General features: G+C 45.5%; 4 protein-coding genes across 6 annotated transcripts; 2 read left to right on the top strand and 2 right to left on the bottom strand.

Moving 5' to 3' along the window:
- Positions 1 to 11,518: 11,518 nt before the first annotated feature.
- On the bottom strand, positions 11,519 to 13,293 carry LOC117861994 (uncharacterized). Its single transcript, XM_034745504.2, has one exon. It carries the CDS (start codon positions 13,179 to 13,181, stop codon positions 11,769 to 11,771), a length of 1,413 nt encoding a protein of 470 aa, XP_034601395.1. The 5' UTR covers positions 13,182 to 13,293; the 3' UTR covers positions 11,519 to 11,768.
- A 22,209-nt stretch (positions 13,294 to 35,502) lies between these two features.
- LOC117857144 (serine decarboxylase 1) lies at positions 35,503 to 38,720 on the top strand. The gene is made up of 5 exons (XM_034739652.2): positions 35,503 to 35,939; positions 37,150 to 37,381; positions 37,493 to 37,686; positions 37,759 to 37,892; positions 37,997 to 38,720. The coding sequence occupies exons 1-5, from the start codon at positions 35,597 to 35,599 to the stop codon at positions 38,561 to 38,563; spliced, it is 1,470 nt and encodes a 489-aa protein (XP_034595543.1). The 5' UTR covers positions 35,503 to 35,596; the 3' UTR covers positions 38,564 to 38,720.
- Positions 38,721 to 42,636: 3,916 nt separating this feature from the next.
- On the top strand, positions 42,637 to 44,069 carry LOC117857154 (RING-H2 finger protein ATL78). Of its 2 annotated transcripts, none has more exons than XM_034739664.2 (2): positions 42,637 to 42,965; positions 43,071 to 44,069. In XM_034739664.2, the coding sequence occupies exon 2, from the start codon at positions 43,187 to 43,189 to the stop codon at positions 43,862 to 43,864; it is 678 nt and encodes a 225-aa protein (XP_034595555.1). In that variant the 5' UTR covers positions 42,637 to 42,965; positions 43,071 to 43,186; the 3' UTR covers positions 43,865 to 44,069. The 2 variants fall into 2 exon arrangements, with proteins under 2 accessions (XP_034595555.1, XP_034595571.1); XM_034739680.2 differs by having other exon boundaries at positions 42,637 to 42,928.
- A 3,661-nt stretch (positions 44,070 to 47,730) lies between these two features.
- LOC117841735 (cytochrome b-c1 complex subunit 6) lies at positions 47,731 to 50,814 on the bottom strand. 2 transcript variants are annotated; one of them, XM_034722218.2, is made up of 5 exons: positions 50,608 to 50,814; positions 50,473 to 50,519; positions 49,086 to 49,170; positions 48,152 to 48,241; positions 47,731 to 48,045 (listed from the first exon to the last, which is right to left on the bottom strand). In XM_034722218.2, exons 1-5 carry the CDS (start codon positions 50,797 to 50,799, stop codon positions 48,013 to 48,015), a joined length of 447 nt encoding a protein of 148 aa, XP_034578109.1. In that variant the 5' UTR covers positions 50,800 to 50,814; the 3' UTR covers positions 47,731 to 48,012. The 2 variants fall into 2 exon arrangements, with proteins under 2 accessions (XP_034578109.1, XP_034578110.1); XM_034722219.2 differs by lacking the exons at positions 50,473 to 50,519; positions 50,608 to 50,814 and adding an exon at positions 49,264 to 50,424.
- Positions 50,815 to 65,419: the final 14,605 nt, after the last annotated feature.

A 65,419-nucleotide genomic window follows, 5' to 3' on the forward strand; every position in this document is an offset into this window, starting at 1 on the left:
GTTGACCGCCCTTGACATCTCCTCTCCAGATACCCCTTTTCGCCTTTTGGCCACGACATCTCATCGGCTGGACACAAAGGGAATCGGCGGATGGAAGGGATTCATCAGATGCAATAGAAGGGCCGGATCAGTCGAGAACAGAGAGCACATGGCCTTCTTGATGATGTGGCTAGAGAAATATTTTTTCTGTGGGAGAGCAGCCGGTCCATCCACCAACACGCAGGCTCTGGCCGAGGCATTATCGACAGGGGCCTCTGTTCCCCTTGGAAAGCACCTATTGGGAGCAGCCTATCATATGCTGCACCAAATCGGCGTTAAACTATCCCAAGGGGAGCCGATTGGAAACCCCGGTGGACCCTGGTGGTTTATCAACTTGTGGCTTAACCTGTACATGAGCAAGATCTCTCAGTAGCGAGTGGAGCACATGACATTCCCCAACATCGAATCAGCAGAGAACCCCACTGTCCGACGCCGATGTACATCCTTCGGCGAAGCGGCATCGGCCTTTTCCGGTTCCTCATATTCTTCTACCAAGGTGGCCGAATACTTCAGGTGCTTTTATAATGGCTTCAGCGAAGACGCAACCAGCTGGTTCCCTTATCAGAGGGAGGACCCAATCTTTGAACTCCCTTCTTGTTTCGACTCAACCACTAGCCGATTCGATGAAGACCTCACAGATGAACTAATCAAACCGGGGATCTTACCGGCAAACTTTTTCTCGGGGAAAGATGCCCCCACTTATGAGTTCTACAATCCTTCCATCGCAGCACGGCAATTCGGCCTAGGTCAATTGCCGATTTATGCATACTTCGCCGGCCGGGCAAAGTTCAGAGATGAACTCACCAAGGGTCTTGACTATAACCGGCTGCGTGATCGGATCCCAGACTCCAGCACCATAGATCTGACCGGTTGGATAGTAGCTCCTTTCGCCGTCCAGCAGTTCAAGCTATGGTGGGCCGAATGGAAACAGTACCTGTTCTGCGCTTCTGCAGCAGTATACTGCAATCTCCTGGATCCAGCCAACATTGATCTGAACGCCGAGGTACTCTTCTTTTGCCCAGCCGATTTTCATTTCCCCTTATTTTTTACACATATATACTGACTCTTGCTGTTGACTCAGTCTGAAAGCCGCGCTCCCCCAAAACGCAGCCGGAGTGGTCGGCCGATAGAGGACCGTTATCCATACACAACATTCCCACTCATCGGCTATCATGCCCCTTCTGTAGACGACATCGCCGGCCGAGCGAAATAGGCGCAGAAGAAAGTTGTCAAGAAGACCAGTCGCCGAGTGCGTGCCCGTACAGAATCGGCCGATCCACCCATGATCGCATCGGCAGAAACTTCGGCCGTGCCAACCCTTCCGACTGCTGAAGAGGTAGACGTTCAAGTCGCCACAGAAGCCGGAGCAGCCGCCGCGTCATTATTGGTGGAGGCTATATAGGTAAACTCACTGTCCGATTTTCCCAATTGCTATTTCCATACTAATTCCTCTTATACTAGGCTGCACAGATTGCCCTCGTAAATCCTCAGCAATCGGCAGCGTCCGAAGCAGCTGTTGAAATGGCAGCGCCCCCTCCTGATCAACCAACGGTCACCCTTCAAGAAGCCGGCCCGAGTAGAGCACTGATTGTTGTTGAGTCCTCTTCTTCCGATGAGCCAATGGTGCCAGTCCCAGAGTCGAGGATGGCAGTCTCACAGATGCCGACGGAAGAAATCCGCTTCAAAGAAGTAAGCAATCTTTCAATCTTTATTGGCCGATTTGCTACCACCATCGGCTGACTTGTTTTTATTTTCATCTACCATTTTACAGGAACAGGACTCCCCTAATAACAACCTCTTCTCGTTTGCGGTCGCGCTTTCTGATGACGAGGAGATCGCTTCCCGTCAGGTTACTTTGAGCTCCATCCCTGATGATGTCCGTGCCAAGCTCGAAAGCATACGATCCCTTCTTCAAGAGGACATCGGGCGATTGGTAGAGGATGCTTCGCCGATTCGGCAGCTCTTTGGTGACGTCAGCGGGCGAGTCCCAGAGGAAACAGAAGAAGCTTTGGCGCCGGCCGCTTACATCGAGTCAATGCGTATTCCGGTCTTCAGGGCTCTGCGTCACATGGCCAATCGTGCCAAACTGACCAAAACTCGTGAAGAAGAAGATTCGTACAAGCGTTAGGCTCAAGAGGTACATCAACGGATTCATTTTCTGGAGGACTCCCGCCCCGAACTCGTCGGCACGATAGATCGCCTCAAACGCCGAAGAGCAGAACTTGCCAAGGAGATGGAGCAAGTGACCAAGGAAATAGCCGCCGAAGAGAAGAGGCTTCAGGAGCTCCCTTCCGTCATCGCCGATTTAAAGCGGGAGAGGCAACATCTGGCTCACGAAGCCCTTAGACTCCACCGCCACATGTTAGAAGTCCCGGGGTCGGCAGAGGATGACCAATAGGTCCTGGACTCGGCCGATCAGATTCGGCATCGAGCGATTGCGGCCATCAACGCTCTTCTGGGCGATCTGTAAAAGTACTGGTAGTTTTGTACGAACATTAATGCCTCTTTTGACCGTCCTTCGCGGCGCTCTCTTATTTATTGCCCTTTTTACTTCTGATGGGACGCGTCTTACCAAACATCCACGTTTTCTCCACTTATAATTACAGGCCTTGGTTTCGCTTTTGAGAGCACCTGCTTGACTTGGTTCTCTCTTTCCCTGACTTGTTTCCGTCGGCGCGTTCTACGGTCATGTCTTCTTCGTCCTCTTCTTTTTCCACTGTTAACCAGGTAAGAGATCTGCCTCCGCCTTCTTTCAGTTCGATTCCTCTGAAACACCTCATCTTCGGCGGTTATATATTGTCTCTTTTCCCAGCCACGGCGCCTTAGTCCTGAACTCGAACGAGCCATCGGGCTCGTGTATTCTGACGAACCATTATCACAAGAAGACAAGGATCTAATTAGGGCTCATCGTGAAGAACTCAAGGAACACGTCCCTGCCGACGTGCAACGGATCTAGGACTTCCTCGACGGTAACGACCACAGGCGACCTCGAGTTGACAGGAGCCACCCGCTTCCTCGTCAAGTTGCTCTTGAAGATGTGGTGGCAGGGACATCACGCCCGGCAGTGGACCGGAGTCATCCTCTTCCCCGTCAAGTTGAAGCGGAGGCCGCGATGAAAGATATAGAAGAACGACACATCCGTCTTCTGATAGAACTAGGCCGGGTTGAGAGAGAACTCAAGAAAAGGCGTGGTTGATTATTTTTTGTTCTAAGGGTGACTTGTACTGCGTCGGCCGTGTAACCTATCGTCCGTACTGAATGATAAATCGGCCGATTTGGACGATTATGTTTTCTCTTTAGGCGATTTTCTCTTGTATCGGCTGTGTGTTTGTTTATCATATTCTGCGGTCGATCCTTATGCTCCGACCCATATACTAGGGTAGTACCTTTTCAGGTATCTCCCGTTCAAAGCCCTAGTAAACTCTTCTCCTTCGATCGTTTCCAAAATGTAAGCATTTCCCAGGGCACATCGGCCGATTTTATACGGCCCTTCCCACGTAGGAGACCACTTACCGAATTTAGGATCCTTTGACCCAATCAGCAGCACTAACTTCCATACTAGGTCCCCCGGAGAGAACTGCTTGACCTTGACCTTCTTGTCATACCATCTGGCCACTTTCTTCTTGTTTACCTCGATGCTGATCAAAGCTCTCAATCGTTGGCCTGCCAAGTCATCAAGTTCCCTTTTCATGAGTGAGGAGTAATCATCGGCCGTCAGCTTATCCTGGAGCGACGTGCGTCTCAATCCTGTCCTCAATTCCCATGGCAGTACTGCCTCGTGACCGTACACCAACTGATAAGGAGACATCTTGGTGGCCCCGTGGCAAGCCATCCTGTATGCCCATAGAGCCTCGGTCAGACATAAATGCCACTTTTTCGGCTATTCTTCTATCTTCCTTTTGATTAACTTAATTATCCCTTTATATGAAGATTCGGCCTGACCATTAGCTTGGGCATAGTACGGACAGGAGTTTAGCAGTTTGATTCCCATATCGGCCGCGAACTCTTCGAATTCTCCTGATGTAAACATCGTTCCTTGATCGGTTGTGATAGTCTGGGGAATGCCGAAACGATAGACGATATGGTCCCTTACGAAATCAACCATGGCGGCCGATGTTACGGCCTTTAACGGAATCGCCTCCACCCACTTGGTGAAATAATTTGTGGCTACTAAAATGAATTTATGTCCTTTGCTTGACGGAGGATAAACTTGTCCGATGAGGTCTATTCCCCAACCTCTGAACGGCCACGGTTTGATAATAGGATTCATGGCCGATGCAGGCGCACGCTGAACATTCCCGTATTTCTGACAATCCTGGCATCCTTTATAATATTTGAAGCAGTCTTCGAGGATTGTCGGCCAATAGTACCCATTATTCCTAATCATCCATTTCATTTTATGTGCCGATTGGTGGGCTCCACACACTCCTTCGTGGATTTCTCCCATCAGAGTCTTCGCCTCCTCTGTTCCTAGGCACTTGAGTAGGATGCCATCAATCGTCCGGTAGAACAAGTCGTCTTCTAGTAACACATATTTTGTGGCCTAAAATCGTATCCGCCGATCCACTTTCTTGGACGGATCTTTCAGATAATCGGCGATCTCTTTTCGCCAGTCGTCGGCCGCGAGCTCTAGAGCCATAGCGCCCTGAATCGGCCGATATCCGGACGCATGTTGGGCAAGCCTGTTGGCATCCTCGTTATGATTCCTAGGGATGTGCTCAACAACCGCGGACTTGAATTCTTTCAGAAGTTGAAGGCAATCCTCGTAATAAATCCTTAATACGTCATCCTTGCATTCGGACTTTCCTGTCAATTGGTCCACGATAAGCATGGAATCCCCAAAAATTTCGACGGCGTTGGTCTTGATCTCCCTCAACAACTGTAACCCCTTTAACACGGCCCGATACTCTGCTTGGTTATTAGTGGCGGATGCTTCTGTTGGCAGAGAGAAATCATAGCTTGCCCCCCGAGGCGATATGAGAACGATGTCGATTCCTGATCCGGCTCCACATGACGAACCATCAAAATATAAGGTCCATGGCACTGGTTCCACGACGGTGGTCTCTGGTCCGCAGTGCTGGGCAACGAAATCGGCCATAATCTGTCCTTTGACGGCCTTCGCCGATTCATATCGTAGATCGAACTCCGATAAAGCCAAGATCCATTTTCCCATTCGTCCTTTTAAGATCGGCAACGACAGCATGTATTTTACCACGTCATCTTTGCATACCACTACACACTTTGCCAATAACAAATAGTGCCTGAGTTTGGTGCATGAGAAGTAAAGGCATAGGCATAGCCGCTCTACCGGGGGATACCTTGTCTCGGCGTTCAGAAGTCTTCTGCTAACATAATATATTACCCGTTCCTTTCCCTCAAATTCCTGAACCAGAGCTGACCCGATAGCTCGTTCATTGGCTGATAAATACAGTTTGAATGGCTTACCGGTTTGAGGTGGGACCAATACTGGTGGCGAGACCAAGTACTGCTTGATATCTTCTAGTGCCTTGCGTTGCTCTTCTCCCCATACGAACTCTTGGTCGGGCTTCAACTTTAACAATGGTGTGAAGGCTTAGATACACCTGAATAGATTAGATATGAATCTTCTGATGAAATTTACCTTGCCGATTAGGGACTGCAACTCAGTCTTATTTTGCGGGGCCACGACTTTATTGATGGCCGCTATGGTCTTTCAGTTGATTTCTATCCCACGTTCGTGAACCATGAATCCCAAGAATTGTCCGGCGGATACACCGAAAGCACACTTGTTCGGGTTCATCTTCAGCCCATGTTTCTTTGTGCATTCCAATACCTGCCGCAAATCAGTTAGATGTTCCTGGTGTCCTTTTGATTTGACTACGACATCATCAATGTAAATTTCCACCAGGATGCCGATAAGTTTGTGAAATATGTAATTCATGGCTCGCTGATACGTAGCGCCGGCTTTCTTCAAACCGAAAGTCATTACCACCCACTCGAATAAACCAAGGTGACCCGGGCATCTGAAGGCCATTTTGGATATGTCTTCTTCGGCTATTAGTATCTGATTATATCCAGCGTTTCCATCCATGAAACTAATAACTTTGTGTCCCGCGGCGGCATCTATCAGCACATCGGCCATCGGCATTGGGTATCCGTCCATCGGCGTGGCCTGATTGAGATTCCTGAAATCGACGCATACGCGGAGCTTTCCGTTCTTCTTGTATACGGGTACAATGTTGGAGATCCATTCGGCATAACGGCATTGCCGAATAAATTTTGCTTCGATTAGCCTCGTTATTTCGGCTTTTATATCGGGTAGGATTTTAGGATTACACCGCCGTGTAGGTTGCTGATATGGCCGATATCCCGGCTTTATGGGTAACCGATGTTCGACAATAGATCGGTCTAATCAGGGCATCTCATGGTATTCCCAAGCAAAGCAATCCTTAAACTCTCTTAATAAATTTGTCAATTTACATTTGTATTCTGGATCCAAATTCGCACTAATATACGTCGGCCTTGGCTTGGTGCCATCGCCTAAATCTATCATTTCTAATGAATCGGCCGACATGAACCCGTGTCCTAGCTTTCCATCTTCCCGGGCGAACTGATCCATTTAGTCTGAATCTTCGGAGCCGACTGCTCGGATCGGCTGTAGACCAAAATCGGACACCTCCAGGAAATCAGTGTCCCATGCCCTCCCGGATATGCACTTGACATTCTCGCAGCTCCATTGCTGCGTATCGGCTGTCGCGACGCTGTATGCAGAATCGGCCGTGGCTACTTCGATGTTGTTGCCGACCCACTGTATGAGGCATTGGTGCATCGTAGACGGGATGCAGCAATTTGCATGTATCCAGTCTCGGCCGAGTAGCATGTTGTAGGACCCTTTGCCATTAATAATAAAGAAAGTAGTAGGAAGGGTCTTACTGCCGATGGTGAGGTCGACGCAGAGTGCGCCGCGGGTGGGAGACACGTTGCCTTCGAAGTCTTTGAGCATCATGTCTGTCATAGTCAGGTCATCATCACTTTTCCCTAGCTTCCGGAACATGGCGTATGGCATGATGTTAACAGCAGCTCCTCCGTCTACTAGTAGTCTGGTGATGGGTCGGCCGTTGACATGCCCCTTGTGGAACAGTGCCTTTAGGTGTTGTCGTTTGTCGTCTTCGGGTTTCTCGAACGTGGCTGTCATTGGCTCTAAAGCCAATTGTGCCATCTGCTCTTCTATTGCCGACATGTTCTGTCGGTCAGCAGGAGTCATGAATTCCATCGGCAGTATGAAAACCATGCTGATGTCGGCCGCCGATTCATCGTCCCCCCTGTCATTTCTTTTGGGGCGCCAGACCCGAGGCCTGCCGTTTTTCCCGTCCATCGTATGTTGTTGCTCTTCTTCCTGTTGTTCCCACTGGCGGAGACGTTGGATTCTTCGTTTTTGAGACTTAGTCAATCCATCAGGGCACCACCTGGGGTTCACTGGTTTAATCGGTGGCCTGGCGCGTTCCCATTCTGGTTCGCGTCCTAAGGGGTTCTCATCTGATACCCAGGCATCGGCCATCTCTTCTAGCCGATCGTGAATGCTGACCTTGTTTTCTGGTTGGCTGTGCCAATCGAATCTGCCCCCTGGCCTATCTTTTCGTTCGCGCCTGTCTTCCGACCGGTCATATCGGCCACTTCTACCCCCCAGCCGATCACGCACTGGAGGGTGCCGGTCTTCTTGTTCACGCCAGTTCCTGCTGATCGGCTCTGGTCTTCCATCTCTGGAGCGAGACCTCCTGAATGGCCGATTGTTACGATACGGGCCGTTGCACTCAGGGCAATTATCGGCTGACGGCAACCTAAGGTTGCTTTCCCAGCAGTGGATGAAGAATGGGCATCGCCAGTGATCTTCATGTCATCGCATCGCCTCTTCCTGTGATCTTGAGCGTTCTTGTTGCCGTTGATATTTGTTGAGCAAAAATTGGGAAGTGACGGGCCTGCGTGGTTCTCCCAATCCGTCGTCTTCATCCTCCATCCGCCGTTTCCCCTTGGCGTCTTCGGGTGCCGCTTGGTTTCTGGGGTCCACGGCGCTGCTTTTCTTAGCCGATTCAGATGTCAGCACTTTGGTCTGGAGCGAATTCTTCCCCGTGTCAACCATGTTGGTGGGGAAAGGGTACTGATCAATCTTCATCGGCTTGGTCAGCTTTGTTGGGACTTCGAATTTGAGCATGCCTTGTTCGATGGCTGATTGTATCTGCTGTCGGAAGATTTTGCATTCATTTGTATCGTGGGAAGTAGCGTTATGCCACTTGCAATATTTCATCTTTTTTAGTTGTTCGGCTGATGGGATGGTGTGGTATGGCGAGAGCTTGATCTGTCCTTCCTGGAGGAGAAGATCAAAAATTTTGTCGGCCTTTGTTGTGTCGAAACCGAATGCTTCAGGCTCCTTTTTCTCGAACGGACACGATATCGGCTTTTTCCCTTTAATCCATTCCGCTAGGCCGATCTCCGTTTCTTCTTCGGATTCAACCTCCTCTAAGTATGCCACCTTCTTCTGGAAGTTCCTTCGTGGATCAAAAGGGCGTACTTCCTGACCGGACAATCGATGAACGATTTGGCTCAAGCTCTCAAACTCCTGCGAAGCATATTTCTCTTTGATATGAGGCAGGAGACCCTGGAAGGCTATGTCGGCCAGTTGTGCATCGGTCAAGGATAGGGAGTAGCACTTGTTCCTGATCTCCTTGAACCTCTGCACATACGAGGATATCGGTTCGTCGCTTCTCTGTCTGAGGCTGGTTAGATCAGAAAGCTTCATCTCATGTACCCCCGCGTAGAAGTATTTGTGAAACTGCCTCTCCAGATCAGCCCACGTAATTATAGAGTTGGGTGGTAGTGTAGTGAACCATTGGAAGGCCGACCCAGACAGGGATGATGAGAAAAGGCGCACCCGTAGAGCATCTTGCGCCACTGCCTCTCCGCATTGGATGATGAATCTGTTCACGTGCTCCACAGTTGAGGTGTCATCCAACCCCGAAAACTTGGTGAAATCGGGAACTTTGTACCGATGGGGAAACGGCAGTAAGTCATAAGTAGGTGGGTATGGTGTCTTGTACGTGTAGGTTTGCATCTTCGGTTTTAAACCGAATTGCTCTTGAATCACCTCCGCTATGCGTGCCGTCCAGTCTGGTTGTTGTTGATGGACTATTGGCTGGGGAACCGGCACGTGTTGGTAGACTGGTGGCGGGATGACTGGGTGGTGAGCAAAAGCGTGCGGCGCTTGATGTGACGTGGCCGACTGCGTAGTCGGGATCGGCTGTCTGAGTGAATCGGCCGCTTCGTCATATAGCACGATCGGCGCAGCGCCCCGAAGTACTTCCGTTGCCTCTGCCCCCCTGCTCATCTCCGGTGCGACTGGCTGATATTGTGGCATCGTCGGCCTTGCGGCTGATTGGAAAGGTGCCTGGATTGGAGAACCTCCATGGCTGGCCGATTGATCCTGGGAGGCTGTTACTGATGGTGCCCCCTAAGCCATTGTATTCAAAGGAGAGAACTGCGCGGAGGACAACTGAACGGATTGCGGCCGGAGATATGGCGCGCCGTTAGGCCCCAAAGGAATTGATGATAAAAAGGCGTCGGAACCTCCAATTGGAGCCTGGATCGGCTGAGGAGCCGAGCAGGATATACTTGTATAAATCCTGGTTGGGGCCGTAATAGGTGGGGCATACGCCAGCCCCTGGTACCCTTGGGACACGCCATTGGCCAAGGAGCTGATGACGGCATTGTATACCGTATTAGAAATCACCGGGGACTGATCAATGAAAGCTTGATAGACAGATTGTTGAACCATCTCGGACATCTTGCCCGAGTCCTCGGCGATTGTGATCTGGCGGGGAGTTGGAAACGGAGTCTTTTTGACAGTTTCCCCGCTCCTGGTACGACTGAAGGATTGCAGACACGTCTTCCGGTAGTATGCCATCTGCTTTTCCAATTCTTCCTTCTGGTCATCCCTGAGGTCTACTTCCGTCACTTCGATGACGTTGTCTTCCGAGACTTCGGCAGCTTTCGACATAGTGGCGGTTGTATTAGTCCCACCGGGCGTGCCAAAAGTGTGTTGGCGCTAGAAATTGGCTGATCGAATCCCCAGCATCGAACACACGACCCAGGAGAATCTGCTTAACTCCTGTTCGGGTGATCGCCCTGGTGCGATTCGCGCGGCGTGCCAGCCAATCTGACCTGTTGATTGGCAAGGAAAGAAACGTGTCAGATACCAGAGGTTGCGATCGGCTAAGGTTCCGATCTCGAGATAGCTTAAAAGCAATCGGCCGATTTGCTGTAATAAAGAAATCGGCTATAATGCAGCCGATTACCAGGCAACGTTAATAAACAAAAACTGCTAGAGTAATCTAAACAGCGCTACAGTAATAACACCAAGAATAGATCTAAATCGGCTATGCGTGAAACAATAGATTGAGTAACGAAGCACGAGAAAGCCGAAAGTTTCAATTCCTAGCTGGATAACTGGTGATAAAACTAAAACTAGAACAACAGGTAAAACCTAGAATTCTAGTAAATATCGATAACTAGTGAATAAATCTAAACGAAACGACAGCGATGCGCCCGAAGTTAAAGCTTAGATATTACTCGATAAACGGAACTTACAGAATCGGCCGGAGATCAAGTTGATGCAGCCCCGCCAACCCGTATGAACTCGTGGAAAGAAGAAAAGTATTGGCGAAGTCGCCTGCTCGAAAGTAAGTACGAGGAAATAGTAGTTTGTTGTATTGATTTGGTGATGGTTACAGATCTATGAAGGTGGCTATTTATAGCCTGTTACAAACGATTTCCTAACCGACTAGAACTCTATCTCTAATTTTAAACGAAAACGAATATTTACAAGTACGATTCGTATTGGAGTTGATCATCATGCTCTCACGGGCTAACCCCCCTTTTAATCTTCATAGTTCACTTTAAGCCCATACCGGCCCAATTGCTCCAGCCTCCTAATCGGCCGATTCCTACCAACTCCATCAACAAGGGACAGCCGATTACGGCCTACATGTCGGGGGGGCTCCGACCACTCCGACCCTGGGACCTATGGTCGGGCGAGGCGAAGTTCCACCCTCAAAGGGCAATCGGCCGATCCTCGACTGTAGCACCAATCGGCCAATTTCCAACTGTGACTTCTGTGTCTCGCCGCATCTCCTGATTTCTTCCTTTCCTGACGCCGATTTCATACGTGTCAAAATCTGGCGTCAACAGAAGTATTAAACATAGACTAAATACAAAATCAATTGCACAGATGGAGGCTAATTCGCGAGACGGATCTATTAAACCTAATTAATTCATGATTAGCACATATTTACTATAGCATCGTATCATCAAATCATGAACTAATTAGGTTTAATAGATTCGTCTCACGAATTAGTCTCCATCTGTGCAATTAGTTTTATAATTAATTAGTATCTAAATATTTAATGTGACAGGGACTGCTTTAATCCGTGGAACCAAATACCCCGAAGTCTTCTAAAATGCATACCATCAGAACGGATGGGACTGCAAATTAAAATTCAACTTTTTCCAGACGATCTCCACTTGCAGCGCGCCTCACGTGGTTCTGCTCCAGTAACACAAAATTGTAATTACACTTTCTATATCCCTAGTTTTCGACGACTACCACGTTGCTATTACAGCACGAAATCAGCAACTTGACAGCACTTTCAAGTTTCTACTACGTACACTCGTACAGTACTTTCAAAGCTTCCGTTCCCATGCTACGTCCGAAGCTGCTTTTTAACTTCCTTCTCGTTCGCTGCTGCCGCCACCTCCTCGGGGGTCGCTTTTGCACTTGCACAGGACCCGCTGCCTCCAACTCCAATGCTGTCAAGGCAGATGCTCCCCTCAGCTGGAACGTCGTCGGCGACATCAACGGCGGCGACGCGCTTCCCTCTCAGCCTCGCGTAAGAGTAAGACGACGAGGACGACACTTCTCCGCCGCCGGAGCCTACCGTCACCCTCGACGCGGAGAAGAAGGACAGCCTCCCGGAGAAGGTCCTCCCGAGAAGCGACTGCCACCTGCCCAGCTGCCCTACGAGGGGCGCGCTGCGGGCGCCGCCTCCTTCCGCGGTGGCTCTCCTCCGCCCGCGGCGCAGCTGCGAGCTGCGCTCGGCCGCGGCGGCGACCATCTCCCTGCGAACTTGCTCCGGCAGCCGCAGCGTGAACAGCTCCAGGTCGCGGTCGAGCCTGGCGGCGAGGGAGTGGGAGTGGCCCGTGGAGTGCCACCGGGCGAGCTTTGCCGCCGTCGGCGGCTGGGTCCCCGACCGCGACCGCATGGCCCGCCGGTGGGTCCCGATCCGCTGCAGCTCTAGGGCCTCCTGCCTCCGCTCCTCTTCCTCCTCCTCGGTGACCACGTCGATCACCACAGCCACCGGTAGCGGGCCAGCGTATTGCAGTGCCACCGCTGTGTCGCTGGAGATGCTGCTCGCTAACGGAATCGTCGGCGGGAAGCTCGTCGGCTCCCCGTCGTCGCTGGTGGTGTCCTTGTGATCAGGTTCGAGGTTGCAGCGGCATACGGGGCAGGTGACGTGGCCGGCGAGCCACTCGCCGATGCAGTCCGGGTGGAAGGCGTGACTGCACTTGGGCAGCAGCAGGCGGAGCCGGTCCCCGCCCTCGAACTCGCTAAGGCACACCGCGCACTCGAGCGCGCCGCCGCCCTTCCCGACTCGCAGCGCCTTGGCTTCGGTGTACGTCATGGTGGGGAACGCCTCGACGACCTCGGCGTCGAGCCCGCGCGACCTACGCCGCCTCTGCCACCGCGACCGCGAGGCGAAGAAGGCGTCGAGGCTGCTTGGGGCGCCGGCCGCGCGTCCGCCATCGCCCGGCGTCGACCTGGTGCTGACGGCGTAGCCGCTGCAGTGGCGGAGGTAAACGGTGGAGGCGGCGATGAAGACGAACACCGCGACGACGGCGGCGAGGAGCGCGACCATGGCCGTGCTGACTTGGTCCGGGCCGCCGGAGCCTGACGACGCGTCACCGCCCTGCGCCTGCTGCGCGCGGGCTGCCGCGAGCATGGACGCGAGGACGACCGCGGCGAGCAGCGCCGCGCGGTGGCCGCCGTGGCGAGGCGTGGAGGACATCCTGCTTGCGCGGGTTGAGCTGACTAGTCGGCTGTCTTCCGAACGCAGCATGCAGTGTGGATCGGGAACCGGGCTATATAGAGGGTCGTCGCCTCGTCGGGGCGAAGCAGTTGGAGAGCGGCCAAAGCGGCCGCGATCCTGCAGGGGCCAGGTGTGCGCTTTGATTGGCAGTTTTGACCGGCCGACCAACCATGTCCACCCAGGTGTTGACATTTTAGATGCCGAGACCGCGCGCGGTCGTCCTCGGGGTTGGGGTGCTCGTGTTCTGTGTCTCGGAAACAGCACACGTACTGACCGGGGTCGCCGTCGGCCACGCCCCGGCCGGCGGCCGTGTACTACATCCCCGTCTACGCGCATGCCAGCTTGCCGCTACTGGCCAGTGGGCTAGTGGCAGACTGGCAGCGGCCGCGTGCACAGGCACGGGCCACGGCCGAGAACGCACGCCACGGCGACCTGGTCGACGAAAGGGACGCGACCCTCCTCGGCTCCTCCCGCATGCGTGCGTGGCGTACCGGTACCAGGGCGCACGGTGCATGCCCACTTGTGCTAGTGGATCGCGCCTGCGAGGCTGAGATTCCAAGGGATGGGATCTGCCACGCCTGACGCCACGTATTGTTTTCCACGCCATCTGTGCATGCTGTCGCCTCACGAGAGGACGGTGCTCCGAGATACTACTATCGCCAGCCGCTCCAAGGGCGTGTTTGTTTCTCCCGGAGCTCCTAGATACTAATTAGAATTAAATATATAGTAATTACAAAACCAATTGCATATATGGAGTTTAATTTGCAAGGCGAATCTATTAAACCTAATTAGTTTATGATTTGACAATGTGATGTTACAGTAAACACGTGCTAATGATGGATTAATTAGACTTAATAGATTCGTCTCGTGAATTAGCCTCCATCTATGTAACTAGTTTTATAATTAGCTCATGTTTAATCCTCTTAATTAGCCTCTAAATATTTGATGTGGCATGAATTTTTAGTTCGGACTAGATCCAAACGTCCCCTCAGCTCCGTTGTACAGCTTGATCTCGGAGGCGACGGCACCTGAGCGATTTGGTGCGCCTGAGAACACAAATGAGAACAGCTAACCTCCTTCCTCGAAATCGCCTCCTTCCAGCAGCCCGGAGCCTCCCGCTGCGCCACCCGCCGGCGGCCGTGCCGTCCAAATCCACGCCCGCCGCCTTCCAATTGCCGTGCCCGTTGGCTGCTGCACCGCACGGCCGACAGCAGATCGAGCCTCCAGAGGACCCCCGTCGGTTGCCGCACGGGCCGATTCTGCACTCCGCAGTACGAGATTGAAGATGGAGTCTTTTTTATGTGAGAGAGATAGGAGATCGAGTTGATTTGGGAGAGGATAAGAACGAACAAGAGTACAAGACATAGACATGACTAAAATCACGTGAGGCCTAGCGTATCTACAAATTGGCCCTTACCATTTTGCATTAGAACCCCTTTCTACAGATTGTTTTCAAAAGACAATCCTCTAGACGGGTAAGAAGGATACAAACAAAATAGAAATTAATATTTCAATCATTTCGATATGATTGTGTTCTCATAAACGGTAAAACCATGCATTATGTTAAAAAAGCCACAAAATGGCATACAAAGATCGAATTTATGTTTGATCACCATGATCTATAAAATCCAGTTAGTTTGTAGATAGCTTAACAGACACACTATTGTATAAATTATCTGTGTTGCTGTCTGTGTGACATTGCATGCTCTTACAGACAGTAGCTGTCTGAACTGTTGAACATGCCTAAAAAACTACGGGTGGAGACGATCGGGCTGTCAGTTGTGGCGAGGCAGCATACATGAGCCGAGGCTTTGGCATATGGTTGCGGGGGTAGAGGGCCCACGAGCATTTGCGGTGAAGCCGAGGGTGAGTGAGGCCATGGATGGAAGTGGGCTCGAGCTTAGCGACATTCCGAGAAGCTAAGATAGATGGAGTTTGAGGATGAACTCCATGTCTTCTTCCTCCTCCACCCTCTTTGGAACTACTCCTACCGCTATTCCGCTAATATAATAGAGTGCTCTTGTATGGACCATTTCTTTTAAATCTTTCTTGCTAGCATGGGTCAAATCCTCGCAGGCCCGTTACAAAAAAAATTAGGTTTCTAAAACAGGTATGTTAGCACAACTGAGCTCAAAACCAACTAGAATATGTGTTAGCTGTCAGATTTTGATCTAATTAACGGTTCATATGGCCTGAAGAAACATTATTTTCATGCACCTGAAATATATTGTTTCTATGTCGCCTATGTCGAGCATATTAGCACAGCTTTTTCTGAGCTTTTGACTTTCTAGAAGTTGTATGAAAAGTTTGCTATTTATTTGACCTTCTAGCTTTAGTTGCAAAATTCCTCAGCATCGAATTCATCAAATTCCTTAGCATCGATGGGTTCGGCAATTTTGTGGATGCTGGCTCTAAAGAAATCGGTGGGAGCTCGCCGGGCCGGCAAGGCGGCAGATGATGTCCAAATGGGCGGTGGCGTAAAGAAGGTGACCGCCAGCGTCAATGGCTATGGACGGATGGGCTTAAAGAACCGGAAATGGTGGTCCATGTAGAAAGCCTTGACACATGGCCGAGGCTCCAGAACTTCAAAAAAATTAAGAGGTCTCTATAATATCTTGGTTTATTATTCATCTCATATTGGAATGTCCAATATAAAGGGACATGTTTATGTGTTGGTGTTTCACGCATGTCACAACATTCATACATCATGCTTCGCAGTGACGGATCCAGGAATGGGACAAAGAGGGTGCTACGCGCTGTTGCCCAAAGATCAAAACCATGGGCCATTGGAGGCTAGGCCAATGGACAGGAACTGAGAAGAAGAGAGTCAAAGAGCAATCACCTTATATGCTAGTTTAATGTGTGAGCTTAATACCTACTAGTGCTCTTAGTATTTTTGGCCAAGGGGGTGCTGCAGCCCCTGATGCTTCGTGATGGTAAAATACTGGTGTAGGCTCCGCACGCCGTGCCGTGCCCCGTAAACGCGGTGACAAACAGGTGCGCTCGGCCATCGGCATCGGCATCAGCATCGGGCCACCGCGCGGTTGCCCGGGCGGCGGAAGTGACAAGCGGGGTGAACAGTGCCCTGAAGAGCGACCAGGGTGTGTACGTGTCTGGTGAGGTCCGGAGGCCAGTGAATTATGGAGGATTTTGACGTGTCCGTGCTTGTTAGGTCCTGCGTGCCCGGTCGTGTAACTGTGCGAGACATCTCGCTGCCACGTCGGATTCCCCGGGACCCCTCGTTCCGCGTCTCTGGAGAGTTCCAGAACGATCTGGTGGCTCACGAGGAATTCTCCTATCGGTGAAGTTCTTCTAGTTGAACTTCATCCTCTATTCCTCTGCCAATACGTAGCCGCACGAGCTCAATGGTAAAGGTCCGGCGGGGAAACTAATGAACAGCAGCGTGTAATCAAAACTAATACGGGAGCGCACGGAGAGAAAAACGAACGCATTACTGAAGAAGAGAATAAACGTAACCTTTGGGCCGACCGGATTTCAAGTTATGGATTTCAAATTATTCGGTAACGCCGCAGCACTGGCAGATTGCTGCTGAGCCCACGGGCTGTACCCGAGGGCAAACGGACAATGGGCCGTTCGTACACGGACTCGGGCCGTTTTTTTACTGCAGACCACACCATTCAGATAGCAGCAAAGCAAAGCAAACGGCAGGAGGAGGAATTCGTGTAAAAAGTTTTTTTGTTTGTTTTCCTTTTTCTCCTGACGAAGCAAAGGAGTTACACGTTGCTGTTGCTCGTACAGTACACGAAGGCAACGTCTCGTTGTCCGGGAGCTGGAGCGAGAACAACGTGGTGGTGCCCGGCGCTGTCCAGGACCACCGCAACAACACCGCGCGCACGGCGATGAAGCGAAACGAAAGCCCAATCATTACACCGCGTGCTGTGAAGTGTGTAGTGAACCCTCCTCTTCACTTCACCGGCGCATCCCCCGATCTCGATCGATCCCGTGCAGAATCTGCCCACCTGGGTACTGCTGGCCCCCCGAGCAGAACATGTGCTGCGCCCGTAGGCCCGCTCACGGGATACCCAATCAATCGCCCATCCTCCACGTACGCACGCCCCCTTTGCTTCTCTTCGCCGCGTCCGAACAAGTACCAAGCTCTTTTCGTAGCCAGCCATCCTAAAGTTTCCATCTCTTTTATTTCAGAAAAAAGAAGTTTACATCAAGCTGCCTCGTGCTTGTGAGGCAGATGAGCACACGGGGCCTCCGAGATCTCCGAGATAAGTTAAAAGTGTGATTGGTTGCTCCTATAAAATTTGTAAATATTTTTTGCGACCTATTTTTATATTTTATTATTCTAATCCGTTTAATTCGCTTCTACGGGACTCGAACTCAAACTTGGTGGATGATACTCAAGTGCTCTAACCATTAAACTAGAGATCCTTTAAAAAAACTAAAAACATGCCGGTACATTTTGGATGAAGAGAAGTAGATTGAGCGAGTGCAGGATCGTAGGATCAGGAAATATAAGGATGTTTTGATGATTGGGATAGGCAGATACATTAATCCTGACGGAGATCTTTGGTTGGTTGTATGGATGCACACAAATAATTTTTTATGTGGTATTGATAAGTGGGCCTGCAGCGGATGCAACGTATTCACTGAATCAGGATGAGGACTTATTTTTTTTCATCCACTCATGTGGTATACCCTCGCTCATGTAGGCAACCGAAGGCTATTCTCTAAAAGTTTCTACGGATCCACCCCTACACCCCACAGGTAGGACTTATGCGAATAACCTGGAGACAATCAGTTCATCACCTTTTCTACACCCCACAGGTACGACTCATGCGAACAACCAGGAGACAATCTGTTCGTCACCTTTTCTTTCCGAGGGACACGAAAAATCCAATATGTATACGTGACCATATGGTTTATCTCAATTATTGATTTCTCTCCATTCAATCGTTGATCCACTACCTACCGCATATATTTTCATCTACCTATGATCCATCTCACCATTGATTCAAAAATAAATAATTTGGATAGCTTAGTGGTCACATGTATAGACGATCACTTCTTTTTTTTAAAAAAAAAGAGACACGGTCACTTTCGTCTTCGGTAAACAGTAACGGAGGAGTAAAAAAGTGGCAGCCGTTGGCGCGCGGCAAAGGCCAACCGGCCACAGCACCCGGAGAGTGAGTGGCGCGAAAAGATCATCAATTCATCATCCATCCCATTCATCCGCCCAGTTGGCGCCACGTGGGTGGGGCTCGGTTCGTTTGACCTCAAAGGGCAAGCGTGACGTCACTCCGTGGGTCCGGAAAGATTCCCGTGCGTACAGCGTGTCCGCCGGCCGCTGTCACGGGCCGGATTCGGAATCTCGATATTTTGCCTTTCCGGGGGCCCGCACTCGGGACGGGCCCATCCTGTCAGTCTGCGTGCTCTCCGAAGTCGGTCTCCCAAAGGTGCATGCGACGGCGACGCGACGCGAGATGTCGCGCCCGCGAGAAAATGGGAGATGCCCCCCCCACACGACCTCGACGGCACGTGACGCTACCGCTGCTCTACAGTAGCCAGCGAGCGATGGGCATGCGTGAATTTTCAAATTGAGAAAAGTTTTTTTTTGATAAGGACAAATTGAGAAAACTTGAGTGCTAGTTGCATAGTACTCCTGCTTGCTTAGCATAATTGACCACTCACACACGTACACGTCAACATGGCATGATTTCGTGAGAAGATCTAATTGCTCACTGTAATTTTATTTTATACTATCCATCGCACACATGGCCACGATCTTGCCTCGAGATCACACTAGATCGTCTCACGTGTGATCGAGCAATCATCTCCCTTACGATTTATTTATAAGATTAGGCAAGGAGCTGAATCTCTTGCAGATAGTGACAATTTATATGGCCATCAACTACAGGATGTGTCGCTGATGAAGCATATGTGAAGGACGTGTTGCCATGTTGCCGTGTTGGGATAACTACGTGCTGGGCTAAATTGTAGTGTACTCCGATGTAAATATTACCGAGCCTTGTGTAAAATATTTTTGGCCAGTAATAGTATACGCAGCGGCGGACCAGCTTTTGGCCTAAACTAGGGCCAAAATTTGACGATCAATGTCGCATACTCACGTATATATGTCGCATATAGAGCACCAAAACTACCATTCAACAATCTACTTCCCCCGTCCCGCAAAGAGTATCCTTTAGATTTGTCCTAAGTCCTGACCAAATTTACAATAAAGAGTATCAATATTTATAACACTAAATAGGTATGCTATAAAAATATATTTCATAACAAATCTAATGAAATTTTTGATATATTTTTATATAAACTTGGTCAAACATAAGATGGTTTAACTTAGGACATAACTAAAGGGACACTCTTTGCGGGACGGAACGAGTATGTTGCATATAGAGCAATAGTAACAGTACAGAAATCGATAGGAATCCATCCATTTGTTCAAACTCCCGCAGGAGTTTTGCATTCTCCAAGCTTCGAGCTTCTGATATTTCTGGTTTGTCGTCTTTGATGCGTGGGGTAGGTTCCTCCTTTATGTGTGCTGATTCTTCTTCTTTTTTCACCACAGGTTCTTCCTTCTCATCCTTCTGGAGTTTTTTTCTGAAAATTCTAGCAAGTATATGTCCTTGATTTCCTTACTCTCGTGCCCCAGATTGATAGTTATCTCATTCTCTGTTTACGGCTGCTCCTCTGCTGATTTTCTGTAGAAGTTGTGCAGCCTCCCTGAGTGTCTTTTCCATAAGATCTCCTCCTGCACACATTTGAACAAGTTTCCGACATTTTTGGGTTAGTGAAAAATAATATGTATGCAACAACACATCACCTGAGAATCCAAGGTTAGGTCCTTGTTCGAGTAGTCTATTGAATCTGTCCCAAGCTTGATCTATTCCTTCATCTTCTCCTTGCACAAACATGATCACTTCCTTCCGAAGGTTCTGAAGTTTGCTAACAGAGAAAAATCTCCCTCAAAACTTTATCATTAGTGTCTCCCAATTCCTCTTCACGTCGAAAGAAATTTCTGCATACCATCATCTCGCTTCACCTGCAAGTGAAAACGGGAATAAATTCCATCTGAACCAAGCTGGCGGAATTCCTTCTTATTGTAGCGTGTTGCATAGCATCGTGAATCGCTTAATATGTCTATATGGATTATCAGTCTCTACTCCTTGCAAAGGATTGCTTTCAGCCATGTCAATTATTCCTTTATCCAAGATGTACTCCTTGGCTGCAAGTACTCCTTTAATGGAATTGCATAGTCCCTTAGCGAATTTTCTCCTTCCTCATTGTAGTGATTGATCAGAGCCATCTAGACACAAAAATAAAAATAAAGGTTTTCTTTTCTAGAGAAAAAGTTAGATGTTAGAGGTTAACAAAAATTAATATAAAGTTAAACGTAGCAAAACTGACTTGTTCCCCGGCAACGGCGCCAGAAAAGCTTGTTGACGGCAGTTAGCACGTCAATTTATAAACCGCAAGCATACGGATTAGTTGTAGCTCTTCCCTTAGAGTAATCCCCCAAGGTTTATCAATCCGTGGAACAAGTGGATTTGCATGCTTAACTAAGCACTAATCTATGTAACCGAAGGTTCTTTGTGAGAGTACGGATGTGAACAAGATTAAAGCAGATAAGATTAAAGTAGATAGGGAGTACGAATGTGATAAGATTAAAGCAGATAGAGTTAGCTATATGATAAGATTGATCTAACAAAAGAACTAGTGACTTAGATTAAAGCATATAGAGAGTACGAATGTGAACAAGATAGATATAACGCTTGTCCTATGGATCTAGGATCACTTGTAGATGTAATCACCATGCATGAAAGAACTGGATCTAAGTATTATTGTGAGTGGATATGAACAATGCCCAACACTTTCCCTCTCGCACATTGTCACCACACAAGGGTCCTCAAATATTGAACGATAAGAACACGGCTTGATGATCATTCTAGGTAAGCAAATAAGCAACCCAAAGTAGCGCTGGCCAGCCATTACATGAAAGAGCATCATCAAGATATGATAAATAACAGACAGATCTTAAACAAGAGGTTCAACGATTACAAATCAAGATCTTCATACAACCCTGAGGACAAACAGAGACTTTACCTCATGATCTTACACATGTTGACAGAATTCTAGGTAAAGATCGCCCTGTATATCAACTGGACTGAAGGCGACGATGAACGTGGGTAGAAAAGCCCCAGGCCGATCGGCTTGGGCACCTCCAAGCCAATCAGCTTGGGAGATTTCTCCCTCCTCGGTGCTCCGCTTCGCGTGGCTTCCCGTAGATCCAATCTTCTCTCCATTTTCCTCCTTGTGGCAGCGATGGATGGTGTTTGCGTGGTATTTTCTACTCTCTCTCCAACCTCTCCTCCGTGATGTTCATGAGTGGGTATTTATAGTCTCTCATAGGTGGCGGCTCTAGATCAATGTCGATGAAAAAACCCTCGACATCATCGTAGACTTAATGATGAAGAAATGGAAGGTCGACCGAGACTTGGAATGGGCTAGGCCGATCATCCTAGAGGGTCCCAAGCCTGGCCTAGGTCCTTCCTAGCCCTTCTGGTCCTCTCCTTTCTCGTGCTGGCTTCCCTCAATGATCCATGTCCAAATATCCATTAAGCTCTTTATGCAAACCCCCTTGATTATGTCATATTTTCTATCATAATGCAATGTACTCCAAAATACAACACATATGCAATAATAGGGTTATTTTAGGTGCCAAGTGGCGGGTTAGTATAAAATTAAGCATGAAAACACTAGTTAAATAGCACTGAAAGTGTGTCAATAAGTAGCATCAACATCGTTCTCCCTGTTGGGGGTGTCATGTTGGAGTTCCATCCCTGCTGCACGGGGGTTCTCTGGGTGAAAACCATATCCAATGTTTGGACGAGCGACGACGGCACCATTGGCGTCATTCCCTCCTTGGAGGCGTCATCTCTAGAGACCCAACTCAGCTTGTGGCATTGCTGTTGACGATGTTGGTCATGGGAGGCTACAGCCAGTGGCAGCAGTCCCGCCGCAACGGGCTAGCAGCGCGGCAAGGCGGCATGGTGCAGGATGGTCATCTCGATGGGGGTTGTTGAGCTCACATGGTGGCGATCGTAGTTCGGGTGGTAGCCAGGGGTTATCGCATTGTTGTCGGGTTGGCTGTTTGCAGTGGACCGTGGCAGCTAGCGTTGCTTGGCAACTGTCAATGTAACATGGGACTGTGTCGGAGGACGACGCTTGTAGCAACGACACCGTGGGATGACTAGGCTTGCAGCGGACTACGGCGGGTGGCGCATCATTGCTTGGCTACTCTGGTGTGGTACATCGTCGGAAGACAGCATAAGCGACTTCTTCGGCTACTGCCTCGACGGTGAAGGCTATGTGCGCGGGTGGAGAAATGAGGCAAAGTCGGCCTGCGACGATAGTTTGGCTTTTTGATAGGGACCTTGGGAAGCGGGGAAACATTGCCCTCGATTCTGATGGCGACAATATAAACATATATGTGACATGGAGTACTGCGGCGGACGTGGCGAGGCCCCGCGCGTGTTGACACTCATTATTAACATGCTATTTAACCAATATTTTCATGATTATTCTTATACTAACCTGCCACTTGGCATCTGAAATAACCCAATTATTGCATATGTGTTATATTTTGGATCATATTGTATTTTGGCAAGAAATACAACATAATCAAGAGGGTTTGTATAAAGAGCTTAATGCATATTTGGACATGGGTCATTGAGGGAAGCCCGCACGAGGAAGCAGAGGACTAGAAGGGCTAGGAAGGGCTTAGGCTGATTGGCCTGGGACCCTATGGGCCAATCGGCCTAGCCCATTCCATGGCTCGGTCGACCTCCCGTTTCTTTAGTGTGAAGTCTACGATGATCTCTAGGGTTTTTTTCACTAACATTGACCCAGAGCCGCCTCCTATTGGAGGCTATAAATACACCCTCATGGACTTCAAGGAGAGGGAAGTTGGAGAGAAGAGGAAATCACCACGCAAACACCATCCACCACCGCCACAAGTAGAAAAAACGGAGAGAAGATTGGATCTAGAGGAGGCCATGCGAAGAGGAGCACAAGGAGAGGAGAAAACCCACTGAGCCGATTGCCTTAGAGGTGCCCAGGGCGATCGGCCTAGGTCTTTCCTACCCCCATTCATCGTCATCTTTGGTCCAGTTGATCTACAAGGTGTCCTTTACCCCAAAATTCATCATCATGTGCAAGATCATGGGGTAATACCTCTGTTTGTCGTCGAGGTTGTATGTAGATCTTAATTTGTAATCGCCGAACCTGTAGTTAAGATCTTTTTTGTTATCAATCTTATCTTGATGATGCTCTTTCATGAAAAGGCTGGCTAGCGCTACTTTGGGTTGCTTATTTGCTTACCTAGAATGATCATCTTGATGTGTTCTTATGTTCCGATAGTTGAGTACCTCTGTGTAGTGACAATATTATGGGTGAGAAAGTGTTAGGCATTGTTCACAACCACTCATGATAACACCTAGATCTAATTTGTTCATGCATGGCTATTGCATCTACAAGTGATCTAGATCCCTAGGACAAGCGTTTAATCTATCTTGTTCACAACCTTTACTCTCTATCCATCTTAATCTAGATTGCTTAGTTCTTTTGTGAGCATAATCATATCCTATTCAAAGAGCTTTCAAATACATCAATTAGTGCTTAATTAAGCGTGCAAATCCCTTATTTTGTGGATTGATAAACCTTGGGGAAATCTCTAAAGGAAAATCTACAACTGATCCATGCGCTTGGAGTTCACAAATTGGTGTGCTAACTGCCGTCAACAAGCTTTTCTGGCGTCGTTGCTGGGAACAAGTCAGTTTTGCTACGTTTAACTTTGTATTAAGTTTTGTTAACCTCTAACATCTAAATTTTTTTCTAGAAAAGAAAATCTTTATTTTTTTGTATCTAGATGGCTCTGATCAATCACTACAAGGAGGAAGGAGAAAAGTCACTGAGGGACTATGCAATTCCATTAACCAATCAATTCGACATGCAGAAATCCGACTCAGTACTTGCAGCCAAGGAGTATGATCTAAATAAAGGAATAATCGGCATGGCTAAGAGCAATCCTTTCCAAGGAGTGGAGACTAATAATCCATACAGATACATTGAGTGATTCATGATGCTTTGCAACACGCTACAACAAGAAGGAATTCCACCAACTTGGTTGAGGTGGAACCTGTTCCCGTTTTCATTTGCAGGTGAAGCAAAACGATGGTATGCAAAAGCTTCTTTTGATGCGAAGGGAAATTGGGAGACACTAATAACAAAGTTCTGTGGGAGATTTTTCTCTGTAAGCAAAGTTCAAAACCTTCGGAAGGAAGTGATCATATTCGTGCAAGGAGAAGATGAAGGAATAGATCAAGCTTGGAATAGATTTAACAGACTACTCGAACAAGGACCTAAGCTTGGATTCTCAGGTGATGTGTTGTTGCATATATTCTATTTTTGACTAACTCAAAAATGCTGGGAGTTTGTTCAAATGCGTGCAGGAGGAGATCTTATGGAGAAAACACTCAAGGAGGCCACTCAATTGTTACAGAAGATTAGCAGAGGAGCAGCCATAAACAGAGAATGAGATACTTATCAATCTGAAGCACAGGAGCAAGAAAACCAAGAACATAACCTTGCTGGAATTTCAGAAAAGAACTCAGGAGGATGCAAAAGAAGAACCTGTGGTGCAAAAAAGAAGAAGAACCGGCACACATAAAAAAGGAACCTACTTGGTGCATCAAATATGACAAACAAGAAACATCAGAAGCTCGAAGCCTGGCAAATGTGAAGCCCCTTCGGGAGTTTGAACAAATGGATTGGATTCATATTGACTTTAGTGAAATATTTGATAAGCGTAGACCATATCCAAATCAAAAGGGGTCAGCTAGGGCTGCTGAGACAAATTTTTAGTGAAGACAACTGGAGAGATAATTCAAAAACTCTTTAGTGAAGAAGTAGACACAGACTATATCACCGAAGTGAAAATAATCATGAGAGTAAAGCTGGAGGCATCACCATTTGGTAGATTAGAAAAAGTATACGCAATTGAGGCTGATCAAGATGAAGGAAAATCTTTGCCTACACCACATATCAATTGCATGATTAATAGGGAGATCATCAACAAAGCACTTTGCGACATTGGAGCACATGTAAGTGTTATGTCTTCGAAACTTTATCATGAGCTTTATAGTAAAATTTTACAGCTTGCTCCAACCCTGATAAATTTAATCATGGGATATGGTAGAACAGCCAAACCTCTAGGTGTGCTTAGAGATCTAGATGTTGCTATCTTGGGAAAGTTATACCAACCGACTTCTTTGTTATTGATGCTTGCCATAATGAACATGATGATGTAATCCTTGATAGACCTTTTCTTAAGTTGGTTAATGGTGTGTTTGATGCTGGGAAGGGCAAAGTAACGATTAATCTTGATGGTATCAAATACACTTATAATTTTTTGTCCGCTTCTCGACAAATCCTGCCTCTACTTCCTGATAACGAGGAAGTAGAGAGTGTATGCTTTGCTGAAAATTTTATGGACCCTCTACTAATAGTGATGGAAAAAATCGAAGATGGTCAAGATGATGAACTGGGAGAAGCAACCGAATCATTATCACCTCAATATGAAACTTTAGAAGCAGAAAAATTTGAAGACAGTGGAGATTTAGAGCAGCAAGAGCCTGAAGCACCAGATGTTGAGCAGAAGCTATTGCTCAAGGGATTAAAATATGAATATTTGGGGAACAACAAGACGTATCCAGTCATTGTCAACGACGAGTTGAGCAAGGAACAAACTGAGAAGTTGCTGAATTTATTAAGAAGACATCAGAAAGTGATTGGATATTCGATCAAAGACTTGAAAGGAATTAATCTAACCTTTTGCACTCATCGAATACAATGAGAAGATTAATACAAACCAGTTGTGGAGAACAAGAGAAGATTGAGCCATCTATGCGTGATATAGTAAAGAAGGAGGTGATCAAATTGCTTAATGCTGGAATAATCTATCTAGTACCACACAGTGAATGGGTGAGCCCAGTGCATTGCGTGCCAAAGAAAGGAGGATTGACTGTTATGACAAATGAAAAGAATGAGCTAATTCCCCAGAGGACAGTGACAGGATGGAGGATGTGTACTAACTATCGAAAGTTGAACAAAGCAACTAGGAAGGATCACTTCCCTTTGCCTTTCATTGATGAAATGCTTAAAAGGTTAGCAAAACATTCTTACTTTTGCTATCTTGATGGATATTCCAGATTCTTTGAAATTCCGATACATCCGGATGATCAATATAAGACCACGTTCACCTGTCATTATGGAACTTTCGCTTATAGAAGAATACCTTTTGGTCTATGCTATGTGCCCGCATTATTTCAACGCTGCATGATGGTTATATTCTCGGATTTTATTGAAAATATTATGGAGGTATTTATGGATGACTTCTCAGTACATGGCACTAGTTTCGATAATTACTTGGAGAATCTTGATAAAGTTCTTAAACGACGTGGAGAAGTTGATCTAGTCCTAAACTAGGAGAAGTGCCACTTTTTGGTGAAGTAAGGAATAGTGCTGGGGCATGTCATCTCAGAGAAGGGGATAGAAGTTGATAAAGTGAAAATTGAAACTGTGGAAAATTTACCTCCTCCAACAGACATCAAGTCATTGAGAAGCTTTTTCGAACACGCCGGATTCTACAGAAGGTTTATTAAGGATTTCTCCAAGATAATTAAACCATTAACACAACTTCTGCAGAAAGACGTGGGCTTTGAATTTAATGAAGACTGTCTCCATACTTTCAGAACTTTAAAGCAATCACTTATCAACGCACCCATCATTCAACCTCCGGATTGGAATCTACCTTTTGAGATAATGTGCAATGCGAGTGATTACGCTGTTGGAGCAGTCCTTGGACAAAGAAAAGAAGGAAAGGTACACGCAATTTACTATGCTAGAAAGACTTAAAATGAGGCTCAAATAAATTATGCAACTACAGAAAAAGAATTGCTTGCTATAGTATTTGCTTTTGAAAAATTCAGATCATATATTGTGAATTCTAAAGTAATTGTGTACACCAACCATATTGTAATTAAATATCTTTTGTCCAAGAAAGATGCTAAACCATGTCTGATTCGTTGGATATTGTTACTACAAGAGTTTGATGTGGAAATTAGAGATAAAAAGGAGTCAGAAAATATGGTACCTGACCACTAGTCAAGGATGTACCAACAAGATGATGGGAAGGAGCCAATTGAAGATTGAATGAAAGATGACCATTTATACAGAATACTTGACAAGGATGATTGGATGCATGACATCATCAGAGCAATAAAAAGGGCGTATTTGCATCACTTGGATAGGAATGAAAGAAGAAAAATTATTGCTGAAAGTAAGAAATACTATTGGTCTGCACCTTTTCTATATAGACATGGAGCTGATGGAGTATTAAGAAGATGCATTCCAAGAGAAGAAAGAGACATGGTACTTAGAAAATGCCATTCATCAGAATATGGAGGACATTATGGACACTTCATAACTCAAGAAAAGTATGGGCAATCGGATTTTATTGGCTAGAGATGCATGAAGATGCAAAGAGGTTTGTTGCTACTTGCTCAGAATGCCAAAGAACAGGAAATATTTCATCTAGAAATTCTATGCCTTTGAACTATAATTTGCATGTAGATCTATTCGATGTTTGGGGTAAAGATTTCATAGGACCATTCTTAAATTCACATGTCTATGAGCACATCTTGGTTATGGTTGATTATGTGTCTAAATGGGTGGAAGCTATCCCATGTCGGAAGGCATCAACGAAGGAATCAATTCACATGATCAAGACGATGATATTTCCTAGGTATGGAGCGCCCAGAATATTGATAAGCGATGGAAGATCGCATTTCACAAGAAAAGATTTTGGCAAATGTTTGAAGAAATTGGGGATTGAACATAGAGTGTCTACAGCTTATCATCCTCAAACAAATAGCCAAGCAGAAACTTCGAACAAGCAGCTCAAAGATATATTAAAAAAGACCATAGTCAAAGGAGGGAGGGATTGGTTGAAGAAATTAGACGGAGCATTATGGGCATATAGGACAGCTCATAAAACACCTATAGGTATGACCCCATATCAATTCGTCTATGGAAAAATATGCCATCTCCTCGTTGAACTTGAACATAAAGCTTATTGGGCTATAAAAGGAGATGAATCTTGATGTTGATGCTGCAAGAGTAAAAAGAAGGATTCAAATAAGTGAATTGGAAGAGATGAGGCTTAAAGCTTACCATAGTGTAAGCATTTGCAAGGAAAGAATCAAGAGATGGTTCGATAAAAGACTTCACAAGAAGAAATTCAAAGAAGGGGATGAAGTGTTATTGTTCAACTCTAGATTTAAACTCTCCGATAAAGGGAAATTGATGAGCAAGTGGGACGGACCATACGTGGTTTATTTTGTGTCACCTATCGGAGCAGTAACAATCATGGACATCAAGGAAGATCAATGTATTGTGAATGGACAGCAGCTAAAGGTATTCTTGGAACCTGACGTCGTGCCTATGAATTATGTTGACGTCTATACCATGGAGGAAGAACGGCCACGTCAAGCCTGACGATACTAAAACAGATATCTTATACATACTCTATCTTAAATTCTGTTGTTTCATTCGAATTTTGTGTGAGGCTCAAACAAATAGATATATTTCAAATGTATGCGCTGCCACGAAAATTTGGAAGGCAAAGGGGCTAAAAATCCCTTGGGCCGATCGGCCCAGTAGCCCCCAGGCCAATCGGCCTAGGAGGTTTTCACCTCCGATTCGGTTCCCACTTTCCCATCTTTGGTAACGACAGAATATGGAAGTGAATTTTTGCAGGAAAGGGCAAGGAAGTTTTTGGAAATGTGTGGATCCTTGGTCAAGACTTCAAGAGTATATAATGAGGAAGCTCGAGTTTCGCATCTACACAAGCAATTCAGATCCACCAAATTAGAAAAAAAAGTGCAATGGCGACGTCTAAGAGCTCAGGAGATGAGAGGGGGTAGCAGCCGGCGAAGGAGGAGGCCACGCCGATTGGCCTGACCTTCCCAAGCCAATCAGCACCACCCCCACCCTTAGCCACAGCTTTCGCCCTTCACATGAAAGCTAAGAGGTGCGAGTGGGGTCCCAAAACTCCGCCAAGGACTGCTCGTAACGCTCGCATCAGTGTTGGAGGTAAGGTACCATCTGGAAAGCTTGCGGATCATAAGTTGATCATCCTCTCAAGTGAAGATGAAGTGCCCAAGAAGAAGAAGGAGGTCATCATCGCTCCCACAAGGTGTTTAGCAGGGCTCCTCAGGATGAAGCGCAAGAGCTACATAGAGAAGATGCCCGAGTACATGCCGATTGACTATGGAGGTGATAGCTATTGAGAGGACGATAGGAGCCCCAAATCATGGGGTGCTGCAGGCCGTGACGATGAAGAAGGCGACAACATGTACTGGGATTGGGCTGTAGGCAAGAAGGAGAGCAAGAAGCAAGATGGCCGCCGTCAAGACAAGGGCAAAGAGAAGGATCTAGAAGACGACGGGCCAGAACAAGAGGAGCATGATCCTACGTGTTGCACAACTTGTAGGAAGAACATCCACTACCACTTTGATGCTGTTGACGACATCATGCAAGCCTTGCAAGCTCTGAATCAAAAGGCAGAAGATAATGATCGCCGTCAGGAGGACAACTTCAAGTTCTTGTAGAGGAACGTGAGAAAGCTCTTCGGGATGTGCGGCAACATGAGGGAGAACAGAGCTCATGGAGAAGGAAGCAGCAACCACCCCGTGTGCAAGCAGTGCGGGAAGCGTCTTTCCCTTTGTACTTCATTTGGTTACGATGAGGACATCATAGATTTTAAGCGTGAGGTGGGGTAGGGGAGTGTTGCTCGTATGAGTTTTTAGATCTAGTTTGGTCGAGTCGAGTCATGTGAGAGTCTAAATTAGTGTTTTTATTTCAATCAAAAATAGATAAAATAGTAATTTTCTTAAGCTTTTGAGAAGATTTAGGCCTAGATCGCTACTTTAGCATCTTTGTGAGAAGAAGCATGAATAAAATTCGAGGATCGTGCGAGTATTTTTAGTGCCTACCATGGCATGCTTGTCTTTTATTTTGTCTTTGTAACTTTGGATCATGAGCATTGTCTTGAATTCTAAATCTTAGTTGTGGAGTTTCAATAACCGATTTGTTTATGCAATACCCATGCTTTATGATGATCAAGTGCTTTGATTTGATTATCTTTATGAGTAAAGCTTGAATTGGAGGTGATTTAAAATTTTATTGTTTATTTAAAACCTCTACAAAACAAGATTGATCAAGATCTTTTAACCAGGTTGATAGTTTTTATTTATCCTACCCAATGCCTAAAAATATTTATTCATACCACCACCAGCAATATTTGATGCTTTGAATTGAATTAGAATCGCTCTCTCTTGGTTCGCTTTAAATCTGAGCATTGATTATATTCTTTATACCATTTCTGAATGCTAGCCTCGTCAATATTAAGTAATGAGATTTTTCATTGGAACAATCATATTTTCTACTGAATTCGTAAACCCGAACCATAAATTTCTCAATTTTATTACCTATTCTTTGGACACAACCCATTATACAAAGATCTGTTCCATTTCTGGTCGAGCTTTATAAATTTTTGGAAAAATACAAGATAAGGAAGCTTCCTTAGAAAGAAGAGCCAGAGGGGAGGAAAGGAGAGGCCAGGCTGATCGGCCTGGTCCCCTCTTGGCTGATCGGCCTGGGGTGTCCTTGCGTCGGTTTTCGTGCAGCAAATTTCTGGAAGGTCTCTAGAAAGATCTAAAACTGATTTATGGTGTGGTGCTCAGAGGAGGTGCAGAGAAGAGATTAAAAATAAAGAAAGAAGGAAAGAAAGAAATAAAGGTATTGAGAAAAATAAAAAGAAATAATAGGAAAAGAGAGAAAGAAATAAAGGAGGAGTTTTTACTATCACGAAGAATAAGAGAGGTGCAAAGAAAAGATGAATTTGTTTACGGAATGGATTTTCATTCTGACCATGTGCAATCCGACGACGAGGACATCGCTTGTGCCTCAAAGTCACTATTTTATTTGCCTTTGCACATTTCCACCATTCTATATCTTCTCATCCTTGAAAATCTCGCATTATGTGGATATTATTATAATCATTGGCTTGAAAGGTAGGCAACTGTTAGAGAGTTTTATTAATTCAATAATATAAGTGTTGATTCTGGCTAGCCTTACCCAAGCTCTACCATATAATTGAGTTTGAGAGATGAGAGCTTGCAAATAAGCAGGATAGCCACCATTCATTTGAGTGACATGTATGCACCTGGAAAAGACTTCTTGCTTCAATTTTGTTACAGGGAGATTGTTTTATGACGAAAGAAAAACCCTCCGAAGAAAGCCAAAGAGTAAGTATAGTTGATTCTTGAAGTTACTTGGTTTTGAATAATAGTTGTGGGGAATATTTGCTTAGATAAATCTTTGAACACCCGTACTTTGATTATCTTTGCTACTCCTCTGATCTTTTGCTCAGGTTTAGTTCAAGATCTTTGTTCAACCTTGTTGGAGAAGTTTATAGCCTCCTGACTTGCTCGAGGATGAGCAAGAGCTAAGCGTGGAGGAATTGTTGACACTTGTTATTGGCACACTTTTAGTGCTATTGAACCAGCGTCTTCATGCTTATTCTTATACTAACCTGCCACTTGGCACCTGAAATAACCCCATTATTGCATATGTGTTGTATTTTAGATTATATTGTATTTTGGCAGGAAATACAACATAATCAAGGGGGTTTGTGTAAAGAGCTTAATGGATATTTCGACATGGGTCATCAAGGGAAGCCAGCACAAGAAGAGGACCAAAAGGGCCAAGAAGGGCCCAGGCCGATCAGTCTAGCCCATTCCAGGGCCCGATCGGCCTCCCATTTCTTCAGCGTGAAGTCTACGATGATCTCTAGGGTTTTTTCACCGATATTGACCCAGAGCCACCACCTATTGGAGACTATAAATACCTCCTCATGGACTTCAAGAAGTGGGGATTTGTAGAGAAGAGGAAATCACCACTCAAACACCATCCACCGCCGCCACAAGTAGGAAAAAACGGATAGAAGATTGGATCCAGAGGAGGCACGTGAAGAGGAGCACCATGGGAGGAGGAAACCCCCTGAGCCGATCGGCCTAGGTCTTCCCTACCCTCGTTCGTTGTCATCTTCGGTCCAGCTGATCTACAGGGCATCCTTTACTCCAAAATTCATCATCATGTGTAAGATCATGGGGTAATACCTTTGTTTTTTCTCAGGGTTGTATGGAGATCTTGATTTGTAATCGCCGAACATTTGTTAAGATCTTTTTTGTTATCAATCTTATCTTGATGATGCTCTTTCATGAAAAGGCTAGCTAGTGCTACTTTGGGTTGCTTATTTGCTTACCTAGAATGATCATCTTGATGTGTTATTATGTTCCGATAGTTGAGTACCCTGTGTAGTGATAATATTGTGGGTGGGAAAGTGTTGGCATGGTTCACAACCACTCACGATAACACCTAGATCTAATTCATTCATGCATGGTGATTGCATCTACAAGTGATCCTAGATCCCTAGAACAAGCATTTAATCTATCTTGTTCACAACCTTTACTCTCTATCCATCTTAATCTAGATTGCTTAGTTCTTTTATTAGCATAATCATATCCTATTCAAAGAGATTTTGAATACATTGATTAGTGCTTAGTTAAGCGTGCAAATCTCTTATTCCATGGATTGATAAACCTTGGAGGAATCTCTAAGGGAAAAGCTACAACTGATCCGTACGCTTGCGGTTCACAAATTGACATCCATCAACAGCGCGTAGTGTTTCTTCGAGGCGACGAGAGCGAGGTGGAGTCCAACGGTGGGCATGGTGAGGCCCCCGTGCATTTGTGCTATCGTGGTGGCGACTGCGAGGCAGCCTGCGAGAGGTCTGGATCTGGTGGTATCACTCTATCAAGTGAAGTGTGGTGTTGTAGCGGCACTATGGTGAAGGATCCTGCATGGCGGTGGCCTTCTTGGTGCGGTACGGTCTGTTTTCTCTCGGGTCCTTGTCGATGTTGGGTCACGTCGGAAGGTTTCGGCGACTATATGAGAGTGGGAATGTTGGTGGGCACCGCGATAAGGCTTTCAGTCCAACTGCCGTTGTCAAGTGGAGTTGTGCAGTCGCGTTGAGGTCCCAATCCAACCGGTCGGCTTTGGCGGTTTTGAGTTGAGTGTTACCCACGTTGATGTCCCAATCCAACCGGGCGAGTATATGTTGTTTTTTCTTTTCTTTTCGTTTTCCTTGCTTATGGCCTCCTAGGGCCATAGTTTTGTATTTTTCTGCTATATCAATAGAAACTCGCACTATGCGGTTCATTCAAAAAAATGGTCCAATTTAAGAAGACGTTTGAAACTACATGTTTAATCATGCGATAGCATGGAATAATAAATAAATAAATACTTAGTGAAATAAGATGCCAAAATCCTAATGAATTGCAAGCCTAATTTTGAAATTTTAGGGCACAGATGATTCAACTTTCAATCCAAAATATCAATTAATGGATTGAATTGAAACTAGAAGGGGTGAGATTAGAGAGAAGAAGCACCTCAAAGGTAGGGGCGGATCCAACGTGGGGGCTGGGGGACTGGAGCCCCTCCTACCCCATGAATCCCATGGAGCCCCTCCTACCCCATGAATCCCATGGAGCCCCCCTACAAATTTTAACCATAGATGAATAGGAGGAAGAAGAAAGAGAAGAAGAAGGAAAGGAGAGGGAGGAGGAAGAAGAAGGAGAAGAAGAGCCCCCCATAATTTGTGGAGCTGGATCAAGCCCTGCTTAGAGGCTTAGAATGGGGAGGCCGGTGGGTTCCGGCGGCGCCTGTCTCCTTCCGGCAATCCGGCCGGCGCCGTGCACCGTAATAGCGCAGATCGCACGTCGACACGTGGGGAGGATAGGAGGAGGATCCAAGCTGATGGGTGAGTTCTAGCAGTCGTCGGCTGGCGCACCAGGCGACGGTGGCACGGCGTGCCCGAAAGCAGCACAGCCCGCAGCCCCGCGCTTGGGGAGAGGATCGGAGGAGGCGAGGAACAAGGAGGAGCCGAGCCAAGGGGCGACTTCTGACAGCCGGCGGCTAGCGCACCAGGCAATCTAGGTGTCGACGAAGGCATCATGGGGCGTCGATATGTAGTGAGGTGAGGCCAGGCCGGTTGTGTTTGTGTTTGTTTTGCACTGGTCGGTGTAACTGGGCCTTTAGCTTTTGGGCCAAAACTGAGGGGAGCAGTGGAGAATTTTGGGCCACGACTAGGGCTACGGACCGGGTGGCCCTAGGCACGGGTCCGCCTCTGAGTATGCGAAGGAGAGCACTTAGAAAATTGCATGGAGAGAACCTTCTTTAGTTTATAAATCTTCTATTGCAAATGTAGGCTGTTGCTTTAGCCTTGTAAACTCCTTTTTTCTAAGTGTAAATCATCTCGGGACCGGTCACTTGTTGCAAAATTCCATTCATGCAGACCTTGAATTCATGCCATTACTTTTGTTAAAGCCCTTTGCGAGTGGAATCAGTTTCCTTTGATTTACGTATTCTATTCACACCTTTGAATTTCAGATAAAAACAAAAAGTGGGAATATAAGTAAACGAGTGAATTCTCCGCTCACCTTTGCCACGCAAGGCAAAAAATTGTAGCTTTCCCTGGTGTAGGTGGATTGAGAGGTAAAAGAAGCAATACTAGAAGCCAAGGAAATACACTCAACACCATCTATCTCCATACAACCAGTCTTGATTTTTCTCCATGTCTCAAAAAAAAGGGCCAGATGCAAACGAGGTTAGAGGCGACCATGCTGAATAAAATCTCATGTTTTTTTTTCAAAAAAGTGAATGAAATCTTATCGCTCTTCCACTAGGCGATGTTCCATGTCTACTTCTATCAATTTTGAAACAGACGCCTATTTTTGTCTTTTTCAAAAAACACATTAAATGGTTCTCGTGTGTAAAAAATCGAGTCGGTTGGACGTGGGTCCATTCGCATACCCGTTCGGGGGAGAAACGGCTTCCACGCCAGTCCTGTCAGCATCCAAATCCTCCGCAAGCAACACCGACTTCTGACGCGACTCCTCAACGCCCATCTCACTGCCAATCCGGACCCACAAGCATCCGGTCCCACCGATCAGCGGGTCAATGCAAATATTAATATCTACCCGCGGCGCCCCTCCCCCGCGTCCGACCGGCCCCCGCTCACCGCTCGCGAGCCGAACACGCGAGACGAGTCACGATTCGAGTGGCGACCGGTTTCTCGCCGCCCGCTATTATAAATTCGCCCGCAAAGCCCTCCTAACCCCTCCTCTCTCTCTCCCGCTGCTCGTCCTCGTGCCCCCTGCCGGTTTCCCCCCAAATCTGCGCAGCGCCTAGCCAGATTTCCCGCGGCGGCCGAGATGGTGGGGAGCGTGGGCAACGGGCTGGCGGATCTGGGCGCCTCCATGAACGGGGTCGGGAAGGTGGCGGCGGCGGACCCGCTCCCGATGGAGATGGAGCCGCCGGCGGACGTGGTGGTGGTGGCGGCGGCGGCGGCTGCGGCGGCCGAGGGGGGTAAGGCGGAGGGGCCGACCTCGAACGGGAGGAGGGAGATCGTGATGGGGAGGAACGTGCACACCTCCTGCTTCGCGGTCAAGGAGCCCGACGCGGACGACGAGGTCACCGGCGAGCGGGAGGCCACCATGGCCAGCGTCCTCGCGCTCTACCGCCGCTCGCTCGTCGAGCGCACCAAGCACCACCTCGGTACGCCGTGCCTTCCACGCTCTCCGCTCCGTCGATTTCGCTTTCGTCCTTTAGCGCATCCCCGATCTGGTTCGCGGTGGCCTGATCTCGTGACACGCGTGTGCGCCTCACGGTTTGTGGGGGCGACTGGTTGGCCGCTTGCGGCCGTCCGTGTCGGCTTGTGCTCCGGTATTTTTGTTACTCGACTGAGCCAAAATGCCGTTGCAAAGTACACTCACCGCCACCGGGGGCTGGTGCTTCAATCGTGTGACGTTTTTTTTTCATGCAGCAATTTTCATGTGCCTATGCATTTCCATTGCGAATCCATAATTTTAGATCGCTGTTATTTGTAAAGCGCGCGATAACAGTACTGGAGCAGGATATATCGGTAGCAATCCGCCTGGATTACTGTATTAAATTTAACTGTCTTTCTAAAATTATTAAAATTAAGTGTCAGGCTTTGGTGCCCGGCTCTTGTTTCCAACATCTGTTGATGGAGCATTGTGGTGATTGTGAAATTACAGTCTTACCTGCATGCATCTAACTAAAGCAAAGGCATCCAAGCACGGAATTAGGGGCTCGTAGGTGTTTTCCATTTGTGATGAAATTTAGCATACTTCAATTCTGTTCTCATCAGCTTTAATACATCTTCTAATATGCATAAGTATCTGATTCTAATAAAAGATTCCATCTTTTACCTTTAAAAAGGAGTTGATGGTATATGCATAAGTATCGATCCATAAATGTCATTGGCATAAGTATGGATCCATACCTGATTAGATAATGAGAACACAAGCACCTGAGATTCCTTTATTGCAAAACTATTAAAAGGAACTTTTGCTGTGAAAAAAAAGATCAAATGCTCCTTGAGTTTCACTTGTCCTACATTTTTAAATTCATACTGAAACTCCAACAAAACTCATATTGTGATACAGTGCAAGCCCTGAACTGTAAGAAGTGCTTGAAAGTTCCCCACATAGTCAGCATGTTTGGTTTTTCTTTTTTTAGACTAGCATGTTTGGTTTCGTGAGGCACTACTGCGTTTATTCCAAAAATGACACTCTTCTGTAACTAGAGGGGATAATTTGTAACAGAGGCAGCATAAAATAAATCTGGACTCTGGAGTCCAGTGAGACAGACCACAGTTATATGGATGTCTTTGTAATAGAACTAAAAACAGGCAGGAATTTAATTTTTTTTTTTATCTCACACCTGTTTTATATTCTTGAAGGTTACCCATACAATTTGGACTTTGATTACGGTGCACTGGGGCAGCTGCAGCACTTCTCCATTAACAACCTTGGAGATCCCTTCATCGAGAGCAATTATGGTGTCCATTCCAGGCAGTTTGAGGTTGGAGTGCTGGATTGGTTCGCTCGTCTCTGGGAATTAGAAAAGGATGAATACTGGGGATACATTACTAACTGTGGCACAGAAGGAAATCTGCATGGGATTCTTGTTGGGTAAAACTTGAAAAGTCCTTGATACTTGCAGATATCTTCGATCTGCAATTTATCACTGCTCCTGTGAAATGTCACTTCTGTACTTAATCTTTTTTATTTAACTGTTTACAGGAGGGAGGTGTTCCCTGATGGAATCTTGTATGCCTCTCGTGAGTCTCATTATTCAGTATTCAAAGCAGCAAGAATGTACAGGATGGATTGTGTTAAGGTCGACACACTTATGTCTGGGGAAATAGATTGTGCTGATTTCCAGAGAAAGATATTGCAGAACCGAGACAAGCCTGCCATCATTAATGTCAACATTGGTGAGTTAACTCCCAAACTAATAATGTCTTGGCTTCACATGTGTTCTGCTTTTAAACAAAATTACTATGCAGGAACAACTGTGAAGGGAGCAGTTGATGATCTAGACCTGGTTATCAAAACCCTTGAGGAAAGCGGCTTTAAAGACCGGTTTTATATTCATTGTGATGGCGCCCTTTTTGGATTGATGATACCCTTTGTTAAGAAGGTGATTTTTAGATTTACATGCATTCATGTTTCCTTAAGCTGTATCAGTTGCACATCTGCTTTCATAGCTCATTCTCCTGATATCTGTATGTGTATCTTCACTAGGCACCTAAAGTGACATTTAAAAAGCCTATTGGGAGTGTCAGTGTCTCTGGGCACAAGTTTGTTGGATGCCCCATGCCATGTGGTGTCCAGATAACAAGATTGGAGCACATTAACGTCCTTTCTAGCAATGTGGAGTATCTGGCGTCAAGGGATGCGACGATCATGGGAAGCAGGAACGGCCATGCTCCTATCTTCCTCTGGTACACCCTCAACAGGAAGGGCTACGTAGGCTTTCAGAAGGAAGTCCAGAAGTGCTTGAGAAACGCACACTACCTGAAAGATCGCCTCAAGGAAGCAGGAATTGGAGCGATGCTTAATGAGCTCAGCAGCACGGTTGTGTTTGAAAGGCCAAAGGATGAGGAGTTTGTCCGAAGGTGGCAGCTCGCCTGCGAGGGGAATATAGCCCATGTTGTGGTGATGCCCAGTGTCAACATTGACAAGTTGGACTATTTCCTGACTGAACTAGTGGAGAAGCGGGCAACCTGGTACCAGGATGGAATAAGTAAGCCACCCTGCCTTGCCAGAGACTTGGGCGTGGAGAACTGCCTCTGTGGCCTTCACAAGTAGTGTGAGCCTTTTGTGACGGGGGTGTTCAGTCGCGAGTTGAGTTAGTCCTCGCTAATGTGTTATGTTGTACTGTATCCATGCGTTCTGTATGTGATAATGTGGTATCCTGTGTAGCCTATTTGTTGTCATGAGAATAAAATTCCTTCAGTTAAGTTGATGGGTGGAAGTCGTAGCTTATTTGGTGTCATGAGAATAAAATTCCTTCAATTAAATTCATAGGTGGAAGTTGCATCAGAGTTGCCTCATGTGTTCTGTGCTCAAACAATTCACTGTATTTTGCAGTTCTCTGGTATGCTTCTGCAAACTATAGAACAAGAGGCAACAACTGGGACAGCACTCATCGCTTCCATCCAATGGACTAAGGTAGCAGGTACTGAAAACAAAGCCAGTTTGTTCTTCCTTTTACACAAACGTAGGTAAAACAAAATGGGGGTTGTATTGATTGCTTCTCCTTTTCTTCCTTTTACACAAACGTTGGTAAAACAAAATGGGGGTTGTATCGATTGTTTCTCCTTTTAAGCTGGATTAGGTAGCGTTGTAGATAAGAAAAAAACTGTAAAACAGAGCTTGTAATGTACATCATTTTTGGCCTTCTTACTTTCTCGTAGCAGTAAATTTTGATCATACGGAATAACCAGGCCTAAATGTTGGAAGAGGCAACTCTACGACTTGTCTAAGTCATGGTTGACTCGATATAATGTATCCACATTGACATCCTCATCTGCCACAATAGCAAAAAGGGTGATCTTACTTTCTATCTGATAATAATGGAAGCTCAGGTGCACCAAAAACCATATTCATCACTATCTGGACTCAATCTTGAAAGCTCAACAAAAGCAGGTGGTTTTTGGATATGTATTGGCAAGTGGATGAGCTTTGTGTGTTCTTTGTTTATTCCACGTAGTAGGTTTCAAATTCATGTGAAAGAGTAGCACGTTCTAGAGTAGAAAAAGAGAGGAGGAGGTTTTGTTGGAGTCTTTTAACATTAGAATTGCCAGATACTAATTCAGTAACCAGGAAAATATGCACCAACAGATAATATTTTGCAGAGTATGGAATGAGATATCAAGGAAAGGTAAATGCCATAACTTTTCAAAAAAAATATCCATAGCTTCAATATATTGGTTGCCTTTATGCTTTGGTTGGCTGTCGTTATTTGTTTCATGTATTGGGTCTCTCCCTACCTGCTTTCAGATCAAGTTTTGAGCATGTGGACCAGCTAAACCACTGAGTGCACTACCATTTCTTGTCCATTTGCTACTCATTGTTGGCCATGCCAGAATACTGGAAGGATAACCTTTTTAAGTGTATATGTGACATAGATTTGCCACAACCAATGCACAAGGTTTTTTTTAACTGAGATATGTAAAGGATTAGATGGATGGGGATGCATTGAGTCTTGCATATGCCAAGCTACTTCGGTGCTAGAAACTTTTGAATTCAAAAACTAGAACATGGGTACACAAATCTGTTGGAAGACTTGGGTCCGGCGGGGAGGTTAAACAGCTTCCCTCCACGAGCCGTATTGGTTTCGGCATATCTATCTTATTATCCTATCCCCGACACCTTTTTTGCAAAGCGAAAAAGAAATAAAAATATGGCTTTTAAGATGTGGCAAATGAATATGATTGCATCGTTAATTTGAGTCACTCACAATAACTACGGAGAAAATTAGCTTGAAAAAGACTAAAGGGCTCGTTTGGCAAGGCTGCAGCTGTGGCTAAAATGGTTCTGTTGTGGCTTTTCTGGTGGAGCGATTTTTTTGCTCTAGCTTATCTAATTGGAAAAATATTTAGCAAAACGACTTCTCATGTTGTTTAAAATGGATGGAAAAAGTGAAATGTCCATCCTACCTTTTTTTTCCTATTCTTTTTTTGCCCTCCCTCTTTCCTGCCCACTCTCTCTTCCTTATCCCCATTTGCCTCTTCCATTCTTCTCCGTCCACCCCACAGGCGCACACCGCCACCGCCGCCTCTGCCCTGTCGGCCGCCTCCTCGCCCACTGACCCCACCGGTCGCATACCACCCTCGGCACCCTGCGCCGCCATCGCCCTCCGCCTCCCCGCGCTCGCGGGGCCCCTCGCCCGCGCCGTCGTCGCCCTCCGCCTCCCCTGAGCTCACGGGCCCCCTTGCTCGCGCCGCCATCGACTCCGCCCCCAGCTCCCTGCTCCTGTCGGTGGCCTCGCCCATGCTGCCATCGTCTCTCTACGCCCGCTGGCCGCGTCACCGTGGCCTCCATCCTCTCCTCCCTCCTCCCACCGGTGGCCACAACCCCACCGCCGCTACCTTTGCCTCCGCCTCCCACCTTCCAATCCTGCAGGCCTAGGCAGCTGCGACCTCCACCTCCACCCGCGGGGCCTCCGAGGGCAAGGGTGGGAAACGATGGGGAGGAGCCGCGGAGAGCTGGTTTTTTGGGCTCCTCCTCCATCGAATGGCTCTAGAGAGCACGTTCTGAGGAGCTTCCATCCTGAAGCTATTTTGGTGGTCACTGTTTGGCAGGGCTTCGCCCGAAGCTGCTCACGGAGCCGTAGCAAAAGCCCTGCCAAAAGGGGCCTAATTAGCATAAAAATGCATTCAAGGGCAAAGGAGTTGCATGCCAGGAGTTGTGGTTTGCAAAAGCAAACGAAATCCAAAAAAAACGATTTCCTGGACTGCTTCTACAACTATACAACACATTGTTACAGCAGTGCCTCTGCATTTTTCTGTTTTGGATGCTAAGGCATCGATGTTCTTATTTCCTCTTCGAGAAACCATTGTTCCTTATGAGCTTCAGCGAAAACCTGATAAAGCCAGGCTCTATGCAGATCCTGTTGAGACTTGGCCAATCCATTTTAGTTCTAGTTTCACCTAGACCTAGGACATAGCTGATGAGGTGTACGGCAGTGAAGTCTTTTAGAATGGATGTTGCGTTGCCATTTGACCCCTAGTTCTCATCATAATTCCCCTATCGCTTTCCAGCCATCAGTTATCCGTACTCTGTTCATCAGTCTCTATTCTGCGTTGTCCTTTTACTGCAGAGGGAGGATCATGACTTACACGTAGATTTACAGTGTGCTTCTGACAAACATTCGTTAGCTTCCTTGATAGTGGTTACAGTCGCATATGGAAATGATCATTTCATAAGAAACTAAGGCCAAAAAATATAAAACAAGTGTACGTGAAGTTGCACTTTAGGATGACTAGACATCACAAGCATGAGAGATTAACCTGCAACAATACTATAGAACTGTTTTTTCTTCTCTGTTTGTCATCTGATCTATGTCTTCAGCAAATGCTTCAGTTGCTACTGCCTTTAACACATCAGATGATCATATGTTCTCAATGCTCCTTCAACGAAACTGCCATGAAGCTGCTCCTGATCGTTGACCGATCGACACGGGAAAGTCTAGGTAAGGTCATCGTTGGAGCTGACCTAGCACCATTCTTGAAAGCAAAGCTCGAGACGCGTCAGGGTTCAGTAGCTGCGAGCTCTGATTACTGGCCGGCCGCTTCTGGTTCGTCCAAAGTGGAGGGGATCAGAAGTAGCCAATGAACATATGCAACGTGTTTTGTGAGTGGTAATCAGTTGCTTCATCAGCTTCACCATTGTGCCCACATGCTTCATGTCTCAGTATTTTACAGCCTCATGATTGCTCCTGAGGATATGATTTACTACATGGTAGGTGTGTGTTACTGTCAGCTGTCAATCTGTTGTAATAGTCGAATTCAACTTTCTTGGACCATTATTTCTCACCCAGACCCTTCTTTTTATCAAGTGGGAAGATGTTTGCTGTGAATGGTGCAAGAAGGCATAGTGTCAGTGTGCCACAGAATGACATGCATTTACCATATATGATATATCTTCTCTAATTCGTTTAGTCAATCTAGTAGGGAGAACACACATCAAAAAAGAGAAATCATGTGACAAATCTAGCTTATATGACGACTTTCCAGTAATCTATTAAGACGCCACAACAACTCTTATCCTCAAAAGAATTCAGAATTGAAAAGTCAGAACTCACAATTTTGCTATGCCCTCTTGTATGTTGACCATTCCCATGAGTTCAGATGCCTGGAGCAGAGTTTGACCCAAGTCCGCTATGCCAAGAACCACACAATAAGGCAGGCATTAGCAAAGGTCAAAGATACAGCCTCCCCCACATGCCACATGGCCTGCAAAAGAGTGGAACACTGCGCAAATAATTCAATGCCTGATCTCCCTTTTGTAATCCCCATCTCTTGCTGCATGTGTGCTAAGCCTCTTTATCCTGCTTTACACCCATGATCAGGCAGACAAGATCTGGTGCTATACCAGCTAGTGCCCCTCTGATACTCGGAAAGCCACCACCGTTAACACACTCACACCCAGCTAGCTTCCTAGTGCTCGGTAACCTTCTGGCCTTTCCATTGGCTCCCTGCCTCATGTGAGGGTGATGGCAATCTTACTGCTTCCTCTGCCTGCAATCTTGCTGCCTATATATACCACTTCTGGTTCAACATGGCAGAAACTTACTCTTACATTCTTGCAGAGTTATATAGAGTTACAGAAGTGCCTTTGTAGACAAGAGAAGGGATCGAATTCAGTTGGGAAGGAAGAGTTGGAGTCAGAGTATCATCACGAGTGAAGGTGAAGCAACTAGCAGGCATGCAAGAAGGGTACGTGTTCTCGAGGAGGGCGTTGCTGCTGGCACCGCTGCACAGCTACGGAGAGAATGCTGCGGCGAGCCAGGTGGTGGCCGGCGGGCAGGAAGCTCCGGCGGCCGAAGCCGTCGGGAGCGGCGGGAACAGCTTCGACGCGAACGTGGTGATGATCCTGGCCGTGCTCCTGTGCGCGCTCATCTGCGCGCTGGGGCTCAACTCCATCGTGCGGTGCGCGCTCCGGTGCTCGACCAGGATGCCGTCGTCGCCCGGCAGCGCGCGGCGGCAGCAGCCGGCCATGGGGGAACCGGGGCTGCGGCTGGCGCAGGCGGGCGCGCGGCGGAAGGCGCTGCGCGCGATGCCGACGCTGGTGTACTCGGCGGGGCTGCTGCCGCTGCAGGCGGCAGGCGGCGGCGGCGGCCCCGTGTGCGCCATCTGCCTGGCCGAGCTGGAGCCCGGGGAGCGCGTGCGGGTGCTGCCCAAGTGCAACCATGGCTTCCACGTCCGCTGCGTCGACCGGTGGCTGCTGGCGCGGTCCACGTGCCCGACGTGCCGGCAGTCGCTGTTCGCCGCGCCGCAGAAGGGCTCCAGCTGCGCCGACACCGGCGCCGGCGCCGAGCCTCCGGTGCGGGCGTTCCTCGTGCCGCTCCGGCCGGAAGGTTTCGTCACGCCGTACGATTTTTAGTCTACGATAGCCGTGTAGTCTTTTGGTTTGTAGAAGAGTATATGCAACCAATACATGGATACTGACCACTGCATTCTGCATTGTGTGGTTTTTAATTTGTACATACTACAACGTAGCACTTTTGCGTTAATCAGGCTGACAGATAGTAGTACTAAAAAACAATGCAAGTGGGCTCAAAAAGTTACAAAAATCATTCGACATCTCACTGGAATTTGAGATTCTCCCGGTAAACCATTTTATTGCAAATAATCCCTACTTGATTTTGCTGTGAAACCCACCTAAGCACACACATGATGAATCAATTCCACTCGTTATTACTGGTGGGGAGATGAAAAGCCAAGTTAGATGAATCAAAGCTTGTTTAAGTGCCTGGATTAGGCTTACTTTTATCATGTTGCAGTGATTTTCTACTTAATTATGCAAATAGCAAAACTTAGTGTGACAATTTTAAGATCTCATCAACAATATTTTCGGTGGAATAATCCAAGAAAGAGTCAACATTATACTTGTGAAAATATCTCATTTTGATTAAAGCTATATTGTCGATTTTAAATTGATCAAAACAAATCTTATCAGTAATAGATGGAGCAAACGGAGAGGAGGAAGATGACACCAGATACAAGATTTGAATATAGTACCAGACGAAGCAAAATGGATAAGCTATAGACTATGGAGTCTAAGCATATCCAACCGTTTCCAGAAAAAAAGAAAGGACTCCCAATTTTGGAGCTAATAAAAACTAATGGAACAAAAAAAAATAAACTCTCCGCCAACAAAAAATATTTTTTGTACCTCATCTATATGTGGGTCCAAAACATATTGGAAAACTAGAAAAAACTAAGTGCAGGTGTTAAAATTCAAACATGAACCTCATAGATGCTATTTAGGTGTTCTAACCACTAGAGATGATGGAGTTCTAACCACTAGAGATGATGGATCCAGTACAAAATGCCCAGGTTCAACTAACGCTTTCTCAGAGTCGCTGCATTGTAGTCTTTGTCCCCACCACCGGGCTCCTCGTTATAACGAGGCCGGATCATGTTGGTAAGAGAATCTTATTCTAACAGCATAATTGAAGCACTACGTGAGGCAACAAATACTTCTCGCTTTAGTAATAGGCCTAGGTCCAGTTTGAGACCCAAGAAGTCCACAAGAAACAGTTTTATTCGCGACCGAAACTAGAAAAAAAAAAGAGATCATATCATTGCTCGACGGGAGAATCCCTGCCACTATATCCTGTAGGCATCTCAGGTCTGTCGCATGGTCAAGATGCCTAATCAATTGTCTGGTCAGCCTCTGATCGAGCTTTTGTTCAAAATCCTGCGTCCCCAATGGTCCATGCTCCATGCTAAGGCCCCATTCGAATAAGCTATTAAAAGTCCCAAACCTTTAATTTGTATACGAAGCCAACTGTTTCCTAGTGAAAACTCTGCGCTCCAAACATGTCCCAAAGCTGAACTTGTTACTCCCTCTGTGTCTCTGTTATAAAATATAGATTTTTTTTAGTTTTTGTCCTAAATTAAGATCCACTAGTTTCAACTAAGATTATAGAAAAATATATTAACACCTACACTAAATAAATATACTATCAAATATATTTCATGGTAGATTTTTAATGAAACTAATTCGCCATAGATATTTGTGTATTTTTTGATGAACTTTATCAAAGTTAGAATACTTTTAACTTAGAATAGAACTAAAGCAACAATATTTTGGAACGGAGGAAGGAGGAGGAAGTAGTTACTAACGTTCTACGTCTCCACCAAATTTGGTGGTGGGCTGATATCTGAGCGGAGGAAAGTAATTTGCTATCCAAATTAATCGAAAAGGCACGGCCACCGCTGTGCTCACAGGAAAATAAAAGGCAGCAGCAGAGCACACAGAAATAACAGAGTGATAGATACATGAAGCGTAATGCTCTGCGCGTTGATAACGAAAGCGTACGGCACCATTGTTCAGCTCTTCTGCTTTTTTTTTTTTTTTGAGAGGCATATTGTTCGGCTCTTCTGTGAGCAACTTGTTCGCATTTCACAGGGCTCTTCAATGTCCCCTGAAACAAGAGTGCACTGTCGGCCCAATAATAGTCTATAAGGCTAGTCTCAATGGAGCAATCTCAATTGGAGGGTTTCATGAGAGCTTCATGAAAATTGTTGACTTGATAATGTAATTAAGCGAGGAAGTTTCATCATACGAGAGAAGAGTTTCATCCCCATGACACTCAGCTGGCATAATTATCTAGCTCTCAGTCTCGGTAACCGTGCAATGAAACTGTGCACTGAGACTGGCCTAAAGGGGTGTTTGGATTCTGGAGTTAAAGTTAGTCCAAGTCACATCGAATATTCGGAGGCTAATTAGGAGGACTAAATATGAGTTAATTATAAAACTAATTACACAAATGGAGGCTAAACGGCGAGACGAATCTATTAAGCCTAGTTCAGCACATTGTGAAATCATGGACTAATTAGGCTTAAAAGATTCGTTTCGCCGTTTAGCCTCCATCTATGCAATGAGTTTTATAAATAATCTATATTTAATACTCCTAATTAGTATCTAAACATTCGATTCGATGTGACATGAAAACTCCCGGGATCCCAACACCCCCTAAGTGGCATGGTAAAACGAGTTAATGGAGAACTAATCATGGGAGGCAGACAGTACTGGGTGAACAAATCAATCAGGCTGCAAGTAGCAGAAACGAAGATAAGATCACTGGCGCTACGTTAGTGCTCAGGGCTACATCAAATAGGGACCGTCTGATAAAAAAAGAAGGGACCGCCTTTTTGGATGAGAGGGACGACCGTGAGCCTGTGACTGGCAAGCCAAAGTGAACGTCCCCCTTTCGCCAGAGGCCAGAGTGCTGTAACCTCAGTTTTGGAGGATGACACAGCAGCCGACCTTGAATGGACTCTCAGCAGCCAAATACATGCCTCAAATCACCTTTCTCTTTGTAATTATCGTTTTGGACGCCAAAGATTCAAGAGATAGTTCACAAATGAGCCTAGGTTAGCCTGGAAAATATAGAACGCATAGTCCTAATGTCCCTATAAATGGTCAATGCTTTGCTAAGACACAATCATACCTTAAAACAAAACCTCAAACAAAGTTCAATTCACTTGTAAACATCACTGGGAACATTTCCAACTTGTAAACGTCCCTGGGAACATTCTGGCATACACATGTACCGTCAATGCAACGGCATTGTTAAGGTGCACAAAATAGATGGTGTGCTGCGCACAAATCTGAAGCAGATTTTGCTATGCCAGGTCAGGAGATATTGATCACCATCATCCAATCTATTTCATCCAGACATAAAGAAAGCGTAATGCAACAAAATCGTGGCAGGCACAGGAGGCAACTGATTTAACATTCCACATAGGATGATAGAGATCTCGAACAAGTGACCTCTTGTCAGTTGTTGCCATGTCACGACAACCACCATGGCAAACAGAACGTGACAAACATTGAGCAACCATGAACTTAACCAAACCACTTACAGCAAAACAAAGATATTCCATCAGATTTTACACCCCCACCAAAAGCACCAGACAATCCCATGCCATAGCAACATATCCAGTAAACATATATTGATGGGAACCACAAACAAAAAAAGATGCAAGGATATATAGAGTGGTAACATCGACCACAAGCACAGTACCCACAGGTAGCAATTCACATCATCTGGACAATAGTTAGTAATATGTTGTGCCAGTGACTCATTATCATGTTCCGTTTCGTCCATATCAAGGATTACTTTGCAGTGCATTACTTGCAACATTCTACTCACGCCAAATCTAGTTGTAGTGTAGACTGGTTATTCAGTCATCATACAAGTTAGACAGACCCAAATGACAGGCTACTCATAAAAATGCACCATAAAAGCAACAAAGGTAAATTACAGCATTTAATGCTCAGTCACAATCTTGGAATGATCCATCGATTCTTTTTATCCAACAATGCAGGAGAAAACCTGCTGTAAAGTTCAACACTACTGGCAAAAGTGAAATGTAAACTGGCAGTGGGAAAATTGCTACCCAAGAGGCAAAACTTCTCTGACAAATATTAAGCACCTGAATAGTCTATAAGGCGCACAAGTGATACAATTATTACCAATTTTGAGTAGAAAATTGAAAGAGGAAGCATTTTCCTTATCATTTTAGAAGTTCAAAGAGTTTCTCAGCAACCTGCATAGTAGAAATGATCATAGCAAGTAAGCTAGTGTTCCAGTAATCAAAGTACCACATCAACAAGATGAACAGATATGACTACACACAAGCAAGAAGCACTCACATTCTTGTCAACACATTTCCAGTAATCGAAGTACTGGCCAGTACAGTGCTTCTGCCCAGTCTCGTCGTTTTCAATTCTCTTGACACATTTCTGCGCACAACATAAGTGGCATAAGCTCTTGTTCCAGTGTTAAGCGGAACATCAGGTGCTCAGCAAAAGATAACATAATCTATAGCAGTCAATAAGACATGGAGAACTCAATGCTACTATAAAACTGCCAAAAGGCAAGTTGTTCTAGGATTGTGAAGGTACAACATAAATACAGAACAACAAGGTGGCTGCTGAAGATTGCTACCGTTGTTCCAACTTGGATGACATTGTAAAATGCTCAGCCAAACTTAGATGTCATCTGAGAATGGTATTAGTACATTCATCATCAAATGTTCTTCATTACCATTTAATGATCAAAGGTGTCTATACGAGGCCGTGCCCATTTCCTAAGCATGTAGTTATTTAAATGTAAATAATAAGGTTACAGCTAAAATAAGCAGGTTGTAAATGTGGCTTAAAGCAATAAAAATCGCTTTTACATTATATGGTACTTACTCCCAGCAATATACTATAGTTGCTAAAAAAGATAACGGAAGGATATCTTCTAACAGGCCTAGAGATAGTACAGAATTGTATAGAAATAAAGGATAAGCAGATTTTCTTTCTAGATAAGGTTAAAGCAGAACATATTTTGACATAAAGTAGCCTCAAAAGTAGCTCCAATGAGCAGCCTATCTGACTTGAAAGAAAAACAATAGATCAACAATTAAACAAAAAGTAAAAAAAAAACACTCTTCAATAGAACAAGAAGGTCCTCTCAACGTTTTTCTAGCAAATTCATTGGACAATAAAATTCATGTAAATAAACTAATCATATTGGTGCACACATAGACAGCAGACACTGCGCATTGAAGAATCAATAACTGATAAAACAGCATTTTACCTGATATTCGTACCACTGTGACACACACTTAGCCTTTGTGCGATCCTCTAGGAGCGCCTTTGGATCAGATACCTCCTCATCTGCCCTGTAACACAAGACAAGATCCAGATTAAAACAAGAAAAAATTGAATATCTACCATTAGATAACTCAAAGAAATTCACTAAAAGGGGCAATTACCAGCTAGCACAAACATATATCATTACTTACTCCCTCCTTCCCAAGAAGCTGCTTTGCATGCCAAACATTTTGGGACATGCTAAAGTTATTTGGGACAGTACATTTCCGTCCCAAGAAGTGCACTTATTTTGGGACCGAGGAAGCAGTTTACATTTTCTAAAGGAAGTGTCAAGGAACCTTTTAGCACACCAAAACATTTCAACAACACTCACAGAAATATACTGAACTACAGAGTACAGACATCAAACCAGAGCTGCTGCAACATTTTGGTTTCCAATCACAAGCTAACTGCAAACTTGTGGAAACACTAGATATTATACACCTGGTTCAATTACCAAGCTCGGCAACAGAGTTTCACGTAAATCATAACTCACAGAGGATCAACAAACTTGCTTTTTAGCTATTTCAACAGAAATACCATGCTGAATAAATATAGAGCTGAGGAAGCATCTAGAAAAGTTTTAGCATGTAGAAAAAGCTTCAAGTTTGCCAATGCCATGTTTGGTGAATGTAATGATCAGAGCCCAGTGCTGGGAAACCTGAACAGGAACAACTGTCATAAAAGCTAGCTTCCTACTATGCCTACTGAGATATGCACCACCCTTATGCCTAACACCCAATCACTGCCTAGTCCTGATTAGGTGCTACACGCTGCCTAACCTCCTGCCTATCATCTAAACTTTATAGAACAATAATCAGTACCATGAAAGCAAACATGGTACTGCCATCAGACCTGGAAAGAAGAATTACACAGCTTACTTTTAAAAAGAAGAATTACACAGCTTACTTTTAAAAAGAAGAATTGCACAGACACAAACATCAGGAATCACACATAAATAGATATGGAAATTAACAAGATGAGGCGAATGTTTGTTTGATGGCCCATGCCTCATCCTTGCAGGCAGCCTGGGTGAGGCTGGCACTCATACACCCTATGACCCTAGCCAGCACGACCACAGCAATTAGTAATTCACCACAGGGCACCGATTTGCAACAGGGCGTGGTTCTTGTCTATCAAATCCATTACATTGCATCCACGAATTCCCCAGGAAGCAAACAAACGTCCACAAATCAATAGAGGCACGACGGATCCGAGCATCGGCAGCGAGAACCCGGTCGATCCGCGCGTGACGCTTCGATACGGATCAACGCGAGGAGAACGCAAGGAACGGGAGTCTGGATGGGAACGGGTCGGATCGGATTACTCACATGGGCGCGACGAACTCCGGCGAGCAGAGGAAGAACCCCTGATCCAACTGCAGAGGACGGCGGCGATTAAACCAAAGGGAAGAAAGAAACAGATGGCTAGTATGGATCACGAGGTAGGGACGGATCTGGACTCACCGGAGCGAGAGGAGAACGGCGAGGTCGGAGCGGGGCGGTGAGAGAATGCGGGAGATGGGACGAGGGGAGGAAGGGAAGAAGAAGCTTCCGGACCCACGGGATGTGGATTGGCGAGGATGCCGTCTCTTGGGCTGGGCCGCACAGTGTGAGATGGGCCAGCGTGGAAACGCGAGGTGGCCTGGTGGGCTGCATATGCTAACAATATGTTTTTTTCACTATGTTATATCAGTGAGTTCTTTTATCCGATGAAAATGTGACACGTCTTATCCTTTTCAGCGAAACGAAAAAAATGGTTGAAACACTCAGTAGGACTTGGTGCTTCCTAAATCGATCTTCTTCTCTCTTTTTTTCCTGCAAAAATGAAAGATTGACAGCGGAAGAAAAGAAAGCAACCTTTGTAACGGGTCCGTCAAAAACCATTAGCTTATTGCACGCATATATAGGATTTAAAGTTTACAATCTAGTCAACATTTTTTTTATTTTTGCAATATAAATTTGACAAGGTTGAATTTATCATCAAACGAGCAAATGGAATTGCTTGACTTTTTCAATTAAGTGTACTTTCTAATGATAATATAAGATAAATAAATGGTTAAAATTTAATTTGGGAGATCGTACCATATCATATTACACCTTATAAATAGGAATGAAGAGAGTAGCTAACTTACGAGGTGTGAAACCTACAGATGAAGCATGTTACCAAAGTAGTCGAGTTTCCCGTGTAAAAATGAACTGAAAATTTGCTAGAGTAGAGACACAAGTTAAATTGGAGCTTCAACGCGGAGAGAAACAGAAAGATTGTTCTAAAAAGGAGGGGAACTAGAAAGTACCACATGATTTTGATGTCAGTACGTAAAGAAACAGGTTGGCACAAAAATATTACTCTCTTTGTTCCAAAATATATAATGTCTTAGTTTTATTTTAAGTTAAAAACTTCTCTAACTTGTTAAGTTAAAGAAACACATATTGATATTGTAATATCAAATCCATAAAATTATCAAGACATATTTTATGGTTTATCTGATGAAACTCACATGATGCTATCAATATTGGTATATTCTTTTTGATAAATTATTTAAAGTTAAAAAGATTAATTTGATAAAATTAAAATACCTTACATTTTGGATTGAAGATTGAAGGGAGTAACAAAGAAGTCCAAAATCCATTACTAGGAAAGCAGCCTTTTGCGATGAAGAAAAGTCATAGTATTTTTAAAATAGAATAATTGTCTAAGCATGTTGCAAACAAGGCGATCAGTTCCACTATCGCAACAAGAGCCGAGTCAATTGGATCGTAGACTTGAAGTCATAGCTGAGGCAGATGATGTGCGTAACATCCAGTCCATGGATCAGTTGAACCAGCTAGTGGACTGACAATTTGGAGTACAATGCATGTAGCATGTGTCCGCTAGGCACTTTTGGACCTAGGAAAAAGATTTATACGGACCCACTCAAGGTACTCGAAACATACTGGGACATGAAGACTACTTTACAGTGTAGGAGGCGTAGGCTTCATGAATTCTCCAAAGATTAGTCGGGTCGGAAGGAAACTACTCTACCGAGTTAGAGTAGGACTCTGTAACGTACTCGACTAGGACTCATACACAATCCGTCCAGTAACCCTGCTCCCCCGACTATATAAGGGCGGGCAGGGATCCCCTCCAAGACAACTCGATCCAAGTTCAATACAAAACAACACACAGGACGTAGGGTATTACGCGATCTAGCGGTCAGCACCTGTCTAAATTGTGTTCCTTGCGTCACCATCGACTCCTTGATTCTCGACGACACCCACCGCATAAAAGACCACCTAGGGTACCCTCTAGGCGGGTTGCAGGTCTAATACACCGACATCATGTAGCTCTAGGACTTTACTTCTAAATTGGAAGTGGAGAGTGGAATGAGCTAATTTAAATAGTCAACTTTAGGAGGTATTGCAAACTTGGTTTAACCCTTTTACGTGAAGCAGGGATGGAAGCGTAAGCATGTTGCAATGTAGATGTGGTCCACTCAGCGCGCAGAGTGGTCATGAGCCGTTTTCTAGGTTGGGTCATTACGATGAGTACGTAGAATAATTCTTCATCCTCGAATAATTCTTCATCCTCGATGAGTTCTCTAGAAAACACCATCTTCATCTCATAGAGTGTGCATATGAACTGTTCATGTACTCTAAGATGGATATGTCACCCTTTTTTTAGTGGCTTGGGCAACCCGCATGCTGACAAAGCATGCAGAGGCAACACATGCAGTCCTAGTAGATTAAGATTTGTAACAGGATTTCCTTGTGGGGCAAGACCTTTCCACCCTATAAATATAAAGGGCGCGACCGATTGAGGCTAACACACAATCAACCAAAACATTTACCTTTGCTTTTATTTCCAAACCCTAATATTTTCCAATCCCTTTTGCTTTCCTCCTTCGTCTCTATGGTAGTTGAGGACGTTCTGAGTGGTCTGCTGATCTCAGAGCAACCCTAGGTGCACCATCCCTGACGGGGTCCCTCCCGGGGTGGTGATCGTAGGTTTTCATGTCGACCATGTGCAAACCGGTCTAATTGGCTTCCCTGACCAGGCTAACTAGCCAAGGGCAGGAGCCACGTGAGGAGAGTTTTGACGACTGTGTGATCTAGCGCATTCGTTGACCAAGAAAAGCATCAACACATTTTTGGCGAGCCCGCTGGGGAAGAAAGATCTGATTTCTACAAGTGTTCTATCAAACCCTAGCCAGATGGGATCTACCATGGAAATCAACAAGGACAAGATCATCACGGCCTCCATTAAAGGTCTTAGTGAAGAAGAGCGCCAGAAGTATTTGGCGACGGAGGAGTACTTCAAGACGCAATTCTTGATGGGCTTCTAGAAGGACCACCAGGGCACGGTGACAAGAGTGCAAGATTTTGTGATGCCCTCGTTCAAGATAAACGACAACAAGGTTGAGATAATTGACACTGTAAGCAAATCACCACTACCTCATCTCTACTTAATAGTAAATTTAATCAACACGTCTTGGGTAGTGATGAGCTTCTTACTTCTTACATTGCACGTTTAGAATGACTAGATGACATAGAAAAAGGGAAATCTATTTCATCTACTAATAATGTTACAAGTAGCAGTGCTCCTCAAATTGATCCATGTGGGATAGTGCATCCTAGCTCGTTGGCAACGCCAAGGGTTAGTCTGAAAATCCATTGTATGGCATGCCGCTCAACTTTTTCCCAGGCCAGACGCCACCAGTTCAACCACCAAAGTCGAACATGGCTAGAGTGGTTAGACTAGTCCAGGCAACCGGTCAGATCGGTCTGACCAATGCATTGGCAGTTGTGCCCGAGCAGCCTATGCCGCTTGTTGTTGTGCCTAGTTCGGCTGCTCCTAGCCGTACTAATAGGACCCTTATACAATACAATAGTGCATACACCGTCATCACCTAATGTCATATCCGATGATGTTTTTGAGGCTTATAGGCTTTCTCTAGCTAATAGCATGCCCCATTTGAATAAGATGAATACAGTAGCTACAACGCCACAATAACCAAATAATTCTAATTGGAATGAATTTGCTAAATTTAAAGAAGATTTGGCTAATGTGATGAGAAATAAGTGTGGTGTTGATTGGCAATTCTAAGTTGTACCAAAAGCCATATAATGCTGAGTTTGATAATGTTCCCTTTCTTGTTGGTTGGCGTATGCCTAATTTTATTAAATTTAATGGTGAAGATAACCGAACCACCTAGAAACATATTATTCATTTTACTACTCAACTAGGTGAGGCGGGTTCCTATAATATTTTGAAAATGCGATCGTTTGCTTTATCTTTGACTGGAACTGCTTTTGCTTGGTTTTCTTCCTTAGCTTCTGGTTCTATTGACTCTTGGGATCAATTAGAATAGAAATTTCATGATCACTTTTATAGTGGGAGATTTTAATTAAAGTTGATAGATTTAACATCGGTTAGGCGAGGTAGACATGAATTTGAATCTGATTATATAAAACAATTCAAAGAAACCAAAAACCGTTGCTTTAATTTGTCAATTTCTGATTTGGATCTTGCTGATATTGCTTTTAAGGCCTTAAGATCATCAATTAGGGATAAGATAGATGGTTATGGATTTCTTTCAATTGCACAAGTACAAGTGAGAGCTTTAATACAAGAAAACCGAATGAAAAAAGAAAAGGAAAATTTTAAATCTCATCGGTCTAATATGCATGCTATCGAATATGATTCTGATAGTTCGAATGATGATGATAATGGTGTATATGTTGCTGAATTTGTGTGGCCTTCTAATTAAGGCTAAAACTTATTCTTGTTCATCTCTTAAGCTGGCTCGTAAGGGTCGGCAAGAAGAAGTAAAATTTACTTTTGATGTTTCCAAATGTGATCGCATATTTCATGAATTGTTTAAAATTGGAAACCTTAATATATCTCATGCTATACCTCCACTTGAAGAATTGAAACAGCATGCCTATTGCAAGTTTCATAATTCTTTCTTACATGCTACCAATGATTGCAATGTGTTCCATCGACAGGTTCAATCGACCATAAATGAAGGACGATTGGCTTTTCATGAGATGCAAGTGGATAAGAAAACTTTCCCTGTCAACACCATGGATCTGCAGTAGCCCAAGGTACTAGTTCGGCCGCATCAAGCTGAAGCAACCAAAGGCAAAAATGTGGTGGTTGGTGAGGATCAGCTCGATTTAGGGGCAAAGAGTTGACATGAAAGGTGGCTTATGAGAAGACTCCTAAATAGCAGAGAGTCATTCAAGATTACCGTGAGAGCTTCTGCACACGGGGGGGAGCAAGGGTCGACCTTGCTGACTGGTTAAAGACTGTTTGAGCCTGCTGCGTAGGACAAACCGGTCAGACCGGTTCAGGCAGCCGTTCATACCCGTTCGGCCTAGGGCTGCCCCCGAATGCTGAAACCGAAGTGTCCGGAGATTGGAACCTGGAAGCTTAACTTGGCAAAAGACCAAGGGAGTGATGCAAAGGAGAAAATCACATTTGACAAACTTTTGGCCAAGTAATCCAACCAAAAGGCCATTACAAGTGATCGATCACTAAAAAAAGAATGAAGTCACCCATGCGCCAAGAGGGGCCGATTTTGCCTCCAAGAGCAGCTACAAGGCAGAGGGATGGATATTTCCAACGGAAGCAGTACTCTACCACATCATGGGCTCCTCCAACGTCAAATCCACCATGCCCGATGTGGGATGATAATGGTGTGATGTGGGTACCTTATCGATCGGTGCAGCAGTAACCCTTCCATCCTGGATAGGGAGAATCAAAGAGACCAGCTCTAGAAAGGATATCACACCCTGTGCATGATCGTTTGGTGCTTCGCTAATCAGGTTCGAGCCATCAGGCTCAACCGGTCTGACCGGCCTACCCAGGCACCCAGGCTATTTCCTCCAAGGCAAGCGTATCATCCCAAGAAGAAAGAGGAGGAGGTGCAGAAGATGGATATTGACCCAGAGAGGACTACAAGTAAGGATATAATCCAGATTGGGTGCATGAAGGTCCCTATTGAGGATGATGCCAAAAGGATGATTGCAATAGACAATAAGGCTAAGACATCTGTCCAGAGGATCACTGATGCTAATGATCATGAAGCCAGCAGCAACAGCTCTAGCTCCAAATACTTTTTACCAAGGTGGTATACTCCGGGCTTGACTCGCACTCGAAGGAGGAAGGTCCAAAGGTTACGTTTTTTCAGGAGAGAAAAGAGCAAGAGCTGGAGAAACAGAGGGATGAGACCTTCAACAAGTACAGACCGATGGTCCCGTAGAAGGAGTGGAAGGTCAAGGTAGATGCTCAGCTAGCACCTGCACCGGTTAGACCAGCAGAGGCACCAGTCAGACCGGTTGAGATGACTAAGCCGGTTTCTAAACCGGTCAAACTGGTCGTGGAACCGGTACAACCAGTCGAGCCAAAGATGCCGCCCGATTTTGCTTCTTCTACTCCAGTACCTTGTGACAAAGAGTTGACATCGGTTCCTAAAACAGAAGACGATGAGCAACTTGGTGATTACAGTTCTTCACCTGAGCGCATGAGCCTTGATATTAATGTGGTGCATATGTCTCTGGAAGGCTATGTTATTCCAGAAGATGATTTGGCACATCTTAATTTTGGACCCAAGGAAGCTATATTCTAGAATCCTAAAGCTATTGATAATCATCTAAAAGCATTGTATATGAAGGGGCACATCAATGGGAAACTAATTTTTTGGATACTAGTTGATGGAGGGGCAATTGTCACCTTGATGCCCTATTCTTTGTTCAAGAAATTGGGTGGTTCAAATGAGGAGCTGATCAAGGCCAACATGACCGTCAGCGGTGTGGGAGGAGGCAAGCCTATGGGAGCTATAGGCGTTGTCTCTATGGAGCTCACCGTTGGGAGCAAGACATTGGCTATCGCTTTCTTCATCGTCGAGACGCAAGGTAACTTTAGCTTGATTTTGGGTCGTGATTGGATACATGCAAATCAGTGCATTCCTTCTACCTTGCATCAATTTTTAATTCAATGGGTATGCGATGAAGTAGAGGTTTGCATGGTGATACATCGGCTTGTGTTGTTGTAGCTGATAGTTCCACCATAGGCATACATGATAATGTTAGATGTTTATCTAGTTTAGACCTTTCTGATTATGAGCTCATCAGTTGTACTAAAGATGGCTTTGTCCCTGTTTTCCTAAAGCCAGTCGAAAATCGGCTAAACCACCTCATGTGATTTAATAGATAAAAATCTAGAGTGGTTGCAGCAGAGACTTGAACACTATCGGGCGCATAAGAATGACACGTGTGAAGCCATTGAAAACTTTGATTATATGAGTAAATTGGGATAAGGGTTTACGTCGACTAATCCTTTAGAGGAGGTAGATATTGGTGATGGTACTGTACCTAGGCCGACATTTGTAAACAAGAATCTTGAGCCTGCATTTAGGGCTGAATTAATTAAGTTATTAAAAGAGTATGTCCATTGTTTTACTTGGAATTATCATGAGATGCCTGGTTTAAGCCACGAGTTAGTTGAGCATCGGCTACCAATCAAACCTGGTTTTAGGCCTCATAAACAACCTGCTAGGCGATTTAATCCCATCATATATGACCGAGTTAAAGAAGAGATTAATCGATTGCTAGATGCTAAGTTTATTAGGCCTTGTCGATATGCTGATTGGATTTCCAATATTGTGCCTGTTGAGAAGAAAGGTATGGGTAAGCTCAGAGTTTGCATTGATTTTAGAGATCTTAATAGAGCTACTCCTAAAGATGAATATCCTATGCCTATAGCCGATATACTTATTAATGCTTCTTCTGGACATAGAGTTATTGGATTTCTTGATGGTAATGCTGGATATAATCAAATCTTTATGGCTGAAGAGGATATTTCCAAAATAGCCTTTGTACATCCAGGATTTGTTGGTTTATTCAAGTGGGTAGTCATGACTTTTGGTTTAAAGGATGCTAGTGCTACTTATCAAAGAGCTATAAATTTAATCTTTCATGACTTCCTTGGTGTAATATTAGAAGTTTATATTGATGATGTTGTTGTCAAATCGGCTGGTTTAGAACCCCATTTAACTGATTTAAGACTCGCTTTTGAGAAAGTGCGTCGATATGCCTTAAAGATGAATCCACTCAACTGTGCTTTTGGTGTATTGGCTGGGAAGTTTTTAGGCTTCATTGTGCATGAGAACGGTGTAGAGATAAATCCTAAGAAAATTGACTCTATTAGAAAAGTACAAGCTTCTACCTGCAAGAGAGAGCTGCAGAAGTTCTTGCACAAGGTGAATTATTTGAGAAGGTTCATTTGTAACTTGTCTAGGAAGGTGAATTTTTTTTCTCCTATTCTTCGATTGAAAAATGAAGCTGAATTCACTTGGGGGGGCAAAACAGTAAGAGGCCTTTGAGGAGATCAAACACTATTTGTCTTCGCTGCCCGTTCTTTAAACACCAAAGAGTGGGGTTTCTTTCAGATTATATGTGCCAGCTGAAAAAGGTGTTATTGGGGTTGTTTTGATTCAAGAAAATGAAAGCAAGGAGCATATTGTTACATATATGAGTAGAAGCTGTTGGACGCCGAGACAAGGTACATGTTTATTGAGAGGTTGTGCTTATCATTATATTATGCTTGTACCAAGTTGAGGCATTATTTATTATCAAATACTTGCAGAGTAGCATGCCAAACCGACATAATTAAATACATGTTGCATAGGCCAATTATAAGTGGTAGAATTGGTAAATGGGATTATGCTCTCATTGAATATGATTTGGTTTGTGAACCTATCCATGAAAGGCCAAATTGTAGCTGATTTTATTGTTGAGCATAGAATTAATGAGCAACTTGATTTAAATGTCGGTTATGTTACTTTTACCCCATGGAAATTGCACTTTGATGGATCGGTTTGCAAAAGTGGCTACGGTGTTGGTGTTATTCTTATATCACGAAACAGTGTTGTCTTTGAAGCTCTTAACTGGTTGGATTATAAGTGTACTAATAACCAAACCGAATATGAAGCTTTCTGGTTTGGGTTAGAAATTTTGTATAACATGGGAGTAAAACATGTAGAAGCTTATGGCGATTCTCTATTGGTGGTACAACATGTTTGTAAGGTATGCCAATGCTTAGATGGGTTTTTAAATGCTTATCTTGATAAATGCTTAGATATCATATCTTGCTTGGATGAATTTGTTATTTATCATGTACTAAGAGAACAGAATCCGAGGGCTAATGCTCTAGCACAACAAGTGTCTGGCTATAATGTTTAGAAAAGAAATTTTTGTGAAAGAAAGCTAACATTTTATGAAGCCAATGGTAATGCCCTGCAGGAGCCGATCCAACCGCTCCCTCCAACCAGTCTGACTGGTGTAACCGGTCTAATCGCCTAGGCGACTAGTCTGACCGGCCTGTCTGCTGAAAGTCCTACTTCGGCCATTGAATGTCCTAAAACCATTGAGGATGAAGTGGACAATTGGAGGAAACCTCTTATTGATTATTTATAGAATCCTAGGTGCTCAGTTGACCGAAAAGTCCGATGATGGGCTTTCAAGTTCACTTTGGTTGATGGTGAGTTATATCATCTGATCGCTGAGGATTTGCTTTTGAAGTGCTTGGATTCTAATCAGGCCAGAGTGGCTATGGGAGAGGTTCATGAAGGAATTTGTGGTACACATCAGTCAGCTCCTAAGATGAAGTGGCTTCTTAGGCGGGCTTGCTTTTATTGGCCTAATATAATAGCCGATTGTTTTTGCTACTACAAAGGATGTGAAGAGTGTCAAAAGTTTGAGGATGTTTAGATGGTGCCTGCTGCATTGATGCATCCTATTGTTAAGCCATGGTCTTTTTCGAGGATGGGGATTGGACTTTGTTGGTAAAATTCATCCTCCTTTATCAAAAGGACATTGTTTTGTGATTGTAGCTACTGATTATTTCACCAAGTAGACCGAAACAATTCCCCTTAAGAATATATGACACATCGAGAGGTAATTGAGTTTATTAGGGAGAATATTGTGCATAGATTTGGCATTCCACAAACTTTAACTACGGATCAAGGGACTTCGTTCATATCTAAAGAGGTGTGTGAATTTGTTGTATCCTATGATATTAAATTGCTCAATTCATCTCCATATTATGCTCAAGCTAATGGTCAAACCGAGTCTAGCACAAGATTTTGATTAAGCTCATAAAGAAGAAGATAGAAGAGAATCCTAGAAGATGGCATGAGGTATTGTCCGAAGCTTTATGGGCTCATTTCTAGACATGGTGCTACCAAAGTTACTCCTTTTGAGCTTGTCTATGGTCAAGAAGCCATTTTACCCATTGAGGTGAATCTAGGTGCATATAGGTTGACTAGACAAAATAATCTTGACGTTGATACTTATCATGCTTTGATGATGGATAATATTGATGAGGTAACCGACAAGCGATTGGAGGCTTTAAAGGAGATTGAGAAGGACAAAGTTTGAGTTGTAAGAGCATATAACAAGAAGGTAAAAGCTAAATCTTTTCAAGTTAATGATCTAGTTTGGACGACAATTCTAGCTATAGGGACCAAAAGTAACAAGTTTGGCAAGTGGTCTCCAAGTTGGGAAGGGCCATACAAGATTGTGAAGGTGCTTTTTGGGAATTCATATATGGTAGATACTTTACAGGGACAGCAGTTGCCTAGAGCTCTCAATGGGAGGTACTTGAAGAAGTACTATCCAAGTGTATGGCAAGATGCTTGATGTAACATGGCCAGTATCTTCAAATATCACCCTTAGAATGAATGGCCGGTGGATTCTATAGAAAACATCTCCCTTAGGCTTGTTTTTGTTTTCTGGTACGCAATGCTTTACCCAAAAATAGGGGGGCATGTGTTGGAGCCCAAAATTGGCAGCAAGCCGATTAGGCTGGGACCAACCGGTCAGACCGGTACCTCCAAGCGGTCTGAACGGTCTTGAGTCCTGTAGCTGGTCTGGCAAGGCCAACCGGTCTGACCGGTGGGCTCAACCAGTCTTATGGGTCCAACCCTAATCCGAGTAGAATTGACGAGTCCTAGTAGATTAAGATTTGTAACAAGATTTCCTTGCGGGGCAAGACCTCCCCACCCTATAAATATAAAGGGCCGCGACCGATCGAGGCTAATACCCACTCCATCAAAACATTTATTTTTTTACTTTTATTTCTACACCCTAATCTTTTTCACCCCCTTTGCTTTCCTCCTTCGTCTTGATAGTGGTTGAGGATGTTCTGAGTGGCCTACCGATCTCAGAGCAACCCTAGGTGCACCATCCCTAACGGGGTCCCTCCCGGGGTGGTGATTGTATGTTTTCACGTCGCCCCTGTGCAAACCGATATGACCGGCATCCCTGACCGGTCTGACCGGCCAAGGGTAGGAGCCACGTGAGGAGAGTTTCAACGACTGTGCAATCTAGCGCATTTGGTGTGTTGACCAAGAAAAGCGTCAACAGGCTGCAACCTACGCCACAACATCTTTGATCCTGGACGACAACACCTAAGCGTAGGACACATCGTTCTGTAGCTAACCATTTTTCATGTACCATATTTGGCACCTAACATCCTTGCCATCCTTCTTACGATCTATCTGGACTAATGGGGTCTAAGAGCATCACCGGTAGATTGATAAAACCAATCCTCTTTTCCTATATCCTAGCACAAAGGGTTTAGGGATCAATGTGAAAAGGTGTGTTCCAGCAAATTCCCTTTTCATTTATTTTCTTTCTAAATTCCCTTTACCCTTATTCTCTTTAGAAGGCGGATTTCTCCTCTCCTTTTTCCTTTCTGTTTCTCATTTTTCACCTTCTTGCGCCATCGTGCTCGGCCGAACCTAACTCGCCCTAGCCGAGCGTTGCTTGTGGGCGGCTCTCCTTGCCCTTCCCCCTTGAGCAAGTGCCGCTTGAAGCCTCGGGCGACCAAGGTGCTGGATAGTGCCACCAGCCTGACCAACACCATCTCGGCCATGTGTGTCCGCCCTGATTGCCTAAAGATGTCTAGCAGAACATGGCCTAGCCCGCGCCTCCACTCCATGCATGGTTTGCGGCTACCGCTTTGTTGACCACCACACGGAGCCGCCATCCCATCCGATCCAACATCGATGGTGGCCTGCCTCCATTTTAGTGACCATTTCGCCGGTGCTCTCAGGCTCTCAGCCCTAATCCATCGCACCAGTTCCATGGTTGCACCGGGTCGGACCACCTAGCCACTTTGACAAACTCCCCTTTTTTGTAGTGCTTTGACCAGAGAAGATGAAGAGCGGAAGAAGGGAAAAATAAAAACCACTTACATGTGAGCCCTATGTGTCATGGGAGATAGATAAAAGGGAAAAGGAATGAGTATGCTGGAGGTGCTCTAAAACACACTGGTGAGCTTCAATCCACGCACCACAGATGATGGCAAGGATGCGCGCCTTCCTTAAGGACGGCCACAATGGGGAACAAAAGTGGTCTTTATAGGGGTATATGGACTAGCTCACCACTATGGAGCATGGCGGTAAGAGATGAAATAGCTAAAGGTAGCCATAGCACTAAGACCCCCTATATGGAACAAAGTAATATTTCTCTCTCCTGTACTTGATGGAACCTTAGGGCAGTTGAACTGCGGTGGTTGCCCGGATTGATGTCACAGCCTCCTTGCACCCATCCAAGCTCGCTGCACCGCCCAACATCATCAGCGTGCCGCCTCCCGTGCTGCCCCATTGGGACCCACACCATCAGCTGACCAACTCTGCCATGCTCTGGCCTGCTCGCCGGGGCGCTACTGCCGTTCCTGGCCATCACCAAAAGTTGTGTGCCCTTGACCGCAGTGCCTCCATTTTTATTCACGTGCTGCGCAGATCAGGGTTGTAGTTGTTAGATCTCGCTGATGAGGAGGACGAGCAATGCAGCGGCGCAAGCGAGAAAGAAGGGGATAGGGAAAGAAAGAAATGGGAATAGGGGCCATGGAGCTCGATTTTGCCGAAAAGGAAATCAATCCAGCTATAGGAGAGGTCGTTCGGGTGAGTACGGGCTCGATCTGTGGTAGAGCGCATGCGGGCGAGCTAGCGATGTGGAGGGCGGCGGTGATTTGATAGCGGAATCACGATGGAGGTCAACGGGGCCTGCGAGGAAAGAGGAAAGGGCTGACCATTGGAGAGAGATAGGAATTTTTACTGTACAAATGGGCCCACTTGTGACACATTGTGAATTTTTCAATAGTTGTGGACTAGTGTTTTTGGGTCCACTCATGTAGAGTATAGACCAGTTGGTCTTGATACATTGCTGCTGCCTTATGCTTATTGGTTTCGTTAAGCAACTACTCCCTCTATTTCAAATTATAGGTCGTTTTGGCTTTTCTATATTCATAGGTATTTGTATGTATCTAGACATGCATACAAATTTGAGACATAGGTGTTTGTATGCATCTAGACACCTATGAATGTAGAAAAACCAAAACAAACCTATAATTTGGGATGGAGGGGGTAGTAGATAACACGACTGAAGCCATGGTAGATGACTTGATGGGATGTATCTAGAGGCATTGGTTCTAATTACCATGTGGAAATTAGAGATGTACTGTACATGGTTGGAACCCGGACATGCATATGGGCTCTAGCGGCATGTACATGGATGGAACTTGCAAAGATGCATATATAATCTAAACTACGAATGGCGCGTTACGCCGCGCCCGTATACCAATGAACAGGGATGAAAACGGATCGGATACGAACAGAAGTATATGGATACGAATGTATATAGTTATTTTTTCCTCGGATCGAATATGGATACGAATAGTATCAAGATGTGTTGAATAATGATATTCATCCTATTCACATATTAAATATCCAGAATATTAAATATCCAATTTTGAGTATTCAGAGTCGGATACGGTACGGATATTGAATGTCCGAATTTGGATACGATCCATTTCAGTGCCTAAAACCCTTTGGTCGGACGAACGAACGGATAATATCCGTACCACTTTTCACCGCACTGAAATGCTGGGACATGACATTACCCCACTGCAACTGAGATAATACAGTGATAGTGGGTCCATGGCCCATGACCGTATACAGCCCATGGCCCAACTAAGATAAGGTCCATGGCATGCTGGGACATGACCTCTGGTGAACTCGTGGAGCAGAGAGCGGCAAGCAAGCACGACGAGAGAGGGTGCTGCCTAGACTCTTGCTAAGACCATGGCGCGTCCGTTGGTTGGGGGAGAGGAGGGAGGGGATCAATGTTGACGGCAAGAGTTGTCGCGTCCCTCATTGTCAATGAATCCACCGCCTCATCCTAAGCACGTAGGCTGCCGTCTCTATTTTGTTGGCCTTCTTGGAGGTCTGGCCAGCCAGCTGGGTAGGAAAGCCGGCTTGCGAAGGCTACTTAATCGAAGGGGGAGAAGGAAGCGAAGGAGGCGAGGTGCGGTCGATTTATCTGCGAGGCAAGGATGCCACGCTGGGATACACGTGGAGGTGGAACAGGGGAGGAGGAAGCAGAGCAGGGTGAGACGCGGTTGATTTGTTTGCAAGGCAAGGATAGGACAACACGCTCGGTTACATGTGGAAGTGAACGTGAGGCAGACACATGGGCCTCCCTCATACAACACGTTGACGAATGAGTCCTGCTAAAACCTGTCGCGTGCCTACTTGTCGACGCTAGCCTCCATTTTTTTCCTTGCACGATAATCACACGCGGCACCATATGGCTGGCCAAACAGCCAGATGATCCCGTAGAGCTCAAAATCTTTGGGCAATATAACTATCTATATGCAATACTATTGTAATACTTCAAAAATGTTTTTTGATATAATGTTTTTCACATGGCAAATGTAAAGCACATACAAACATATAATACATGAAAGTAGAATGAGTAGGATATATTTTGTTTTTAAAATGAGTAAGATATATTTTCATTCTCATTTTGAATGTAGGAAGCACACTGAGAGCATCTCCACTAGATTCCCTTTTCCCTTTCCTCTTTTCAGCTATAAACGGGATTCATGGGAGAAAAAACAGCTCCAGCAAATCTCCTTTCCATTCCCCTTTCCCTTTTATTTTTTATCAATCCCCTTTCTTCCCCTCCCTCTTCCTTTACAAAGGGGATTCATCAATCTCCTTTTCCTTCTCCCTTTCTTTGCTTGCCTCTCCATCCGCACGATTCACAAGTCACGGAATTCCCTGGCCGCCCAATCCGTCACGCGGACCTCCTCTACCCTGAGGCGCCGGCCTGGTGATTTCATCCGCCACCGGCCTCCTCTACCTCGCGCTGCCAGCCTAGCGATGTTGTCCAACCTCGGCCTCCTCTGCCCCGTGTCGTTGGCCTGGCGATGTCCTTCGCCGCC

This window comes from Setaria viridis, chromosome 1 (genome assembly GCF_005286985.2).
Source record: "Setaria viridis chromosome 1, Setaria_viridis_v4.0, whole genome shotgun sequence".
Lineage (NCBI taxonomy): Eukaryota > Viridiplantae > Streptophyta > Magnoliopsida > Poales > Poaceae > Setaria > Setaria viridis.

Coding starts and splice junctions, on each gene's coding strand:
- LOC117861994 (XM_034745504.2), bottom strand. CDS start 13,181: ATGCTGCGTTCGGAAGACAGCCGACTAGTCAGCTCAACCCGCGCAAGC.
- LOC117857144 (XM_034739652.2), top strand. CDS start 35,597: ATGGTGGGGAGCGTGGGCAACGGGCTGGCGGATCTGGGCGCCTCCATG. Junction 35,940..37,149: donor GCGCACCAAGCACCACCTCG/GTACGCCGTGCC, acceptor ATATTCTTGAAG/GTTACCCATACAATTTGGAC. Junction 37,893..37,996: donor TGATACCCTTTGTTAAGAAG/GTGATTTTTAGA, acceptor TATCTTCACTAG/GCACCTAAAGTGACATTTAA.
- LOC117857154 (XM_034739664.2), top strand. CDS start 43,187: ATGCAAGAAGGGTACGTGTTCTCGAGGAGGGCGTTGCTGCTGGCACCG.
- LOC117841735 (XM_034722218.2), bottom strand. CDS start 50,799: ATGCAGCCCACCAGGCCACCTCGCGTTTCCACGCTGGCCCATCTCACA. Junction 50,520..50,607: donor GCCGTTCTCCTCTCGCTCCG/GTGAGTCCAGAT, acceptor CGTCCTCTGCAG/TTGGATCAGGGGTTCTTCCT. Junction 49,171..50,472: donor CCGGAGTTCGTCGCGCCCAT/GTGAGTAATCCG, acceptor CTTGTGTTACAG/GGCAGATGAGGAGGTATCTG.